General features: G+C 41.0%; 1 protein-coding gene across 1 annotated transcript; it reads left to right on the forward strand.

The window, feature by feature from the left end:
• Positions 1-23,968: 23,968 nt before the first annotated feature.
• Positions 23,969-55,465, forward strand: LOC142664027 (transient receptor potential cation channel subfamily V member 6-like). Its single transcript, XM_075842909.1, has 15 exons — positions 23,969-24,099; positions 45,580-45,677; positions 45,810-45,932; positions 46,144-46,284; positions 46,434-46,532; positions 46,670-46,845; positions 48,505-48,651; positions 48,735-48,947; positions 49,034-49,120; positions 49,200-49,276; positions 49,372-49,537; positions 50,121-50,187; positions 50,661-50,929; positions 53,006-53,112; positions 53,441-55,465. Exons 1-15 carry the CDS (start codon positions 23,969-23,971, stop codon positions 53,724-53,726), a joined length of 2,187 nt encoding a protein of 728 aa, XP_075699024.1. The 3' UTR covers positions 53,727-55,465.
• The last annotated feature ends 5,483 nt before the right edge of the window (positions 55,466-60,948 follow it).

Genomic DNA, 60,948 nt, shown 5'->3' on the forward strand with positions numbered 1-60,948 from the left:
TTCCTTTTATATTCTCTGCTCCTCTTTTCCTGGGTGCTGCGGCTGCTGCACAGCTGCCCCCCCCCCCCCATAATAGTTTCATGTCAATCAATAGTGAAGCTCCGCCTTGCAGTATCTCTTTTAGAAGTGGAAGGGCGGAGCCTCTAGTCATTTAAAGGGGTCTTGCATTTTATAAAGTGATGGCATATCATGACGACTTTCCGATCGGAGAGGTCTAACTCCCAGGGATCCCACCGATTCTGATAATGAAGGGACTGTACAGATGGTTTTGTGACACCTGCCCCAATTGAATGGGGTCGTGCTTCATTGTCAAGATCGGTGGGAGTCCTGGAAGTCCGACCCTCGCTAATCAGAAAGTAATGGCATGTGCTAATGGTACACCATCACTTTATGCGATTGGTGAAGCCCCTTTAATCAATACGTGTCGGTGTCTACTGGCCCACTATTAGGCAGAAGGTAGTATTTTAGTTAGAGCAGATCTATTTTGAATGGGGACAATCTATAGGCCCTACTGAATAATTTTGATAAAAATTATTGAAAAGTAAATTAAAGGTCACATATAGCAACCAATCAGATTTAAGCTGTCACCTCATCTGTCTTGTGATTGGTCTGCAAAAGCAATAAGTTAAAACGGGCATATGGCCAGTTGACAAAATAAGTCTCGAAAAGCAAATTTTTCCTCTTTTACTTTTATAGATGATATTTTTATTTACCAGATTAAAACGGACTAATTTATTGAGGCTTCAGTGACTGGATGCTTTCGGTTATTTGCCCTCTGGTGGACAGATAGGGAAATGCACCATCGCTCGGAGGTCGTTGCGTTCACCGTCTGGGCATAGTGCCAGATTGGGGTTAATGAGGCTGAATACTATCAGGTTGTTACAGTGAGGTGATGAAAGAAGATTCCCTTCTCTGCCAACAGGGACTGGTGCCAGTTGTATACATGGAAGGTGCAGAGATTGCCCAAACCAAATGGAGAGACCTTTTCGAGGTGGTGAGAGAAAGTTGCCGAAGTTCAGTGAATGAATCAGTAGTTGTTACCGTTGTGTAAGTAAAAGTGAATAACTGCGCAACCCAGGGATTAGAAACATTAAATTTGCGGGGATCTCTGTAGGTTGCGATTATTCTTAACCCCTTCCCTCCTCAGACATTTTTTGGATTTTCACTTTTGTTTTTTCCTAACTACCTTCCAAAAGCCATCATTTTTTTATTTTTCCGTTGATATAGCCGTTTTTGCAGGACAAGTTGTCGTTTTTCATGGCACCATTTATTGTTCCACATAATGTACTGGGAAGCTGAAAAAATATATATTTGTGGGGTAAAATGGGCAAAAAACAGCAATTGCGACATTTTTGGGAGGTTTTTAGTTTTCATGGCGTCCATCAGGCGGTAAAAACAACATATTCACCTTATTCTACAGGTTGATACGATTACGGCGATACCAAATTTATATGTTTTGTTTTATGTTTTACCACTTTTAAAAAAATAAAGCTATTTGCTAAATAAAAAATGTTTTGTGTCGCCGTATTCTGGGAGCCAGAACTTTTTCATTTTTCCATCAATTTAGCGATGTGAGGGCTTAAATTTTGCAGGGCGAGCTGTAGTTTTCACTGATACCATGTTGGGGTATATGTGACATTTTGATAACTTTTTTGTTTCACTTTTTTGGAGACTAAGGTGACAAAAAAAACAGCAATTTGCGTCTTCTACATATATATTTTTACGGCTTTCACGAAGTGGGTTAACCAACGCCATATTGTGATATTTCGGACTTGGTGATACCAGTTATGTTTAATTTATTTATTTTTTAACTTTGATTTAGTGAAAAAATGTGAAAAGGGTTTTTTTTTTTTTACTTTTCATACTTTTTTATTTGGAACATAAAAAAACCCTTTATTCAACAGTTTTTAACTTTTTTTATTAGTCCTCCTAGGAGACCTGAAGCAGCGATCGTTGGATCGCTTGCATGATATAGTGCGATACTAATGTATCGCAGTATATCGTGATTCTGACAGTCTCCTCTGAAGCCCTGCCGGACCTGGGGGCCTTTATTAGGCCCCCAGGCTGCCATAACAACCGTTGTTACCGGCCGATCGTGCCATGGGGGGGACGCGATGGCTTGTTTGAGGGGGCACCCCCCTGATTCTAACACTTCAAATGCAGCGGTCGTGATTGACCGCAGCATTTATGGTGTTAAACGGACGGAAGCAAAGTGGGCTTGGATTCCGCCCATTGTAGTGAGGTGTCGGCCGTATAACAGAGCCGTCATCCGCTGTGTATGGAGCGCACTCAGCCCGTACTTCTTCTTTAATACAGGGGGTCCTCTATTCAGGATCCTCATCTCTAGGCCAGAGTGGGGAGCGGTTATAAAGAGCGTCTCTCTCTCTCTCTCTCTGGAGAAATAAGACATTGCACAGTCAAAATCCATGGTTGGTTCATGTAATTCCAGAACATGCTGAATTGTCCATAGGGGGAAACACTGAAATGCAAAATCCATTTTGATATATAGAAATATAAAATTTATATGGTTTAAAGTTAAATGTTCCAAAATTGCAACTTTTGCCTGATGGATGGAATTTTCCTTCTCTTACATAATATATTATTCAGTGCTGTAAACATAATGACTGTCTATGATTAACACGAACAGTGAGGCTTCCAGGTTAATTTTTCCTATACACTGAATATGAATCAGTGCTGTAAGCATGGCACTAGCAATTGGGAAGAGCCATCTAGTGGTGACCAGTGGTATGACAATATATTCAAGTAAATCCTAGCCCTAAACATAACCCTAATTCCAGAAACCGCTATCCGAGATTATCACAGAATTTCTGCTTGTCAAGACTGAAATTTATACTGATGTAAATCAGAGCTGTTACCTGTTGTGGTTCCATATAACAATGTAGTGCTGGTGACTAAGTGATTTTGACTCTGAAAGGAATTTACACAAAAAATAACAAAACATTTAGGAAAAAGTTACAGGATGCAAAAAAAGAAACCAAGCTAAATCTTATTGGAAACAGTCAGCAATTATTTTGTCAGGCACAACACTAACAGCTTATCTCAGGATCAGTAATGTAATGTATGTACACAGTGACTCCACCAGCAGAATAGTGAGTGCAGCTCTGGAGTATAATACAGGATGTAACTCAGGATCAGTACAGGATAAGTAATGTAATGTATGTACACAGTGACTGCACCAGCAGAATAGTGAGTGCAGCTCCGGAGTATAATACAGGATGTAACTCAGGATCAGTACAGGATAAGTAATGTAATGTATGTACACAGTGACTCCACCAGCAGAATAGTGAGTGCAGCTCTGGAGTATAATACAGGATGTAACTCAGGATCAGTACAGGATAAGTAATGTAATGTATGTACACAGCGACTCCACCAGCAGAATAGTGAGTGCAGCTCTGGAGTATAATACAGGATGTAACTCAGGATCAGTACAGGATAAGTAATGTAATGTATGTACACATTGACTCCACCAGCAGAATAGTGAGTGCAGCTCTGGAGTATAATACAGGATGTAACTCAGGATCAGTACAGGATAAGTAATGTAATGTATGTACACAGTGACTGCACCAGCAGAATAGTGAGTGCAGCTCCGGAGTATAATACAGGATGTAACTCAGGATCAGTACAGGATAAGTAATGTAATGTATGTACACAGTGACTACCAGCAGAATAGTGAGTGCAGCTCTGGAGTATAATACAGGATATAACTCAGGATCAGTACAGGATAAGTAATGTAATGTGTGTACACAGTGACTCCACCAGCAGAATATTGTGTGCAGCTCTGGAGTATAATACAGGATGTAACTCAGGATCAGTACAGGATAAGTAATGTAATGTATGTACACAGTGACTCCACCAGCAGAATAGTGAGTGCAGCTCTGGAGTATAATACAGGGTGTAACTCAGGATCAGTACAGGATAAGTAATGTAATGTATGTACACAGTGACTCCACCAGCAGAATAGTGAGTGCAGCTCTGGAGTATAATACAGGATGTAACTCAGGATCAGTACAGGTTAAGTAATGTAATGTATGTACACAGTGACTCCACCAGCAGAATAGTGAGTGCAGCTCTGGAGTATAATACAGGATGTAACTCAGGATCAGTACAGGATAAGTAATGTAATGTATGTACACAGTGACTGCACCAGCAGAATAGTGAGTGCAGCTCCGGAGTATAATACAGGATGTAACTCAGGATCAGTACAGGATAAGTAATGTAATGTATGTACACAGTGACTACCAGCAGAATAGTGAGTGCAGCTCTGGAGTATAATACAGGATATAACTCAGGATCAGTACAGGATAAGTAATGTAATGTGTGTACACAGTGACTCCACCAGCAGAATAGTGTGTGCAGCTCTGGAGTATAATACAGGATGTAACTCAGGATCAGAACAGGATAAGTAATGTAATGTATGTACACAGTGACTCCACCAGCAGAATAGTGAGTGCAGCTCTGGAGTATAATACAGGATATAACTCAGGATCAGTACAGGATAAGTAATGTAATGTATGTACAGAGTGACTCCACCAGCAGAATAGTGAGTGCAGCTCTGGAGTATAATACAGGATGTAACTCAGGATCGGTACAGGATAAGTAATGTAATGTATGTACACAGTGACTCCACCAGCAGAATAGTGAGTGCAGCTCTGGAGTATAATATAGGATGTAACTCAGGATCCGTATGAGATAAGTAATGTAAAGTCTTTAATTTAAATGTATACATTAATTCTATATATAAAATGTAAAATCAGAGCTGAAGTTGGATGTTCACTTGAAGGTGCAGAAAATAATGTTAATTTTTGGTAAAACAGGTATTTTTTTTTACCAAAAATGTTTGTCCTTTTTTTTACTGCTGAGTAATCACCTCTCAACAAAGTCCTCTCCCTCATGTGGTAAATGTAAGGATATTCAGCCGTGTTTTGCCATTTTTGTGAAGAAGCGATGTGCACAAAGCAGTTGTCCCTTCCCTTCTCACACTCCATCGTGCAGGTTATACAAAGTGCAATACTCAGCCGGGGGTGACAATGGGGACAGAAGAAAGTTACTCTTATGGTAAAGAGAACATGGAGTCTGCTTCTTTATTCTGAGGCATGATACATTTATCCATCAGATTTTCTTTGGCTAAGATCAAGTGTAGAACTCGTTCAGGTTTTTTAAAGATCATTGTGTGGAATAGATTTAACTGGGTGCAAATGTAGCCCCATAAACCACTAGCAGTCACCAGATTGAGGCTCAAAGTCAAGTAGTTTTGAAGCTAAAGATACATAAGGGCACCCTGGGGTATCTCAAATTACTGGGATTGCATCATTTTAATTGATGGCATATTTGCACGTTATTCCCTTTCGCTCTCCTTGGCGCACTCTATTTGGCCGGACCTTCTGGATTAGAAAACAGAAAAAAAAATAGAATTCTGGTGGGAGGTTCAGGGTGTCTTTACGTGGCACAGAACTATATTTATTAAGGTTTTGTTCACTGAGTGTTCACTTTCCATGTTTGTAGGTCACAGGGATTCTCTAAAGTGCATGGCTCTCATGGTTGTACCCTCTGGGGGTCTAGGAGAGCTTCTTCTCCATCTTCAACTCGGCTTCACTTTTTCGAGGAGCCAAACTTAGTATTCCAAGCACCCAGGGATGTTTGGTCGACAACCTAAGCAGATGGCAGAGCCAAGACAAATCACTCGAAGCTTTGGAGTCCACTCTGACTTAGGGCATGGCCAGACGTGGCGTGTTTCTGCCGACACTGTCCGCATCAATGCCGCAGATTCTGTTGCGGCTTTGCCTAAAATGGGCAGGAAATTGAGGCAGACTAGCCATTGCGTCTTCAGGTGAAGAGTACTTTCCTTCTCTCTATCAGTGCAGGATAGAGAGAAGGGACAGCCCTTTCCCTAGTGAAAGTAAAGGAAATTCATACTTACTCGGCCGTTGCCTTGGTGACGCGTCCCTCTTTCGGCATCCAGCCCGACCTCCATGGATGACGCTGCAGTCCATGTGACCGCTGCAGCCTGTGATTGGCCTGTGAGTGGCTGCAGCCTGTGATTGGCCTGTGATTGGCTGCAGCCGTCACATGGACTGAAACGTCATCCCGGGAGGCCGGACTGGAGGAAGAAGCAGGGAGTTCTGGGTAAGTAGGAACTTCTATTTTTTTACAGGTTGATCTATATTGTGATCGGAAGTCACTGTCCAGGGTGCTGAAACAGTTACTGCCGATCGTTTAACTCTTTCAGCACCCTGGACAGTGACTATCTCCTGACGTCGCCTAGCAACGCTCCCGTAATTACTGGTGCACACACGTAGTCACCCGTAATTACGGGAGCCCCATAGACTTCTATGGGCCTGCCCGTGCCGTAATAACGGCACGTGATTACGGGTGTTTTTACATTAGTGTGCATGGGGCCTCAGTCTGGCTATAGATCTAGAAATACATTGGTCCAGCCAGAATGAAGAAATATCATGTTCGTAAAACCAATACGCTCCGCAGAACGCATAACATCTACATAACATCTACGGAATTTTTTTTACTCTCCATTGAAGTCAATGGAGAAATTCCGCAATGAGTCCGCAAAAAGTCCGCTACACGTCTGCAACAGCCAATGTATGCTGCGGACACCAAATTCCGCACCGCAGCCTATGGTCCGCAACAGAGTTTTCCGCAACATGTGCACGAACCTAACTAAAAAGCAGTGGAAAGCAATGGAGAAAATGTTCGCTGCGGATTTCCGCAGCGGACTGGCCGCAGCGGTATTCCAGAGCAATTCCGCCACGTCTGGCCATGCCCTTAAAGGGTTGGGAAATTATTTTGGTGGACTTCATCTTTTGAAAATAGCATGCGATGGACTGCCACTTTTTAGTAGCTTCTTGGTGACAGAACGTCCTCTTAAGTATTTGGAGAAAAAATAGTGTTCTGCTTTTATCAACAGATGTCCCTGTACAATCATTGGATGTTGAGAAAGTACTTATACCGAATGACCTGACTGGATGCCATTAGTTTCTATTTTCTTTAAATTCGCTTTTAATTTTTTTATTGTGTTTAAACAAAAAAACATAAAGGAAAAAAAATCTGAAGTACAGAAATAATATTATTAATTTTAATTCTAAAGCTGCCTGGTTCTCCACAACGGCATATTAGAATATTAGCTTTCTGCAATTCCTAATGTTGTTCTACTTGTAGCCGGTAGGGGGCAAAACAGAGCAAAATTACTCTCAATTATGTAACATATAAATAAAAGGAATTAATCAAAAGGGGATTTACACTTTTGAAACTTGTATGTCTTAATATCTGAATTTATAAAAATAAACACAACAAACTACTGTATATGTTTCGTTTTTTGCTTTGCTGCTTTTTGTATTAAATACAAGTGAAAACTCTCGCCTGTACATGACCATTTATTTTCATGTATATAGGGGGCAGTATTATAGTAGTTATATTCTTGTATATAGGAGCAGTATTATAGTAGTTATATTCTTGTATATAGGGGCAGTATTATAGTAGTTATATTCTTGTATATATGGGCAGTATTATAGTAGTTATATTCTTGTATATAAGGGACAGTATTATAGTAGTTATATTCTTGTATATAGGAGGCAGTGTTATAGTAGTTATATTCTTGTATATTGGGGGCAGTATTATAGTAGTTATATTCTTGTATATAGGAGCAGTATTATAGTAGTTATATTCTTGTATATAGGGGCAGTATTATAGTAGTTATATTCTTGTATATAGGGGGCAGTATTATAGTAGTTATATTCTTGTCCATAGGAGAGGATAGACGTGTGCTTGTGAGCTCCCTGTTAGGACTATGCATGGCTTCTGACCCAGGTGGAGGGGAGGGGTCCTGGGCTGATGATCCTGGGAAAGCCCAGAGTCTGGAGTTTGGCCTGCAGCATGGAGATGGTGGAGGTGATGATCTGGAAATGGTGGCTGGTGAGTCAACTGAATCTCATGATGTTGGTGAATTGTGCACAAAAATGACAAAGAAAAATATCTTTAAAATGGAAATGCAAGTTCGCAAATTGAGAACTGAAATTAACCAAGAGACTGATCCAAAGGCAAAGCTGATGAAATGTGAGTGTCTGGATGTTTGCACACGTGAGCTGGTGATATTGAAGGAGAGATTGCAGAAAGAATCATGCACAGTACCCAAAATAAAGAACCGGGCAATAGAGAATAAAAGGGAGACCAGAGCCCAAACTGTGAAGAGAAAAAATACCATTCCAAAAAAAGACACTGACTATAAGACTGTGTATAATATTGTGGAGCAGGGAAACCCTGGAAGATATGAGTGTGCAGTGGATGGAGGATCACATCTCTCATCATGTGTGGGGTCTGTGCAATCAGCCAACACAAATGCTGCTAAAGCTGCAGAGAAATGTGTGCCAGCTGACGAGGGGTTAACTGCAGTAGACTCTATGTGCAGTACTGATGAAGTGAATGCGAGTGGCACTCCTGGGAGTGAGCAAGAAAGTGCCGCATATACTGACATTGTAAGTGAGACCTCGCTCAGCGCGGTGATTGACAGTCTGATATCTGATGAACCAGCGGCACAGGTTGAGGCGGACATTGCAGACCCTGTTCTGGAGGTTCAGCTGTCCACAGTGTCAGTGAATGGAGTACAGGTTACACAGCGATCAGGAGCAGACACAGGAGGATCTGCAGTACAATCAGCTGAGGAGAGGTCCAGTCCTGACCCACCTGCTGACAGACCTCAGTACAGGAGACTGTTCTCCAGCGTCACAAGACCGACTAACCCCACACCTCAGAGGAGGAATGCGGTCAGAATCAGGTACTCAGGACAAGAGGAAAACCTCCCCTCCAGACTCTACATTGGGAAAGTTTTGCTGAAGGAGTTTATGAAGTTTAAAGCTTCTGAGGTGTTCGCTCTGATCCACGTTCCCTCCAGCATCAGTTTCAAGCTGCAATATAGTCTAGATTTATTCTGGAGTATTTTTAATGATACAAAGGAGCACGCGATGTGGGAGCATCTACATGTCATCCAGCTGACTAAACCCCAGGTAGTCACCGCCACCGTCCTGTTCCAGTCTGAGGTGGTGGCTCTGGCAGATTTGCAGCACTGGTTGAGCAGATATTGTGAGGTGAAGAGACTGCCAACAAAGATCTATGATGAGGAGGAGATCTGGAATGGAGGATATTCTGTCAAGATCCAGCTGGTTCAGGAGAATGGAGTGACCAGACATCTGCCGCACTCCTTCTACCTGGGCTCGGAGAGAGGCGTATGTTACTACCCTGGTCAACCGCGACTGTGCCATAGATGTGGGGGCAGACACCTGACATTCAACTGTTCCCGTATTAAGTGCTCACTATGTGGTCAGTTTGGGCATGTGAAGGACGATTGTACAGGACCTGTCATCTGTAACCTGTGCTTAGGACCTGGACATACATTCCGGGAGTGTCCGCATGCAGAACATAATAAGGAGGAGACCTTTAAAGAAGCCATGGAGGAAGAGCAGGAGGATGTCTCCATATGTGTAGATACAACCCCAGAACCTGGAAGTCCCAACGATGATGTGAGCCGAAGTACCAGAGATCGTGCTCCAGAGACGAATGTCCCATCTGTGGATGCTGCACAAGTGTCACCAGCCACTGAAAATAGAGGTCATGCTAAAAGCAAAATATCCAGTCACTCTGTCACCAAACATCTGCCCGACACCAGTAAGGAACCAGCTGATCCAGCCACAGCGACCAGTAAAAAACCAGCTGGGCCAGCCATAGCGACCAATAAGGAACCAGCTGATCCAGCCGCAGCGACCAGTAAAAAACCAGCTGATCCAGCCGCAGCGACCAGTAAGGAACCAGCTGATCCAGCCGCAGTGACCAGTAAAAAACCAGCTGATTCAGCCGCAGCGACCAGTATGGATGAGGAGGGATTTCAGACGGTTAAAAGGAGAAGTAAAACAGATGATTCTTCTAGGAAAAAAATCACTGCTGCAAAGAAATCACCGGAGTCTCCAGTGCTGGCGATAACTGGGGGACATTACTGTGCGCTGGGAGAAGATCACCAGGAAGAAGAAGCAGAGATGGAGCAAGTCTCCTCACACAACCCAGACGACGAACCTCAGGATGAAGACGCTGACCCCCCAATGTCCACCAAAAGATGGGGTGTTACAGGACATAGCAGTGGAAGAAGGAAAAAAAGTAGGAAAGACATGTAACCAAGATGAGGCTGAAAATCACCTCCTGTTAACGTGAACAGTGTGAAGAATAGGAGCAGGCGGCGGACGATATTCCAGCGTCTGTCTGACGACAAAACCAATGTCATCTTTATACAAGAGACTTATCTACAGAGTAATGTCCCTGCAGTCACCACATCTAGTGGGACAGTGAAGCTCTTTGCTGCTGTATGGAGACTTCTACCCCGAACTCTGTTTATATCATAGAGGTTTACTATATGTCATAAATGTGGTGACCGTGTACCATCTGTGGTGTGCGCGATGCTGCCCGGTCACCAATAAAGAAGAACTCTCCTGTAATACTGTCTAGAATAATATCATGAAAAATAGTTGAAACAATCTATACTGGAGCAATATTCATATATTATGGTTTGTTTAATGATTGTGATGTTATTAAGAGACAAATGTTTATTTTCTTTATCTGTTATGAGTGTATTGCAAAGGTATTGTAATATTTTGTTGCAAGTTTTCAAATAAAAAAGATAATTATTGTAGTTATATTCTTGTATATAGGAGCAGTATTATAGTATTTATATTATTGTATATAGGGAGCAGTATTATAGTAGTTATATTCTTGTATATAGGAGCAGTATTATAGTATTTATATTCTTGTATATAGGATCAGAATTATAGTAGTTATAATCTTGTATATAGGGGGCAGTATTATAGTAGTTATATTCTTGTATATAGGGGGCAGTATTACAGTAGTTATATTCTTGTATATAGGAGCAGTATTATAGTAGTTGTATTCTTGTATATAGGGTGCAGTATTATAGTAGTTATATTCCTGCATATAGGGGCAGTATTACAGTAGTTATATTCTTGTATGTAGGGAGCAATATTATAGTAGTTATATTCTTGTATATAGGGGACAGTATTATAGTAGTTATATTCTTGTATATAGGAGGCAGTATTGTAGTTATATTCTTGTATATAGGAGCAGTATTATAGTAGTTATATTCTTGTATATAGGGGCAGTATTATAGTAGTTATATTCTTGTATATTGGAGCAGTATTATAGTAGTTATATTCTTGTATATAGGGGCAGTATTATAGTAGTTATATTTTTGTATATATGGGCAGTATTATAGTAGTTATATTTTTGTATATAGGGGTAGTATAATAGTAGTTATATTTTTGTATATAGGGAGCAGTATTATAGTAGTTATATTCTTGTATATAGGGGCAGTATTATAGTAGTTATATTTTTGTATATAGGGGTAGTATAATAGTAGTTATATTTTTGTATATAGGGAGCAGTATTATAGTAGTTATATTCTTGTATATAGGAGGCAGTATTATAGTTGTTATATTCTTGTATATAGGGGCAGTATTATAGTAGTTATATTATTGTATATAGGGGGCAGTATTATGGTAGTTATATTCTTGTATATAGGGGGCAGTATTATAGTAGTTATATTCTTTTATATAGGAGGCAGTATTCTAGTAGTTATATTCTTGTATATAGGAGCAGTATTATAGTAGTTATATTCTTGTATATAGGGGCAGTATTATAGTAGTTATATTATTGAATATAGGGGGCAGTATTATGGTAGTTATATTCTTGTATATAGGGGGCAGTATTATAGTAGTTATATTCTTGTATATAGGGGGCTGTTTTATACTAGTTATATTCTTGTACATAGGGGGCAGTATTATAGTAGTTATATTCTTGTATATAGGGGCAGTATTATAGTAGTTATATTCTTGTATATAGGAGCAGTATTATAGTAGTTATATTCTTGTATATAGGGGCAGTATTATAGTAGTTATATTCTTGTATATAGGAGCAGTATTATAGTAGTTATATTCTTGTATATAGGAGCTGTATTATAGTAGTTATATTCTTGTATATAGGAAGCAGTATTATAGTAATTATATTCTTGTATATAGGGGGCAGTATTAAAGTAGTTATATTCTTGTATATAGGAGGCAGTATTATAGTAGTTATATTCTTGTATGTAGGGGGCAGTATTATAGTAGTTATATTCTTGTATATATGAGTAGTATTATAGTAGTTACAGTGAAGGAAATAAGTATTTGATCCCTTGCTGATTTTGTAAGTTTGCCCACTGTCAAAGACATGAACTGTCTAGAATTTTTAGGCTAGGTTAATTTTACCAGTGAGAGATAGATTATATATATATATATATATAAAAAAAAAAAAAAAAAACACATTGTCAAAATTATATATATTTATTTGCATTGTGCACAGAGAAATAAGTATTTGATCCTTTTGGCAAACAAGACTTAATACTTGGTGGCAAAACCCTTGTTGAAAAGCACAGCAGTCAGACATTTTTTGTAGTTGATGATGAGGTTTGCACACATGTTAGATGGAATTTTTGCCCACTCCTCTTTGCAGATCATCTGTAAATCATTAAGATTTTGAGGCTGTTGCTTGGCAACTCGGATCTTCAGCTCCCTCCATAACTTTTTGATGGGATTAAGGTCTGGAGACTGGCTAGGTCACTCCATGACCTTAATGTGCTTCTTTTTGAGCCACTCCTTTGTTGCCTTGGCTATATGTTTCGGGTCATTGTCGTGCTGGAAGACCCAGCCACGAGCCATTTTTAATGTCCTGGTGGAGGGAAGGAGGTTGTCACTCAGGATTTGACGGTACATGGCTCCATCCATTCTCCCATTGATGTGGTGAAGTAGTCCTGTGCCCTTAGCAGAGAAACACCCCCAAAACATAATGTTTCCACCTCCATGCTTGACAGTGGGGACGGTGTTCTTTGGGTCATAGTCAGCATTTCTCTTCCTCCAAACACGGCGAGTAGAGTTAATGCCAAAGAGCTCAATTTTAATTTCATCTGACCACAGCACCTTCTCCCATTCACTCTCAGAATCATCCAGATGTTCATTTGCAAACTTCAGACGGGCCTGTACATGTGCCTTCTTGAGCAGGGGGACCTTGCGGGCACTGCAGGATTTTAATCCATTACGGCTTAATGTGTTACCAATGGTTTTCTTGGTGACTGTGGTCCCAGCTGCCTTGAGATCATTATCAAGTTCCCCCCGTGTAGTTTTCGGCTGAGCTCTCACCTTCCTCAGGATCAAGGATACCCCACGAGGTGAGATTTTGCATGGAGCCCCAGATCGATGTCGATTGACAGTCATTTTGTATGTCTTCCATTTTCTTACTATTGCACCAACAGTTGTCTCCTTCTCACCCAGCGTCTTACTTATGGTTTTGTAGCCCATTCCAGACTTGTGCAGGTCTATGATCTTGTCCCTGACATCCTTAGAAAGCTCTTTGGTCTTGCCCATGTTGTAGAGGTTAGAGTCAGACTGATTAATTGAGTCTGTGGACAGGAGTCTTTTATACAGGTGACCATGTAAGAGCTGTCTATAATGCAGGCACCAAGTTGATTTGGAGCGTGTAACTGGTCTGGAGGAGGCTGAACTCTTAATGGTTGGTAGGGGATCAAATACTTATTTCTCTGTGCACAATGCAAATAAATATATATAATTTTGACAATGTGATTTTTTTTTTTTTTTATATATAATCTATCTCTCACTGGTAAAATTAACCTAGCCTAAAAATTCTAGACTATTCATGTCTTTGATAGTGGGCAAACTTACAAAATCAGCAAGGGATCAAATACTTATTTCCTTCACTGTATATTCTTGTATATAGGGGCAGTATTATAGTAGTTATATTCTTGTATAGAGTGGCAGTATTATAGTAGTTATAGCCTTGTATATAGGGGCAGTATTATAGTATTTATATTCTTGTATATAGGGGGCAGTATTATAGTAGTTATATTCTTGTATATAGGGGCAGTATTATAGTAGTTATATTCTTGTATATATGGGCAGTATTATAGTAGTTATATTCTTGTATATAGGAGCAGTATTATAGTAGTTATATTCTTGTATATAGGAGCAGTATTATAGTAGCTATATACTTGTATATAGGGGGCAGTATTATAGTAGCTATATTCTAGTATATAGGGGTAGTATTATAGTAGTTATATTCTTGTATATAGGAGCAGTATTATAGTAGTTATATTCTTGTATATAGGAGCATTATTATAGTAGTTATATTCTTATATATAGCGGGCAGTATTATAGTAGTTATATTCTTGTATATAGGGGGCAGTATTATAGCAGTTATATTCTTGTATATAGGAGCAGTATTATAGTAGTTCTATTCTTGTATATAGGGTGCAGTATAATAGTAGTTATATTCTTGTACATAGGGGGCAGTATTATAGTAGTTATATTCTTGTACATAGGGGGCAGTATTATAGTAGTTATATTCTTGTATATAGGGGGCAGTATAATAGTAGTTATATTCTTGTATATAGGAGGCAGTATTATAGTAGTTATATTCTTGTATATAGGGAGCAGTACTATAGTAGTTATATTCTTGTATATAGGAGCAGTATAATATTAGTTATATTCTTGTATATAGAAGGCAGTATTATAGTAGTTATATTCTTGTATATAGGAGCAGTATTATAGTAGTTATATTCTTGTATATAGGGGCAGTATTATAGTAGTTATATTCTTCTATATAGGGACAGTATTATAGTAGTTATACTCTTGTATATAGGAGCAGTATTATATTAGTTATAATCTTGTATATAGGGCAGTATTATAGTAGTTATATTCTTGTATATAGCGGGCAGTATTATAGTAGTTATATTCTTGTATATAGCGGACAGTATTATAGTAGTTATATTCTTGTATATAGGGGGCAGTATTATAGTAGTTATATTCTTGTATATAGGGGGCAGTATTATAGTAGTTATATTCTTGTATATAGGAGCAGTATTATAGTAGTTATATTCTTGTATATAGGAGGCAGTATTATAGTAGTTATATTCTTGTACATAGGGGGCAGTATTATAGTAGTTATATTCTTGTATATAGGAGGCAGTATTATAGTAGTTATATTCTTGTATATATGGGCAGTATTATAGTAGTTATATTCTTGTATATAGGTGGCAGTATTATAGTAGTTATATTCTTGTACATAGGGGGCAGTATTATAGTAGTTATATTCTTGTATATAGGAGCAGTATTATAGTAGTTATATTCTTGTATATAGGGGCAGTATTATAGTAGTTATATTCTTGTATATAGGAGCAGTATTATAGTAGTTATATTCTTGTATATAGGGGGCAGTATTATAGTAGTTATATTCTTCTATATAGGGACAGTATTATAGTAGTTATACTCTTGTATATAGGAGCAGTATTATATTAGTTATAATCTTGTATATAGGGCAGTATTATAGTAGTTATATTCTTGTATATAGCGGGCAGTATTATAGTAGTTATATTCTTGTATATAGCGGGCAGTATTATAGTAGTTATATTCTTGTATATAGGGGGCAGTATTATAGTAGTTATATTCTTGTATATAGGGGGCAGTATTATAGTAGTTATATTCTTGTATATAGGAGGCAGTATTATAGTAGTTATATTCTTGTATATAGGAGCAGTATTATAGTAGTTACATTCTTGTATATAGGAGGCAGTATTATAGTAGTTATATTCTTGTACATAGGGGGCAGTATTATAGTAGTTATATTCTTGTATATAGGAGGCAGTATTATAGTAGTTATATTCTTGTATATAGGGGGCAGTATTATAGTAGTTATATTCTTGTACATAGGGGGCAGTATTATAGTAGTTATATTCTTGTATATAGGGGAAAGTATTATAGTAGTTATATTCTTGTACATAGGGGGCAGTATTATAGTAGTTATATTTTATTACACTGCAAAAAACAGTAAAGATTAATACCCTGGAGGTGGTGACAGTGATCAGAGGAGAGTGTCAACAAATTACTAAATCTGTGTTTCACCCTGAGGCTTGATTAGAGGGAAACTGAAATGATAGAAAAGGTGATTTAGTAAAACATCAGCAGGTTACTAAGAAATGTTTACTGTAACATTGATGTTGATATCAGTCATGTCTGGATTCTCCTGTGAAGTCTTTCATGTCTCCATTTATATGTTTGTGTTGTGTGTAGGGCAGAGTTTCTGTATTCCAGCATTTAGTTCAGATACGATTGATATACATGATGGCAAACTGGACTGAATTGTACTGGAATATTTGCACTAAGGTTAGACCAGTCAGCAAGTTCAGTAACTCAATATTTAATATTATTCATATGATGAAGTATTTACAGTCACATTCTTTCCTATAAGATTTTCCAGGACTTTGTGAGTGTTGTTTATGGAATGCTGAATATTTGTGATCATAATGATCCAAATGCCGAAGAAACCTCAACCAAGGAGAATACCAAACTGTAAAAGGCCCAAGAGAGGACATCCTAGTCCTAGTCGAAAGGTTTTAAAGCTAGCCACAGACACGAGAAGGTCATTAGCCCCAATGTCCTCATGAACTTATATATTTGACTCTATCGAATGTGCATGTTATTTCAATAAGGAGATAAGCAGCCACCAGAATATGACGCCGTTTATCTCAGTGAGTAAATATTAGGCAAAAATCCAGCCTATCCGTTCCTTATTTACCTGTATGGCGGAATTGATAGAAAATCTGGTAACTCATAGACTTTGGATTGAGGGTGGATCTGTGTATGACCACCAATAGTTACAATGGCTACAATGTTGCCTGCCCTGGAAAGTGGAATATGCTCCATACATATCACTGTACTACGCTATTCCATCCTAAAGGGATCCTGCAAAAAAAAACGTTTACCGGGCAATCCTATGTGTGACAGATGCCACTGTTGACGTATACCATGGGGAGATTTCCCAGGGCCGGAATCAACAGGAAGAGCATCAGGTAGCACGCAGCCTGAGGGACTCCGGCCCTGGGGAAGCCCATGACGTCACTGTCCATGTATGGACAGTGATGTCAGAGGCTTTCAACTATGGAGTCCCCGGCTTGAGCATCAGTAGCATCCTGGTCAGAAGCCCTCGATGTTACGGTTCATATATGTGATGTGAACAGACCCAAAGAGAAGATAGTTGAATTGACGTTGTATGTTTTGGCCGGCTTCAGTGCTCCACACGTTCTCGCTCAGGTTTCTTTATGTGTTAGGAGATACAGAATGACCCTTTTATTTTGGATGTTTATCTTCTATTGAGAATCTAGTAAATTGCAAACAATTATCTTACATTTCCTTTAAATTATTGGATGAACAACGGCACAACGGGTTCATTGTTTTGTCAACGTTATTTCAGTAGTCCTGGCAGTCCGGCTAGATGAGTTCCAGTAAACAGAGGAGGGGTCTATGGGAGCTCAGGTTCACTAACCATAGACAAAGGATGACCACAGGTGGAAGGGTCATTCATCTGACATTTGTCCTCTATTAACATATATATACACTATCTACTATCTGGCCAAAAGTATGTGGACACCTGACCATGACAACTATATAAACTTGTTGGACATCCCATTCCAAAACCATGGTTGTTATTATGGAGTTGGCCCCTTTTGCAGCTATACCAGCCTCCACTCTTCTGGGAAGACTTTTCACAAGATTTTGGAGCGTATGTGTGGGAATTTGGGCCCATTGTGCCACAAAAGCATTTGTGAGGTCAGGTGCTAATATTGGGTGGGGAAGTGTGGTTCACAATCGGCGTTCCAACTCATCCCAAAGGTGCTGTTAAGGTCAGGGCTCTGTGCATCCACTCCTTACACCATGGGTAAATCACATGACCGCCACCATTTTGCTACCAATGGAGGTAGGGGCAGACGGGGTAAAGATATAAGGTGCTTTACGGTTTATTATGCCACAGCAAACAGTTTAGGGGCTTTTAGGAAATATTTTTATAAAGTGGCCAACACCTTTATATTACCCTTCACTGGAAATAAGGGTCCAAAAACAGCTTAGGACCATTAACTCTCCTCCACCAAATGTTACAGTAGTCACTATGTAGTAAAGTTCTCCTGACATCTGAAAAACCCAGATTCCTCCATCAGACTGCTAGATAGTGAGCCATGATTCATCACTTCAGAGAACACGCTGCTCCAGAGTCCAGTGACGACGTGCTTTACACCACTCTAGCCACTGCTTGGCATTGTGCACAGTTCAACATACTTGCAGCCATATATTGTATTTGCAATGCTAATTTCTTATTCCCATACAATGTAAGTCCTAAGAGCATGTACCGCTAATAGTTAACCAACTCGAAAAATTCATGCAGGACATGAATTTGTTAACAAGAATAAAATCAATATTTATTGAATACTCGTTAAAAATGTGTTGAGCAACATAACAATGTATAAAAATTGTCATAAGACACACAGACAAGGGAATAGATACAACACAAGGTGGACTCCCTGCATATCGAATTGAGCTCAGATAATTAGCAAAAAATATGGTAAGAAAACCAGTTATAAAGTACTGAGAGTACGAATAGATGGCTATAATCCTGTTCATGCAAAATAATGTAGTATCGCCTTGAGTGGAAATAATAACATGAACAAGATAGAAAGTCCCAAAAAAAAAAGTATAATACCATAAAATGAATGGCCAAGCTGAAAGCACCGGTCAAAGAGGAGTATCGGGGAGTCCATCACACCCGACGCACCGGGGCTTCTGATGCTGACCAGTCTTGTTTTATTCCTTCACTTCCCTAGACCACCAGGGATGCTGGCATTAACCCCTTTCACTACGCTAGACTACCAGGAAAGCCTTTAATACCCCTTCACTATTTTTAACCACCTGGAATGTCTGTGTTTTACTCCTTCACCCCCCTAGACCACCAGAGAAACTAGGATAACCTCTTTGACTACCCTAGACCACCAGGGATGATAAGCATTAACCCATTGATGATTTTCCGTGTTTGCAGATATTCTTCATGGCCGTTGTTGAACATGTATCATCCTGTTTGATTCTCTTTTCAGCTTACTGCCACTATGACAAAGGAGATTGCCGACGATTTAATTTCTAGGACAGGATTTATTGTCTTTCAATAAAAATATAATGCTGATCTAAAGCAAAGTTGTTGTGTCATGTTAATAGAAAACCATCCGTGCGCTTTAGAATTCTCTCTGGTGTTTATTATAAGGAACTTGTCACTTGTACAGGCTCACACTATATTCCCTCTCCCATCCTTGAGTCTTCTCAAACACATGAAAAGCTGGTAAAAAATAAAAAGATTAAAAAAACAAAATGCAAAGTGCACAAAATGACCCTTTAAGGATTTGCCTTTTTTTTTTTTTTTTTGAACTTTTTTATCTTTTTTTTTTTAAATTATCTGCTGGGACAGATTTTTTCTGGATGGACTCGTGGCCAGCAGCTGCAGTACTACATGACTTCTGGGACGTGAGCATAACCCTACACTTTTGTATACTAAATCTATTGTGGGATGATGTCCTACGTTGTGCCACTGTGTGCATTTTTTGTCTTTAAAGGGGTTGTCCAGTCATAAGAAATTGATGGCCCACCCCCAGAATAGGCCATCAATATCTGATTGGTGGGGGTCCAACTCCCGGCACAACCGTTGATTAGTTGTGTGGAAGGGGCCTTGGCGCTCATGCGATCTCTGCTTCCCCATCATTACTGTCATTGCTCGTACTGTTAATCGCCGACACACTTGTAGCGGCGGTTCACAGTACGAGACGGTAAGGAATGAAGGGGAAGCAGAGATCGCATGAGTGGCGAGGCCGCTTCAAAACAGCTGATCAGCGGAGGTGCCAGGAGTCGGACCCCCACCGATCAGATATTGATGGACTATCTTTTAAGCGACCATGAAAGGCTGGGGCCTGCACCTATCTTGAGAAAGGCGGTCATCCAACCACCATCCTGCCTGGTAAGGCGAATGTCGGACACCGAATCCAGGTCGGAGGATCAGTGGAGAGGTGGCATTACTCTCTCCATTGATTCGTATGGGAGTTGAACAAAGAGTCGAACTCGCTTAATCACCAAAAATCATGAGAAGATTGCACTAGATCTGGCAACTCGCCCCATCCTTGACTTCAGGCAGGGTGACCTGTTTAAAGAAGAATCCAGCCTGCCTCCCTTTCCTTTGTGTTCTGCATTGATCCTGACTCTGACACTGACCTACGGGATTCTTCTCCCGACTCGCACCTGTAGTTTTGTTGCTTGTTACCTGTAGTTCTACTTCTGTTTTTGACCCCTGGATTGTCATATCCTGACCTCTCTCGTGGTGACGACTCTCTCCCTGATCCTGGCTATTCTTCAACTGTGCCCTCAGCACACCTGCTGCCAATTGGTGACTACTCTGCGGAGAGCGACTTTGGAATTAGACAGGTAAAGTCCATCCTCTTTGCGTACGTCAAACCGATTGCAGCTCAAAGGATCCACTTTTCTGGTGAAAAACATAATAAACCTAACCGTATGGGGGCTTGTCTTTTGCAGGATAAGTAGTAATTTTCATATATAATACATTTTATACATTTTTTGGGGTCATAATGGAAAAAAAAAACAGCAATTCTGATGTTATTTTTACTGTTAATTTTTTTACATAAATACCAAACTTTTGTCTTTTTTTTTCTACTACTTGCACAATAACAAAAAAAAATTTTATTACTTTTTATTGCTTTTACAATACTTTTGTATTGTAGTGTATGATGCATGTCAGTGTTACACGGACAGGTAGCCTATTAGGTCCTTCCCCCGACAGGGCTTTATAGGCTCTCGTACATGGAAGACCTGCGTCTGCACATCACTGCGCCGCAATAGTACAGAGATTCGCAGGAACGACTCACTCACTGCAACGTTCTGTTAGGGTATGTTCACACGACCTCGCGTTTTACGCCTCCAGTTACACCTGAAAAGACGGCTCCAATACGTCGGCAAACATCTGCCCATTGCTTGCAATGGGCCTTACGATGTTCTGTGCAGACGAGCTGTCATTTTACGCGTCGCTGTCAAAAGACGGCGCGTAAAATTACGGCCGCGTCAGAGAAGGGCAGGACACTTCTTGCGACGTAATTGGAGCCGTTTTTCATTGACTCCAATGAAGAACAGCTCCAATTACACCCGTAAAAGACGCCGTGAAAAACGCGAGTACTTGCAAATACGTCTGAAATTCAGGAGCTGTTTTCTCCTGAAAACAGCTCCGTAATTTCAGACGTAATTGGCGTTGTCGTGTGCACATACCCTTACTGCGCAGGACGGCAGAGGGTTGCGGCTCACCTATCAATGCATAAAAACAATGTCTCATTTATATGCTGAGGGAAAGATACTCCCGATACTCCCTCATCCGCCCTATTGTCATTTTACGGTTCTAAAGTAGAAAGTAAACAAAACTCAGACTGCTGGAAGGTGAGGAAGATGCCACTTTCCAAATATATGACAAAGCTTCATATATTCACGTGTACTACTGATCTATGCACTATATATATATATATATATATATATATATATATATATAGGTAAATGAGTATCACTTAGGGTCTTAGGGTCTCTAAAATGGCAGAAAACTGCTGTAATTTTTCTTCGGTAAAAACTTCCAGAAAAGGAAAAAATAAGTCCAAAAATACACAAAAACATACTCCCTATACTAACAAGAACAATCAATAATAATGAAAATAGTACAAACTATAAAACAATTGATTTTTTTTCGGGGCACGACGGACGTGCCAGGGACATTCCCTGAGATGACAACAATGTTGGAATTGATTAATGAAACTTCGGTAGAGACATTTTATTTAAAGCAGCCAGATAATAAATAATATATGAGAATGTATCTCAAAAGGCTTCAGTGATGGAAGAAATTGTGTCTTAGATAAACTTTAAAAACAAAAAAGTGGAACAGATTTAGAAACAATAATTGGTTGATTGAGGGAAAACGTACTTTTTATTTATTTGTTATTAAATGTCATGACAATAGTTATCACTTTCTATCACTACAAGACGTCTTAAGATATTTTTGTGCTATTTTTAGGACATTTGTTTAGCAGCGTTTGTATTATATATTGTGTTTGTATATATAAGTAGAATTAGAGATAGATAGATAGATAGATGGATAGATAGATAGATAGATAGATAGATAGATAGATAGATAGATAGATAGATAGATAGATAGATAGATAGATAGATAGATAGATAGATAGATAGATAGATAGATAGATAGATAGATAGATAGATAGATAGATAGATATGAGATAGATAGATATGAGATAGATAGATATGAGATAGATAGATAGATAGATAGATAGATAGATAAATATGAGATGCTACAGCGTGATATCACACAGAAAAAGCCATTGAAAAAGTGAAGATAAAGGATCTTGCCACTGTGTATTTAATGCGTTAAGAGTCAAGATAAAGATGGCTACATCTGTAGATAGAGGGGGTGCGGCTTAGCAGGAAAGGTGTGGTCTAGCTAAATGGGGGCATGACTTTAAATGCACAAAAATACTGGTGTAAACTAAGCCAACCAAGAGGTGGTATAAGGAAGAGAAAAGTGTCTACAGGTCTAGCAGAATGTATTTGTTGCGCAATAAAGTTGTCTCCTCTCCTGACCGCCTGGTCTAAGTTTGTGCTGTCTGGTATATACTAAATCTGCCCCCAATTAGTATAGATATACAGTATATATTTATATCTCACTTATTGCCCAAAACTTAGCAATTTACAAAAACTCATTAATGATGTGAGAGGAGCAGCTGAAAATCACACCACAGTTTTTAAACCAAATTTATGGCCGCGCAGTTTTGCAAGTAAAATGCTGTATACCAGCAAAACTGTGCGGCCGATAACAAGCAAACTAAACGCTGCATGTACCTGTAGATGCAAGGAAAATAGGGGAGTACCCCAAATTAGAAAAAAATATGTGTTATATTACAGGAAACAGCGCCACCCTTGTCGATGGTTCATTTCTGGTATTGCAGCTGAACCGCATTGGAGTGAAAGGGTGTCACTATTTGGTAAATAAAAAAACAGACCCTACGTTCTAATCCTTGATAACCTGTTTAACAACTGATTGCCAGGACTCAATGACAAATTCTGCTCAACTATGTCTATATGCTTAGCAGAGCCAAAATTGTTATTTGGTAGGAGTACTGGGCTATTATTATTTGCACCTACTTCATTATCTTAAAATGACCACAGTGCACAAAAGAAAGCTCAATAACAAACTCAGCTCTGCTACATCTATGTTTGCTAGTTACCACCTATTAAAAATGTAGTTTCTGTCTTATTGGTTAATAAAAAATAAATAAAACAAATTTAAAAAAAGTGCCCCCTCCCTCACCTTACTGGTTTTTGTATCCCAGCCCCCATCTCTCCAGCAGCAAAGTGTCCCTCCCTCCCTCTTCTATTTGATATGCAGAGCTGTGTTTGCTATTAAACAGAGCAGCTATCTCTTTAATTGTCTTAGTAGGTGTGTGATCCTGCGCTCTCACCCACAGGTAGAGGAGAAACCTCCCAAGTCTCTGCCTCCTTGTTAATTACAGCATGGGGAGATAGTTTTTAATTTAGCCCTTCATCCAGCCCGGTGTCACTGCTCTCCCAGGAGCCCGACTGATCTCCTCAGGGAAGAGACCGGGAACGTTATTGTATTTCTTAAGTCTTAAACATTCTGAGGGTTCTAGAACTTTGAGAATTTTCTTCCAAGAAGTTTTTAATTCCATGTTTTACGCTGAACTTTTTGTAATTTCCCTTTTTTATTTTTGTTTATTTGCCTCGTTAAGTTCCTGAAGTGGAGTCTCTTCCCTGAGCATCTAGAACCATCCGAGTCCCCAAGCGAGCGACGTCAGGCGATCGGATGGAGTAGGGAAACCTCAGACTTGTTTGCTATTGAGGGGGTCAGGAGAAGAAAAGGGGGTGCAGATTTTTGGGGTGACTCCGATTTAGTCATGGGGCTCTTTTACTGCGACAAGACGTCTGGCATCACCAGTAATGTCTGGAATGGGATTAAGAGTCAGATCCAGAGCCGAGCACCTGAGGGGCTGGAGCTGGACGAGATCCACATGTTGCAGCAGAAACGGTGAGTAGGAAACTGTTGGATTTCAAATGTAATATTTTTTTATTTGTTATTTGGGCCTAGGAGCTTGCAATCTAATTTCGCACACATGTTCAAAGATATTTGACAGGGGGCACAATAGGTACTGGGTATGTGGAAGGTAGCGGAGCAACCGACAGGTGACTAAAAAACCGTTATCTTAAACCCGTGACTCTCTGGCTCTTGAGAAACTACAACACCCAACATGCTCAGAGTTGTAGTTTATCAGCAGCCACAAGTTGCAGACCACTGATTTGACTCCCAACATGTACTCAGACTTTCAGGATATAATGGGAGTTGTAGATTCACATCAGATGAAGAGCCTCAGGTTGATGTAGAATGTGAGCAAGCTGTCAGGACATGTTGGGAGTTGTAGTTTCTCAACAGCCAAAGGGCCTCAGGTTGAAGACCACAAATGTGAACATGATGGGAGTTAGTTTCTGAACAGCTGATGAGCCAAATGTTGCAAATGACTGATGTGGTGTAACCCTAATGTGGCGTTTCGAGGGTCCCGTATAAACATTGAGAGGATCTAATGGCCATAAGCCGGAGTCACAGATGTATGGGGGGTATATATGTGACAATTTGGGCTTATCACTGGTGAATATACCTGTTGCTTGTTGTCTGTACCACCCAAACGCTCAACTTCCTAAATGTAAGGCCAGGTATAGTCTGGTGGCAACAATGTATCAAGAAATCGATACTAAACTAAAAGGATCGTGCCCCTGTGCCCCGCGCCATGTGTCTATAGGGTAACGCAGCTGCTTTGTGGTATCTGATTGGGTTGGTAAGAATCTATTCTATGATGATCCGTAAGTCCTGGTTCACACATCGCGTATTAGCTGAGAAATCCTGCAACAAAGTACAAAACAATGTAAGCGCAGAACAATGAGAGCGTTTCATTTTTACATCCATTGTATCTTTTACTTTGTACATTGACCCGGCCTGAGGAGGCTTCATTGTTGGACCCTTCACATAGGGGCTTCTTGTGAATATTTTTATGGCCTTCTTAATTCGTGACACTTTGTACTTGCAGTCTTCGAAGTTCTGTAGGGAAGACGAAGTAGAAAAACACTTCATATATTACTATAGACTTTTTATATTATCAGGCTGCAGGGTTTTGCCCCCCCCCCCCCCAAAAAAAAAATCTGGGGAAAAAAGCAACCAAAAACATTCCCCTAATATGAGATTGGTCGGTCTTCCAGTTCCTTTCAATTGCCCACAATTTACAAGATCTCCGCTTGCTGCCAATGAATAACATTTGTTTTACATCCAGAGGCTGAAAACCCATGCTGACCTAATAACTCTCGCAGCTGAGGGTTTGTTACAATTGTATCCAGTCTATTATTACAGTTACATATATAGCGCCAACATATTACGCAGCGCTGTACAGAGGTCTGCCTTTTTACTGTCCCCATTGGGGCTCACAATCTAAATTCCCTATTGGTATGTTTTTGGGGTGTGGGAGGAAACCGGAGTACCCGGAGGAAACCCACGCAAACACAGGGAGAACATACAAACTGCATGCAGATGTTGTTCTTGGTTAGATTTGAACCCAGGACCCCAGCACTGGAAGGCAACAGTGCTAACCACTGAGCCACGTGTAGACTACACAAATCTTTTATTTCCTGATGGTTTGTTACAATGTATCAGTGGACTGTATATTGCCTAGATTGGATACAATCGTAGCAAACTCTCAATATGGTGTCAACTGTGCAAAACTACTTTCAGAGCATGCTGGGAGTTGTAGCTTTGCAACAGATGGGAGACCTCTGGTGTAGACAGTAATTACTCTCATCGGTTTCTATCCCCAGCAGAGCTCACAATCTAATTTTCTAGCCGTACTAGGGGCAAATTGATACCCCAGTGTTCATAGGAACTACTGAGCTCCTATAGATCACTGATCTATTCCATAATCTTCTCCATCTGATATATAAATGTGCTGCGTTACTTCTCTATATGGACAGAACCTCCTCCATATGTTATAATGGAGAATAAGACCACCTTCTACCACTAGTTCTTGCCGCATCCAGCAGTTATGTCACGTTTGAAGGTGTATGATCAGCGGCGCCTGTACATTGTGCTGCCCGGCTGCCCTGTAAAATTCTTATCATTTTAGAGTGTCAAATGATGTAGCACTTGTTGAATTTAATTATGTTACCCAGTGCCATAAAGTAAACTACAGTAAAATGGCTTTTAATCCAGCATCTGCTAATCCAGAAATCATTATAATCTGGCCCTATTCCAGTGTTGTTGGTTTTTGTTTGATCCCGAATTTCACGTTATTAGAGAAAAGTTACTTTATACTGTATAGTTTTGGATAAGAGAAACTGTAAAAATTCCTTGATTGAATTTTGGTGTCTGTCCCTTTAAATGTTGTGTTTTATAGGTTTACTGTAAAATTGACACTGGAGACTCTTCATAAATCTCCGTTCACTATTGCTGCAGGTCCAGTACTGAGGATGAGTGGCGGGGTATTTGCAAATATTACGCAAATGTTGTTATAAAGAAACGAAGAAAAACTAACAAGAAATCCCTACTGTAAATTCTTAAAGGGACCTACACAGGATCTGAGCCGCACATCTACTTTATGGCTATGTGAGAACGGGCTTGTATATGAGGGCGATGCGGGTATATATCGAAATAAAAGAACAGGGAATAGCCACAGACACAGGATGCTTAACAAGCGCTTGCGTCTGCCGCTCCATAGACAGAATACAGGCTGCCAAAAATGGCAGCTATAGAATGCTGACCCTTATTCAGCAATGGGAAGGAAAATAAAATCCACAGTGAATGTAAAGGGAACGGCTCTGATTAGAATATGCAGTATAGGGGATTGTTATTTGAGCAATCTCTTATATGCCTGCCCCTTAGGGGCACACGGTGTGGTCAAATAGCGTTTTTGCTGTGATTTCCACTAAATTGCAGCAAAATGAAGGTTAAAAGTGTAGAGGGTAAAAAAAAAAAAGTTTTTATTTTCTTTTTTTTTAAAACAGCGCCACACCTGTCCACAGGTTGTGTGTGGTATTGTTGCTTGGCTCCTTTGAAGTGAATAGGTCTGACATGCAGTACTACACACAACCTGTGGACAGGTGTGGCAATGTTTTTTTGAAGAACGCAGCCATGTTTTTTTGGTTTTTAATCCTGTACAGTCACTTTAAGTCATGTGTTTGGATTTTGGAGGAAAGATTGTCGAAGAATGTAATATTTGAGCGGATCCTTATAGCGAAGCGTATCATTCTGGGAGTTGTAGTTCTACAGCCTATTGTTATACAACCTCTGGCCTACAGCACCTGCTAATGTCCTCCAGGACTGAAAATGTGATCGTCCAACCTGCCTGTGAATGGAAGAAATCTTAGATTTTAAGAAAATAATCTACTCAAGGGTGTTGCTATGGGGGTTACAGAACCCTCTGGGCCAAGTGCCCCCATAAGAGGACACAAACACTGTTACTTACCTGTCCCAAATTCACTTCACCTCCAAAATAGGGGCATATGGAGATCACGTGTTTGAGTTCTGGAGATACAAAGTTGCAGAATGTAACATTTTAAGCAGGTCCTTATAACCAGGACTGGTTTTCTTGGACTTGTAGTTCCTCTGCCTTTGAGATGTTCTTGCTACAACTTGTGGCCGAGCTACGAATATGTTACGTGTAGAAACCGCGTCTGGTGATATAACGGATAAGAACGAGGTATTCCAGCCGGCTCTGTGATCGGACGGCACAGGATGGACTGATACCATCAGCTGCCGATTAGATCTTCTCTCAGGGACTTCATTATTATTGGCATTTTAACGATGCAATTCTAATTTCTTCCACCATAATAATGCATGAAACACGGAGACGTGACAATCTTGTGGTACATAAAGGGGGTTTATGTAAATTTAGCTTGAAAGGGGGGGGTTCTCCAGAAGTTAAATATTAGGGACCCCCGCAGAATGAAGGGCCTGCAAGCGGCGCATCCCCTACATTGTTTAGACGGGCACTGCGGCTCGTCCATACAGCATGCCTCTGAACCCTGATCCACCCAGAAACCCCCATAAACCATCCCAAAATTGCCCACCTAGGGGAAATATTTGTATAAACCCTGAGAACTTTGAGGTTAGTTTTGCGGGACTAACCTCAAAGTGGAAAACGGTAAAGTCGAGAAAACGGTAAGGTCGAGAGATTTGCCTTAGGGGCATCTGTACTGCGGCTCATCCCATTCACTACAATAAACTGTAGTACCAGGCACAGCCACACTTGAATGTGTGGAGCTGTTCCGTTGTAAATAATATAGGGGACCCAGTTCGTTGCCATGCCGCAGCCCCTTCATTCTGATCTCCTCGGAGGTCGCAATGATAGACCATCAATGTTTAACTCCTGGAGAACCCCTTAATCCCAGACTAGTAAATGATTAGATTGCACTTTTGTATATCCATTCTTCACTATTTTCAAGATCTCTGCTTGCTATCTGTGAACAGGAACATGCTTTTTACTTTGTGCCGAAAAACCTTATCCTGATCATGCCCTTACACTAAGGAACTCTGCACCCGTACCAATCTGAGTGAACAGAAACATTCTTGCAGTCTTCCGGATCACCTGACAGCAAGCAGACATCTTGAAAATATTGAGGAAATGAAATGCAACGTATATTAGAAAGTTGGCTATGTTTTTATTATGCTGTGATTCAGCTTTAGGAATACATAAATAAAAATCCTATAATAAAAAATAATATTGCGATGTTATGGTCACAGGGGAAATGTGTATGGGGCTCATGAAATAATATGGGGGGGGGGTCTAATAAGAAATTGCAGCGATTGGGGGGGGGTCCTAACCCTCTGTTCATGCCATGTAGGAGCTATTAGTAGAACAGAGGTTCCATTAATCACAGCATCTATCACATCCGTGTATTCGCAGAGCACAGGCTTCCCTGAAGAGCGCCTGTATTCTACTGATGTCGTCTGCAGGACCGCTGCACGGAACGGGAGTTCCCCGTCTATAGGGAATTGCTAGTTATATTTGTCACGATGGACCCACTAGCGGAGTAGCAGCTGGCAAAGTGACCGCATACGAAGTCCTAGCACAAGAGTACCTGTAATAGTCCAGTAGCAGAGGCTTAGGCACAGATGGAACTTGACAGTAAATAACGCCAAACGTGGCGGATAACACCAGGCGTGGCAAATGACACCAGACGTGGTGTATGACAGCAGGCATGGCGGATGGCACAAGACTATTCCAACACTAGAAAGGGCACAGGAACAAACACAGCACAGGGATACAGGTAGCAGGGCGCGGGTAGCAGCTTCTCTGGTCCCCCCCCCCCCCCCCCTCTCTCTGATTCCTGCTACTCCTATCCTCTTGCTCTTCCTTGGCCGCTGCTCCTCTCCTCCACCCCTCCTTTCTCCTTCTCCTCCTTCCTCCCTCCTTCTCTCGGACTACTCCTCCTTCTCTCTCTGGCTGCTGCGCTTCCTCTCTTCTCTGCCTTATCTCTTACTCCCACTTCTCCTACCCCCTTTCTCCTCCTTTTGCTTCTGCACCTCTCCTCCATCTCTCCTTCCTCCCTCCTTCTATCAGGCTGCTGCTCCTCTCCTCCTCTTCTCCACCTTTCTCCTTCTCTTTGGCGGCTACTCCTCCTCCTTATTTCTCCTCCTTCTGCTATCTTCTCTTTTTCCTCCTTGGCCTCTCCTCCTCCCCTCAGGCTACTGTTCCACCACTTTTTTCTCTGCCTACTCTTGGGCTTCTGCTATCCTCTTTCTCCTCCTGGACAGCTGCTTCTCCTCCTCTTTAGCTGTTGCGCCTCTTCTCCTCCTCCCTCCTCGTCTCCTCCCTGAAACTATCATGAAGTTTGCTCTTTTAAGGTACATTCTTCATTTCGCTGAGCCTCTCTATATACCATATCGTATAATAAACACTCCAGCTGCTGTGGAATAATTTTAAAGGAGAACTAAACCTACAAAATTCAGAAAAATGTAAAAAATATTGCTGTAATTCCTCCCCTCATCTCCTCATTTTCTTTTTTTTTTTTTTTATCCTATTTTGTCTCCTAATGCAATTTGAAACAGAGAAATATGTAAATCTTCTCACGGTGTGTTCCAGAAGATCAGCTTTTCCGCTCTTCTCCTCATTGTCCTGTATGTAAGACAACTGGCTGCAGCAGGTGCTTGTGCCCTGTCTGCAGTAGGACACAAGGATCATGAAACCACGCTCCCTTGGATAAACCCCAGCCATCAACTAGACAAAAAATGAAAGAGCTCATTGTTTTCTTTAGGAAGGGAGTGCGAAATTTTGTGTTAATCTGGGATTTAAAAATCCCACATCACATTATATGTTTATATTATATGCCCTCTACAGTAAATTAAAATATTCGAGATCATTTCGGGGGTTCCATGATCTTACTCCTTGTGCTTTTATATGACCAGATATTTCATTTTAATTTTTTTATAACCTGGTATATTGTGGCATATATTGTTTTCCACTTAAAAGAGTGAGTTGTGATGTCATCACTAAAGTATTTATTAAAAATAATTTAGTAGGGGGACACTTAATGCTGTAAACTGAGGTCAACTAGCTTCTGTAAGAGAAATATAAATTCTAAGATACCTGGCTGGCACACTGCGGGTATCAGCTGATTGCCTTTGGCCTTTTAGATGGTTGTAAAGATAAGCTCGGAAGAAAAAAAAGTGAAAGTGTTTGAGGAGTTCAATGTGGAAGCAATTGCCTGTATATTTGTGGGAAGCTGAGCGGCTCCGGGAAAGAGGATAAAGTGCAAGGGTTATGAGGGATAAATATACAGAATAAATGTAAACCAACTTTTTTAAGAGCTATAACTCCCATTATCTCATCAGTGAAAACCCATGACCCAAGTTACTCGAGTCTCTCAAGCTGTTGGTGGCCCCCAAATTACTTTCCCCTCCACAAGTCTATGGTCCTAGTCTTTGGGTTCAGACTATGCCTATAGGGCTAGCGAGTGGCCTTGATGTACAATTTTTATCTTTTTTGTAGAGGGTAATATAACCTTTATTCACCTAGACAGAGTTCACACATATATTTTATAAGGGCCAATGTGGTTGAAATATGTCATAAAGTCAGCGTTATCTGTTTTATAAGCTTACATTACTCCTGGAAACCATAATATTCTGTTTTTATGTATGAAGAAAATATTTTGAACATCGTGTTACCAAAAACAAGTAAACGCCCAATCTAGTAGTTAATAATCAAAGTAAATGAAATGTAAAAGACCCAATTTTGTATTTTTTGACTACTGTAAAAGTTCACTTTTCTTTGCCACTAGATGGCGCTGCCTTTAGAATTGCGAAGCTCATGCTAACTATTATGAGCAGAAAGATTTAGGTAAAGGTGGAGAGAAATTCATATTTTTGCAGCTGTCCTCCCAGCCCCGTCAGCAAAACTGCACCTTTTGTGATAGCCTGTATTCTGTGTATTAAAGTGTTTTCCCATCAGAGACATTTAGGACAAATCCACAGGATATGTCCGATAGATGCGGATCCCACCCCTGGGACCCGCAACTATCTCTAGAATGGGGCCCCCTAAACCCCATTCTACTGCTCTGTGTTGTGGCTGAAGAGTGTGACTCCCGACCATGGATTACGGAAACAGCAGAGCTCACGTGCTACGCTGCTTCCGTAACTGACATTCTCTACTATGGGAGTTATGGAAACAGCCTAGCTCAGCGAGCTAGGCTGTTTCCGTAATTCATGGTCAGAAATCCCACTATTCAGCTGCAAAACAGAGCAGTAGAACAGGGTTTAGGGGGCCCCGTTCTAGAGATAGGAGCGGGTCCTACCCCTAGGACCTGCTCCTATCTGACATTTATGACATATCCTGTGGATATGTCATAAATGTCTCTGATGGGAAAACCCATTTAAAAAGTGGCCCCTGGTGGCCATAGAAGTCATGGGAATTGGAATTTACTTTCTGCAACTTTTTTTAATTTTTTATTTACATGACCTCAGGGTGTTATTTCCTCTTCTACTCAAACATTCGCTTATTTCCATGTGCTATATTTAGTTGTCTTTTGTACAGACATTGAGTTCAGTGATGTATGAATAATACCAAACTCCTTCTGCTTGTGTCCCCTTAAAGTGAATCTCCACCTTTAACACCAGGTTGTTTAAGGTACAACATTCTGGGCTGATAAATTTCCTAATATATCTTTATAGCGGCCGGAGCTCAGTTTTTCTGATACAGAGCTCCAAATCTCTGGCATAGACATGGTTACATGCTAAAATTCTGTCTGCCTGAAGCCACCACTAGGGGGTGCTCACTGCATACTGCTTTTACATTTAACGTCATAATAACACAGTATGCAGTAAGCTCCTAATCTCCCTCTAGTGGTGGCTGCAGGCAGACAGAGTTTTATCATGTAACTAGGTCTATGCATAGTTGATAAACTCCAGACCTTTTATGGCCTAATTTTCAAGACAGCCCACAAAAACTAGACTGTTGGTGGGGCTAAGTAGCATCATTCATACTCTTGAATAGAATACCAGAACTGCAGTGAGTACCGACACGAAGCAGCAAAGAAAAGTGAGTGGAATGGAATATAACTCGCTAAAATAAAGCCAGATTTTTCTGATTGGAGTGGAAATCTTGATAACGGCCTCTGTGACCACTCTCAAGGCACCCGTTCATGGTACCTCCCAACAACTGTTACTCATGAAGGAAACCAAACTTCTTATATTGGTTGTGATTGTTTCCCAAGACCTGACTATATAACAACAATTTTATTTTTTTCTTGAGGGAATACAAAAAGCAGCCCCCCCACATAGAATTGGGGGGCAGTTTGGGCTATGTTTGGTGTCCACTAGTTTGACCAACACATTTGCTATTCTCCAACCAAGTGGCATGCACTTAAACGGGCACAAATTGATTTGTACCATGGGGAAGGGGTGGGTGCATGAAATAATTAGGGAATGTCCACACATAACGGAATTGCTGCAGAAAATTTTTGGAGCAATTACATTGAAAGTAGCAGACATCCCCCTGCGGAAAAACTGCAATTCCGGACGGAAAATACGCAGCAATTCCACTACGTGTGGACGAGCCTTTAAAGTGAACCCACTCAAGAAGCCCCCTGTCTGGATAATCACCTGCAGATTACTTCTTTACATCATAGACATAAGAGAAACACAGGTGTGGAAGAAGTTATGAGGGTGAGGGGATTGTCTAGGTCTCCGTGAGTTAAAGGAACACTAAACCTAGAAATGAATGTAGGATTTTCTGCAGCTTTACTTTTATCAAACTGAAAAGCAGTCTGGTAAAAATGTTTCAATTCCCTTCCATTTTCAGATGGCAAATGACTAAGGGGGCAGGTTTTAGCTAAGTGGGAGGGGTATAGTGTTCCTATTTTCTTTTAATGCAATCAAGGCAGTGGGGGAGGGCTCCTGCTGCAGTTAGTTGCCTTACAGCCAGACCGAGGTTTGTAAGATGAAGGAAGGGAAATGGCAGATCTCCGGTGACACATGTGGAAGATGTTTTTTTTTAAAATGTTTTCTCCTACTTGGGATTACAATATAATAGGAAAAGGATCAAAGGAAAGGCTGATATTTAAGGGAGGAATTGCCACATTGGATGTGGTAACTTTATTGCAGGTCTATACAAACAGTCTGGACACCTGAGATTCAACACAGGTGTTCACAAAGAGTGAGATCTCCGAAGACAGAATATTAATTAATCTAAAATGTTTATTAGTCGTGCAATTTCAGCGCTCTAACCAACAGACCACCCCCCCCCCCCTTCAACCTGGTTAATCCCCTCAGCTTCTAAATCTGTTATATGACTTGTCTAATGATACGACTAGTAGGACATACTGACATTATAGGAGGCCAAGCGTTAGTACTGCCATCCTGCTCAAAGATCCCTGGCAAAGGAGTCAACAAATCTGGGCCAGAATAAAGCGCTGGGCAAGAATGGTACAAAGCCATACCCCCTTACACCAATCTGCTTTGAGGTAGGAATGGAACTATGGGTTTCCTCAGAGCACCAAAATATTTCAGGGGTTCTTCCATAGTAATAACGTTGTAAATCACTGATCTAGCCACACCGTGGTATAAATCGCCATATTTAAAAAAAAAAAATCAATAGACAACTCGGCATATGCCACAAAGACACTCTATTGGTATACACCGGGTAAAACGAGCCCCATGGTTATATGGGACGTACATATGCACCGGGAAGTTTTCTGTATACCCCCAACGTGATGCAAGCCCAGCCTTAATCTGACAGACCTGACCCTTCCATGTATTACATGATCAGCCATTTATTTCAATGGATAACATTTCTCCCATAGTGGCAGAATGAAACTTCCCCAGCCTAACCTCAATAAATCATGGGATTATCCAGTGGGTTTTGTGACCCATGATTGTAGACGCATGTTAATACAACAATCTCTTTTTTTTTATTTTTATTTTCTCTTTCTCGACATTTCCAAGTGATTCCGTAGTGCGCTATGCTAATGTAGTTGGCACATAGACATGCAGAAATGAGGACAAACAAGAGTTAAGAAGGTGGCACAGGAAAATTCTTATGTATTGATGAGACACTGGTGGTCCAAAAGGAGATGAGCGTCGTGGGTAGGGGGGGGGGGGTTAGTCAACATTCATGAGGCAGAACCAGCATCGGATAAGGGTTCCATGGGCCCCAGAGAAGAACATATGCATGTCTACTTATAATTTCATCATCGTCCTCGTTGTTATCATTGCACACATAGTATGTACCGTATCATCAATCTGGTCTAATGGGTTATTTGTCGATACTTCCATAAGAAATTGATCCTGTTTCAAATGATTGGCTATAAAGTCTGCTCCAAATGGGGTTGTCTTCTGATAGACCTTTTGGGGCTCATTATTGTGTCAGAGCCTTGGCCCATCAGAGTATCCTCTAGCTCCCTGATGGGCCAGTCCAACTCTCTGGGCAGAACACAAGGCATGGTGGGCTAGATAGGGGTAGTAGAAGGTTACATTGTACTTGCATTGGTTATACTTAATTAGTGGAAGGGGATCTTCACTTTTTTAGATGTAAAGTAAACCCGTGGAGTGGATAGATACTGACAGTAGTAGGCCCCTTTTTGTATTTGCCTTTGAGGAACATATGTTTGTATACCCTTAGAGGGGAATTTCCACTTTATCTGCTGGAGATAGAAATCTTCTCTGACCATAACGAACAAAGAAGAGTGACTCCTTGTCTGTTGACTCTCTCATTCCAGTTGTCTAATGGGTTTGTTTTGGCAGTGTGTGTAGTCTCTTTTGCTTATCCTTCCTGAGCTATGAAGATTGACAGCCATCTGCCTTGACCGCTCCCACAGCTCAGAGGGTTAGAGAAAAGGGAGACCTTCACCTAGTCCGACAGGTCAGCCAACAGAACTTGAAGACCCAATAAGGGTGAAAGTTACCCACGTTACTACTTTCATCGCTTGTGTCTCTCAACAGTCTAGGCAGGTGTCCTCCTCTGCTCATTCCACCCAACCTATTCATATGGCCAAAGAAACTGGACATCCCCGGCAGATAAAGGATCAGTCTTGCTAGTACCTTCAGAGAAAGTTAATCACTCTGCTCAGAAGAGGTTCGTAATGGAGAAGACCATGACCTGCCCAACTCAACCAAAAGTACTCTAATGCAGAACGCATTAGTGGCAGGTTAACCATTTACCTTCTTTCAAGGGCATAAGCCAGATTCTTAAAAAAAATAAAAATGGAGGTGATCGGTGCCATGGAATGTAACCCTGGTTTATCATGGCAAGGTTGAATTGTATTCTTCTCTAGAGCAGAGATTGATCTGACAATTAACATTCTATCGTAGTCTGGCCCTTGGTAATAAATGTATATCTCGGAGTAAGGCATGATATAATTATTGTTAGTGCAACTAATCTTGAGACCTCTTACTCTAAAGAACGTCTTGGTGCAAAGCTTAAGAAATAATTTTAGATGTCTGGAATATCTTGAGTAAGTCCATCCCTGTAGAATGGAGCACATGCATAATGAAGCTTTTAGGTATTTCATTTTATATATCGAAGGACGTGCGGATATAGGATGGAGGACAAAGGGAAGGAGAGACTTTGTTGTAAGACCAGACATAAGGAGCATGAGGAACATGGATGATCTCTCTGTACCAATATTTAATCTACGTTTTAAATGTGATTGCTGTCTATGGTTCCCCGACTGTAGTGTTCTTCAATGGGATGAGTGACCAGAAGTCCATAAAACTCCTTGACCCCCATGATCACTACTTGATTGCATATCTCCAGTGCTGGACCTAGACTAGATGGACTTTCTAGTCCTTTTCAGCCATCAAAGGCTCTGTTAGGCTAGAGTTCCTCCACAACAAACTCCTTACCCCATGTCTTTAAAGGGTAACTAAATGTTCGACAAATTTCAGACGTGTCATAGTGACATGTCAAAAGTTGATTGGTGGGGGTCCGAGGAATGAGACCCCCACCAATCGCTAAAACGCAGAGGCAGAAGTGCTCTTGTGAGCGCAGAGCTGCTTCGTTTTCTGTCCGATACACTAATTTCCGAAAAAGAGGCTGAGTACGCTCTCAATAGAAAGTCTATGAGCCCGTACTCCGATACGTCGGCTTTCCGGAAAAAGCCGAACAGAAGGGGGTCTTAGCGCTCTGACCCCTACCAATCAAAACTTCTGACATGTCACTATGACCGGTCAGAAGTTCGTTGAATGAGCTTGTGCTGTGCACAGGGGTGCTGTCATGTTGGAACAGGAAAGGGCCAAACCCCCAAACTGTTACCGATGGGATAAAAGATAAAATGTCTTTGTATGCTGTGGCATTGACTGTTTTCACTTGGATTGACTGACAAGCTGCCGCCTTCACTTACTGACCTTGGCATAATTTGACCTTCTATTTGCGACCATTATTCTGCAATTTGTCTTCTAGACCCCCACATTATGACCTACGCTATTTTTTTTTTTTTCTTTTAAACCATGTATTTTCTTGAATGACTAACGTCCGTTGTCGCTGACCACGAACTCCTTCCATCCAGTCGATGCCCTTCTCTCCAGAGATGTCTGCACATATGGCCGTTCTGTTCCACCAGGGTGCGCTCGCGAGCTCGGTCCAGACTTAAGAAGCCAGAGCGCACGCATGTGGGAGATTGAGCTGATTGCTCCCAGAGCACCCTGGGCCATAAGAAGGTCTCAGCCCCTTCTTCCCACGCCTGAGCATTGTTGTCGTATCCTAAGTTTGTCTTGAAAATGGTCCCCTAGTGTTTCCTACTCAGTGTTCTCTGTTCCTGTATCCTGTTACCTGTATCCTGATGTTGTGCTGTGTACCACACCTGTCCTGCTACTCCACGCCTGACGTCTACCTGCTGCCTAGTCCCAGCCAAGCCTCTCTTGCTACTCTCCGAGCTGCCACAGGTACCCTATATGAACTATAGACTCTGCCCTTAACCCTTTTGGCCAGCTGTCATACTGTCAAGGCGGTACGGCCCAGTGGGTCCACGAACCCTACATGACAATGACTGAGCTGCAATACCACACATGGCCCATTGGCAAGAGTGGCGCTGTAGTTGGAAGATAGCAGCCATGTTTTTTTTTTTTTGTTTTGTTTTTTTTTTTTCCTGTAATGGGAAAAGGGGGCCCTACTAGTAGAATGTGGAGTCCTGTTTAATTCTATTTTCGGGTATCTCCGTACCAGGCTTACGATCCGGTTAGTGGTTTATTTTAATGGGATTTGGGATGTGTCCATAGGTATGATGTATGTTCTGTGGCACCGCTATGGCCTTACAGACAAATCGTGACTCCTGCAGCAGGAAATGCAGAAAAATGTTGATTTCTTTATTACTAAAAATAATAGTGTCTGCCCGACTACTCCTAACCCCTTACATTTAAAGAAGGGCACGGCTCCACTTGGTGGAGCTTGGCTGCCTTGGACTCCCTATGTGGACAGGGCAGTGCTAATAAAATTAATAAACCCAGAAATAGATGAAAAATATCAATTGAAATTTAATAAATTCTAATGTGATGATATTTCATATCTGCCCCCCCCCCCCCTCCAGTTGCGGTAAAATACCTCAAGAAAAAGTGCATAAGTCAGAATGAGACCGTCTCATTCTTACTTGGAACAGGGGCTCTCCATCTCCAAAACGCGTTGTACTTTACAGACTTCAAAAAAAACTTTATCTGCATCGGAGTTGTAAAAGTTTAGTGCCCGGATTGTGACTTATTTTTACGGAGGACCCTCATCTGGTCTCCATTATTAATTTACCTTATTTCAAATTCATAACTGGAAAGTTCTGATTTCTTTCTTCTTTTCTCATCTTTGAATTTTCCAGTTTTTTTTTATTTTCATGGCTCCAGGGATCTGTATTTGTTTTACAATTTATAGTTTATTTCTTTATTATTGTGTACAGTTTACGTTCTGATCTTAATTACATACTACGTGACAATATATTATATATTCGGAATGCTGAAATCCCTGCCTACATGAGCAATTCAAGAATATCCCTGTGCCTGATAGCGCAGAACGTTTTGCGTAATTCTAACCTTTGCTGGGCCGCCAGTTGTAGATTTCCTTTTGTACGTTAGGTCACTTTTGTCGTAACATCTGACCACCCTGGAGAACCTGCACTTACCTATATGTCTTGTGTATCTATAACTGTGACCTGTAAATTATCACTTTTATGTTCCTTTTAAGAGCCTCAATTATTGTGAGACAGCCATGAGAATCTGCTTCTGACACTCCCAGGTAGGAAGTGAGGCTTATGACCTGAGAAAAACTGTTCATATTTACTTATCTGCTTCCGAGAAGGCAAGAAAGTGGAATTAGCTAAATCTATACAAAGGTATTCAATGCTGATAAATTGTACTAAAAATAATAATGACCTGATTACTAAAATACTGCTGCTTGTAGACTAGAATATAACCGCCTGTAATATTGCCCCTATGTACAAGAATGACTACTATAATACTGCCCCCTATATACAAGAATATAACTACTATAATACTGCTCTTATATACAAGAATGACTACTATAATACTGCGCCTATATACAAGAATGACTACTATAATACTGCCCCCTATATACAAGAATATAACTACTATATTACTGCCTCCTCTATACAATAATATAACTACTATAATACTGCCCCCTATATACAAGAATATAACTACTATAATACTGCCCCCATGTACAAGACTATAACTACTATAATACTGCCCCCTATGTACAAGAATATAACTACTATAATACTGCTCCCCTATATACAAGAATATAACTACTATAATACTGCCCCTATGTACAAGAATGACTACTATAATACTACCCCCTATGTACAAGAATATAACTACTATAATACTGCCCCCTATATACAAGTATATAACTACTATAATACTGCTCCTATATACAAGAATATAACTACTATAATACTGCTCCTATATACAAGAATATAACTACTATAATACTGCTCCCTATATACAAGAATATAACTACTATAATACTGCCCCCTATATACAAGAATATAACTACTATAATACTGTCCCTATATACAAGAATATAACTACTATAATACTGCCCCAATATACAAGAATATAACTACTATAATACTGCTCCTATATACAAGAATATAACTACTATAATACTGCCCCTATATACAAGAATATAACTACTATAATACTACCCCTATATACAAGAATATAACTACTATAATACTGCACCCTATATACAAGAATATAACTACTAGAAGACTTTGTAATTTTGATTTCTAGTATTTTCTTATTATCCCAATGATAACTTATTGTGCAATCATTATTAGAGCTGAATTTCTAGTCTCTTAACACATGGGGAACATTTACCCCTTGATGGGGGATGGGATGCATTATTTCCTCTGGTCTCCCATGTACTGGAATTCGTTTTCTATTGTATTACAGCTTAAACATCTGACAATTTAAAATGTGAAGCATTTGAGCAAAATGTGATTAGCATTGTATGTCCGGCTCCGTCCACACCGTGCCGTTAGTAGTATTTTCGTGGATCCAAAAAAAAGGTGTCTGGTATTGTACAAAATCTTTAGACTTCTATGGGGCAGATTAAATCTACGTGGGCTGTGTGCCAGGAGGAAACCTTTGCTGATAGTTATGAAGATAGTATTGACCTGTTTGGTGAAAATTAAAGACAGTGTTTCATCAGAAGAACCTGATGCCTGCAGTGTAAAGCATAGTGGTGGGAATGTTCTGGCTTAGGGATGCTTTTCTCTATCAGTGCCTGGGCTATATAATCCCTTATGAATCCTTCATGGTACCATAGCGGGCTGGTGGATAATGTGAGACAATCTATCAATGACCCTAAACATCCCAGTAACTCCACCAAGGAATGGACAAAAAAATGTGAAATTGAGGGTTTTCGAATGGCCAAGTCACAATCTAGATCTAAATCCCACTGAGATGCTCTGGGGAATGGGCCATGCATGCGTAAAACCCCTCCTACATCAGAAAACACATTTAAGAAATGGGTAAAATGAATTCCCGGTCACTTTTAGAGACTGGCTGGAGGATGTTTCGGCCAAAGGGAGCAATACCAGGTATTGCCACCAGGGGTGCACTAATTTTTTTCCACAGGAGGAAATTACATATGTTGTTTTTTTTTGTTTGTTTGTTTCAGAAGTTATTTAATTTATCACCTTTTTATCTTTACATACTGCTGATTGAAGCTTTAAATATTGATATGGCATCAAATAAACTTGTGATGGGGGGTGTACTTCTTTTTCACATTACTGGCCCTGGAAGTAGTGAGATATGGCATGATGAAACACTAGAGTCGCTCTCCCCTAAATCGAGGGCCACTAGAGCATAACATGTTGTTTTCTTTGGGTTTTTTTTCCCACATTGAGACAGATTGGCTTCCACCAGAGAACAGTAGGTTGTCATTCTGTCTCCTTTTTTTTAAAGTATTCTCAATAGTTGTGAACATGATTTGCAGGAAGTCGGTAATGTGCGCTGATAAAATCTTCCGGCAGATGACCGGCCGCATAAAAGCTATATGTTAACAAGTGGGAGGGGCTGCGTTCTGTTGACTTTCAATAAATCATGGCCTCCCTACAGATGACAAGCCGTCCTATTAAATAATAATCTAGAACGGCTTTATGCAAATTCTGGTCTGGCTGGACGAGTTCTGGTTATTTTTACCTTTTCACTTTTGAATGAACTTGTGTCCGGTGATGCAACGCGAAAAAGGATCTTGATATTGACTGCGAGGCCCTGAAGCCGCTCCTCTCCTATACTTATTATATGTTGTCACTATAGGAATGTTACAGAACAGAGGGTTAATGTGGAGCTCTGTATGTGTAATTCAACCAAACCGCAACAAATCAATCGTTACCATTGGGAAATAATTCCTACTATATTTGGAAGAGTGGTGGTAGTAGCGGCGGTGGTAATAGCCGTAGTAATAGTAGCGGTAGTAATAATTTCCTGCTTAGGTAGAAGAATGCCTTCCCCTTGTGTATAAGTCCAGCTGGGCGCACAGGGATGTACACATGGAAGAATGAGAATAGCATACTTCTATTCAAATGGGTGACCGGGTGATCAAAACCACATACTACTGTCTCAAACGGTTGCCGAAGGCCATTGATGTGCTATTGGCCAACTGGTGGCTTTGCCGGAAGCAACATCTTACCCTCAATAACCTCCATGTCCTGCTGGGCCACATGTGCATGTTACCTTAATAAAAATACGGGAATAAGTGACTGTCAGGTGCCCAAAAATATAATTGAGCTTGTATCCCACCTTTCGGAGTTGAGCTTTTGTGATCTCATCGGTATTCGATTTGGAGAGAATTGAACTCACAGGACGCGTCAGCCCAGTATGGCGTGGGTATTTATTCTTGATCGCAGTAGATGGGGTTTTTCCACTACAAACGGACATATCGATAGGATATTGATGTGCCCCACAGATTCTGAGATAAAGGAGTTGTGTTTTCCTGTTGGCAGAGGAGAGATGTTCTTATCAGTGACTTCTAGAGATGAAAGACTCAATACAGACATTCTTGAAATTTGGCGGGGTTTCAGCAGTCGGAGCCAAACCAATATGCCATAAGTGTTTGGGGTGGGAAAACCCCCATAGTTGCCACAAGTCCTGATTTTTGCAAGGTGGTTCAGAAATCTCGACCCAGAAGGGAAACTTATGCTAGTCGTCGTCGTCGTCCCCCCCCCCCCCCCGAAGGTCCATTGCTGGGTGTTCCCGTGCAGAACAGGAGCATGGCTTATAGTGTCTCATGATTTGGGTTTTTAAATGTTGGTAAGTTTGAACCCCTAAGTTTGTGGTTTCAAAAAACATTTCTAAGAATCTATTACCTTTTTGTATATTGCATAATATGAAATGTCTAATTATATAACAGGCCCCGCGAAATGTGAGCCAAATGTTAATTCTTCCTTGAGAAACACATGATGACAAAATATTAAACAGCTCAATGGGGACGGGTCGGCAATTTTTAATTAGGAAGAATCGTAAACAACTCTATGCGGCTGATTACTAGAGTGAGCCATCGGGGCGCTGTGCTACATGGATCAATGCCAGAAACTATTTCACAACTGAACATTTCAACAACTCTATAATTACTGAGAACTTGTACACAAAACAAATCACTTAATAAATTACATTTTGGCCGTCAATTTTATTTTTTGGGGGGTAAGGGCCCAAGGATCTGTCAAATACTGTGTATCTATTGTGACCTCTCTGAAAATAGAAATAGTCTGTTATTTTTGGCAGATTTGTTGTAAATACTACCCCTCCGCTCCACAATTTGCACAAAATGTAGGTCTGTCATGTTCGATGCAGGAAGGTAACTAGGAAAGACTGGGCCCCATTGAAAACTCTTGACTGGGCCCTCCTCCCCTGGGTGCCACACACAGCCCCCCCCTGTAGGTTCTGCTATACAGCCCCCCCCTGTAGGTTCTGCTATACAGCCCCCCCCTGTAGGTTCTGCTATACAGCCCCCCCCTGTAGGTTCTGCTATACAGCCCCCCCCTGTAGGTTCTGCTATACAGCCCCCCCCTGTAGGTTCTGCTATACAGCCCCCCCCTGTAGGTTCTGCTATACAGCCCCCCCCTGTAGGTTCTGCTATACAGCCCCCCCCTGTAGGTTCTGCTATACAGCCCCCCCCTGTAGGTTCTGCTATACAGCCCCCCCCTGTAGGTTCTGCTATACAGCCCCCCCCTGTAGGTTCTGCTATACAGCCCCCCCCTGTAGGTTCTGCTATACAGCCCCCCCTGTAGATTCTGCAATACAGCCCCCCCCTGTAGGTTCTGCTATACAGCCCCCCCCTGTAGGTTCTGCTATACAGCCCCCCCCTGTAGGTTCTGCTATACAGCCCCCCCCTGTAGGTTCTGCTATACAGCCCCCCCCTGTAGGTTCTGCTATACAGCCCCCCCCTGTAGGTTCTGCTATACAGCCCCCCCCTGTAGGTTCTGCTATACAGCCTCCCCCTGTAGGTTCTGCTATACAGCCCCCCCCTGTAGGTTCTGCTATACAGCCCCCCCCTGTAGGTTCTGCTATACAGCCCCCCCCTGTAGGTTCTGCTATACAGCCCCCCCCTGTAGGTTCTGCTATACAGCCCCCCCTGTAGGTTCTGCTATACAGCCCCCCCTGTAGGTTCTGCTATACAGCCCCCCCTGTAGGTTCTGCTATACAGCCCCCCCCTGTAGGTTCTGCTATACAGCCCCCCCCTGTAGGTTCTGCTATACAGCCCCCCCCCTAGGTTCTGCTATACAGCCCCCCCCCTGTAGGTTCTGCTATACAGCCCCCCCCCTGTAGGTTCTGCTATACAGCCCCCCCCCTGTAGGTTCTGCTATACAGCCCCCCCTGTAGGTTCTGCTATACAGCCCCCCCTGTAGGTTCTGCTATACAGCCCCCCCTGTAGGTTCTGCTATACAGCCCCCCCTGTAGGTTCTGCTATACAGCCCCCCCCTGTAGGTTCTGCTATACAGCCCCCCCGCTGTAGGTTCTGCTATACAGCCCCCCCGCTGTAGGTTCTGCTATACAGCCCCCCCCTGTAGGTTCTGCTATACAGCCCCCCCCTGTAGGTTCTGCTATACAGCCCCCCCCTGTAGGTTCTGCTATACAGCCCCCCCCCTGTAGGTTCTGCTATACAGCCCCCCCCTGTAGGTTCTGCTATACAGCCCCCCCCTGTAGGTTCTGCTATACAGCCCCCCCCTGTAGGTTCTGCTATACAGCCCCCCCCTGTAGGTTCTGCTATACAGCCCCCCCCTGTAGGTTCTGCTATACAGCCCCCCCCCTGTAGGTTCTGCTATACAGCCCCCCCCCCTGTAGGTTCTGCTATACAGCCCCCCCTGTAGGTTCTGCTATACAGCCCCCCCTGTAGGTTCTGCTATACAGCCCCCCCTGTAGGTTCTGCTATACAGCCCCCCCTGTAGGTTCTGCTATACAGCCCCCCCTGTAGGTTCTGCTATACAGCCCCCCCCTGTAGGTTCTGCTATACAGCCCCCCCCTGTAGGTTCTGCTATACAGCCCCCCCCTGTAGGTTCTGCTATACAGCCCCCCCCTGTAGGTTCTGCTATACAGCCCCCCCCCTGTAGGTTCTGCTATACAGCCCCCCCCTGTAGGTTCTGCTATACAGCCCCCCCTGTAGGTTTTGCTGTTCAGCCCCCCCCTGTAGGTTTTGCGATAGTGCACCCCACCCGCCCCTTGTAGCTAGTGCCATACAGCCTCCGCCTTGTAGACCGTGCCCCCGAAACAAATAAAAAAAGTTCCCGCAACGAATGTAGCTGCTCCAAAACGGTGACTGGGTCCTTGCGAAAGTCGAAGTGATCCAGTGACGTCATCACGCCGTCCTGTCCCTGTGCCTGATAGGCTGCAGGCCGAACGTGGCCTGTAACCTAGTAAATGTCAGAGCATGGAGATACCTCACTGCTCTGCCACAGTGTTAAACAGTATCTGTGTCTTATTGAATGTGCCGTCGCTCTCGCTGTAGCAGCCATAGTGACTGCTAGCGGCTCCCCTTCATGTTGCGGGCCCCGTAGCAGTCGCTATGGCTGCTACAGTTGTAGTTCAGAAAAATGGGTAGATGGTAATGGTTTGTTTTTTTTGCATTCATTTTTATTCTTCTCATTTACATATGTAAGCGGGACAGATTTTCACCAGATTTGGGAGACTGGGAATGTTGGGAAACGTCCCCCTCACCACCTGCGATCAGCAGCATTGGGGGAATTACGTAGAGTTAGTTTGTTCAGTACTGAATATTGTGGGTGGGCGTGGGGGCTCAAATATACAAATGGAGTTTGCTCATGGGAGTGGTTTGGTTCAACATTTGGCCCCCGCTGACCGCGTCCTCCAGGAGTGAAGTAACCTCCCTTTATGATTTCTATGATGACCACGTGGTTGTGATGTTTCTCCAGTACGTCCTCTCTTCTTTTTGAGGATTCATGTTTCTAAATGACGTGTTCATGATTTCTATGATTGTTTAATGATTCTTGTCATTCATTTGTCTGGTCTTTTTACCAGGATCCGAGAGTGTCCTTTACTCAGCGCTGTCAAAGAGAATGATATGGGGGCACTCAAAAAACTTCTGGAGTGCGCGTCGACCGACCTGTATGTAAGAGGTGAGTGCTGTTTATGAGGGGGGATCTATATAAACCAAGGACAAAAGTACTGTTCCCAGTCATGAGTAATCGGGGCCATCCCAGGCTTCTTGTCATGGTGGACCCGTAACGCTATGGTTCTGTGTTTATCAGGGGCAGTGGGAGAGACCCTCCTCCATGTGGCTGTCTTGCATGATAATCTGGAGGCTGCCGAGTTACTTCTAGAGGCTGCACCGGACCTCATCAACCAACCCTTCACCTCTTCCCTTTATGAAGGTCAGATTCTTGCGTTGTATGACGGGGACTGTCTGTATGGAGTGGAAGCCGCCCCTCTTCTTCACACTCCTGGTTGCTTAAAACCTGACCGTTTCGGCACTGTCCAGTAGCTGCACTGCTAATATATATATATATATATATATATATATTATATTATTTTTTTATTTTTTTTTATTGTATATTATATTTTTTACTTTTTTTGTTCTTGTAGGACAAACTGCACTACATATTGCGGCTGTCAATCAAAACTTGAATTTGGTGAAACTACTAATTCGAAAAGGTGCCGACGTTTGTTCTCCTCGAGCCATTGGCAGCTTCTTCTCTTACAGCCCGGACAACCTATTTTACTTTGGTTAGTGCAACTACCGATACCAACAAATTTTTTACATTTTTTTCTAAAAGTGTTTCTATAAATCTCTCAAACATCTTATTTTTAATTCACAAACTTGGCCAGATCACCTTCCCATAAATGTCTTTTGTATACACTCTCTTTCCGATTAGGTGAGCACATTCTATCTTTTGCTGCTTGCACTAACAACGAGGCCATTGTCCGCCTGCTTATTGAGAATGGTGCCAGTGTTCGGGTTCAAGATTCCGATGGTGAGAATTAATTTTAAGAATTTATTATAATACATTATTTATTGAAGTTGTGGTACCCCAAGAAAGTTGTTTTTTCCTATTTGTCCTGTAAATAATCTTGGCGCCAGTATATGACCATTGGGACCTTTGTTTTGTAGGGAACACCATACTCCATATTCTGGCCCTACAACCGAACCAGACCTTTTCCTGCCAGATGTATGATCTCATATTGTCCTATGACAAAGCAGAAGGCAATGATGTGGAACTTCAAATGATTCCTAATTACATTGGTCTCACTCCCTTCAAATTATCTGCGGCCGAGGGGAATACCGTTGTAAGTACAACTGAATGTCCGATAGGAAAAAAAAGAGCTCCTCCACAGCTTCATTGGACAGCAATGCATCCAGAAAAAATACATTTTTTTTTTTTTTTTCATTTGTACGGAATACATATATATTTTTTTTTTTTATATATATCTATATCTCTCAATCCAATATAAAAGTTGAGGTAAAGTAGAGGCTTCATGGACCTCTATGGCAGCCTTATTACAGCTCTGTACAATATGGAGTCGTACTACAGCCATGTGCCTGAGCCCTTAGATGAATTTGCTTGTACTAACATACAGTATGGGACGTTGCGCTGATGGGTGACATATATAGAGGCGCCAATTTTACTTTCTGTGGAACAATCCAAGACAAGGTTTACCGGTTTTATAGACGCCTGGTTGTAACCACAGTGACCGTGACTTTTTGACCAGGACATTATCCCTTTGAGTTTAAACTCCATAACAAATAGTACTGTAATTTTTGGACATATCTGTGTAGAGTGGATAATCCACTGAGGTATTGATATATTTTTAAATAAACTCTGATCCGTCCACAGTGCCATTTAGCCTCCGTTCACATTAGTGCCATAGCTTTAGCTCTGCTGGATACCACCAGTGCCTGATAGACCCCCCCCCCCGTTGACTTACATGGCATTTCATCAGGTTTCTGCGTCATTCCCATACTTTTGAAACTAAGAATAGAACTGCATGCACCGCTATTCTGTGTGGACAATTCACCGATGCTGCCGAAACATTCGACAGCAGTGTGAACACAGCCTTGTATAACTACCATAGACCTAAAGGTGAAAACAAACTTTACCCTCTAACTTTCTACATCGTGTTTCATGTTTACAAAAACATACTAGTTGGAAATATGAAGACTGTAGATGGCAACAAGACCAGGAAGGTCAAAAAACATGGAAGGCCAGGACCATAAAGTACAACTACTTGTAAAATTGGTGTTGTGTACAGTACGTTTAGAGATTTCCCTAAACTTGTGGCCTAAACAAATAAAGAGATTATTTTTAACGGATGTGAATATTATGTTTCCATGAGATGGTGTTTTTTTTATGAGGGCGCCTTTAAGAGCAGTTATGAAAGAGGCAACTAAACAAGGGTGTATGTTCAAATTTTTATAATGATGTTCATTAAAGTGTTGTGATCTAAGGAACCATATTGAATTAGTGGAAAGGGGTTCTCCGCTTTGGACAATTCCTACTTTTTTAGAAGGGTCCCATGACAAGCTAATTACAAAGTGACCCCGAGCGATTATCTGTAATCTGTTGGGAAACCTGTAAACAAGTGTTCGATTTACCTGCAGCGCCACCACAGGGGAAATTAAGCACTACACTGTGCCCACTTATATCAATGTGTTTTGCCTGTGTAATGTAGGACATGACCGGTTCTTCAGCGCAAGAGGCGCGTTTTTTTTGTTTTTTTTAACTTCGTCCGCTCTGGCCAAGATCCTCATCACTTGGCTAGTGGTTCCCCCTCCATTAACTCGGAATTCCGTAGTAGGGTGTTTGTTTTTTTTGTTTGTTTTTTTGTGGTTTTTTTTAAGTTGACAACCCCTTTAAGAAGGTCCATGATCCATCAGAAGAACCTTTTTAAGTATATTCATCTAGGTTTCAAAATCTTATTGAAGGTTCAATCTTCTTGACTTCTCAGATGTTCCAGCATCTTCTGAACAAACGGAAACAAGTCCAGTGGAGTTTTGGCCCAGTGAGTTCCGTCTTATATGATCTTTCGGGTATAGACTCTTGGGGAGAAGAGCAGTCCGTGCTGGAGCTTGTGGTTTCTTCCAGAAAGAGAGCGGTAAGTACACCTGGTTCAGCGTGTTGGTTCTCTTTCTGCACGTGCAGGTTTCTAACGTGGTCATTCCAACCAATTTCTTGTAGGCTCGTCACATCCTTGACCTTACACCTGTAAAAGAACTTGTCAGCCTGAAGTGGAGGAGCTGTGGTCGACCATACTTTTGGTTCTTAGCGGCAGTCTATGTCATGTATATGATCTGTGTGACCATGTGTTGCACCTACAGACCTCTTATGGTGGTTCCATTGCAATTGAATGAGTCTCGAAATGTGACTATCTTAATGCAAAAACCTCTTCATGTAAGTGTCGAAAGAACATATACGTTGTTTTTTAATTGTCCGATTGCCCGTTTCGTTTTTACTATTGTCTATTTGGATCCTAACAGGAAGCATACCTAAGCTATCAAGATGACCTTCGTCTCGTTGGGGAACTTCTTAGCGTCTTTGGAGCAATTTTTATACTACTGCTTTTGGTAAGAAATCCTTTAAACCTCTTATTTTACTTTAATTTGTGGTCAAATTTTCTTTAATGTATTTTATCTTCTGTTTTAGATTCCTGACCTGGTTCGGGTTGGAGCCACAAGATATTTTGGGCAGACTGTTCTTGGTGGACCATTTCATATAATAATGTAAGAACATTATGGTTGGGTAAGGACAGTTTTCTTAAGATTTGTGTTTTGGTCTTCGTATCTTTTTAACCTTCTCTTGTTTTCCATCTTTGTAGAATAGCTTTTGCCTGTATGGTGATGGCAGTTTTAGTCATGAGGTTGACCAACAGTGATGGAGAAGTCATCCCTATGTCCATAGCTTTGGTACTGGGCTGGTGCTACATCATGTATTTCACACGTGGTTTTCAGATGCTTGGACCATTTACTATAATGATACAAAAGGTAAATGATCAATTGTGTTTATAAACCTGTCAATTTAGAGCTTTTTAACCCACTTTACTATTTCTTTCAATTTGCCAAACTTGCGCAAAAATAAAGCTTGGTAGAGATGAGCGAATCTGTAAAAATGCATCTTCATTTCATTTATGGCAAATTATGATGAAATATTTCCCACATGTAAAACAAAGTGGCTAAAATTGGCTTCTGTATTGACTCATTTCAGTTTCCAATTTCTTGAATGGGGGGGAAACATGGCTCCGGAAAAGCAAATTTGCCAATCAACGTGAAACGTAGACTCCAAAATTTGCTCCTCTCTAATGCTTGGGAAAAACATGAAGGGGCCTGATAATTTTCTTCTCAAAATTGTAGCATTAAAGTGGGGCAAGCTTCTAATGGTTTACTTCAAAATCTCAGGTCAACGTTTTACCAAGTTTGTGAGGTTCCTAGACAATGGGAAATCTCCTCTTTACACTTCAGTAGAGTGACAATCCTCTACCTTCTAAGAGTCCTAAAACAGTCCAATGTAACATTTTATATTTTCTGAAACTGAATCCTGATCTTCTAATAAACATTTTCTATTTTTTAGATGATATTTGGAGATCTGTTGCGTTTTTGTTGGCTGATGGCGGTGGTCATTCTTGGATTTGGTGCAGGTGAGATTTCAATTTATATGCCTATTGCTGCCTCAAACTAATGTATGTTTTGTTGTTTTTAGTTGTTTTTTTTCCTACATAAAGAGAATTTGGAATTCAGTTAAGGGTCATTGTCCGCAAACCCATAGCTCAACTGTGCAATATTTCATCAGTTAACAATTTGTCTACATCCGAGCACCGCATGCATCAGAACTGATCAAAATCCTAGAATCTTACTAAGTAGAGGTGGAAATCAAAGCCAATTTTTTTACAAAAAGTGCATTCTGTAATCTCATTTTGACTTCCCGACCTCAGGTCTTCTCATGAAGTTTCATGTGAAGTCAACTTACCTAAGCGTGTATTTGACGAAGGGACAAATGCCCAGACAGAACTCATGTATGCAAACAGCATGCAGATGTTGTACTTGTTTTGCTATTAGTGGTCATCCAATTGTAGATCTATACATTCATTATTTTCTTTCCCTTCCTTCACAGCTTTCTTTGTGATATTTCAAACCCAGGACCCTACAAAGCTGGGACAATTCATGTCATACCCCATGTCCCTGTTTAGCACTTTTGAGCTTTTCCTAACCATCATTGACGGTCCGGCCAATTACTCGGTTGACTTGCCATTCATGTTCAGCGTTATGTACTCAGCGTTTGCAATTGTCGCTGCACTTCTAATGTTGAATCTTCTAATTGCCATGATGGGGGACACGCATTGGCGGGTAGCTCACGAAGGAGATGAATTATGGAGAGCTCAGGTAAGCTGATCTGCCTGAGTGTGTTATGATGTGGGAAGACCATTTTTCTTCATCTAGATCTTTAGTAGCAATTTTTAGATTTAATTTTCTTCCGCAGGTTGAAGTCTGGCTAATGGTCAACCAAAAAGAATGGCCTTTTTTTGGCACCAAATCATGTTCTATTTTCACATTGTGAGGCCTCATACAAGCTCAGAGTTGCACACAGTTGTAATTCGGCACCTATTGGAGTCTATGGGGCCATACTGTACTTAAATATTTCTCCAACTTTATATTCTTATGAGGGGAGAATATCTTTGTCACATGGTGGCATATGGAATGCCTACTTTTCTATAGTACCAAGACGTAAGAACTCCATGGGCCACCATACATGCCCATCATGACTAAAGTACTTAAATAAGGTCACCATCAGAGGCATAACTTTTTAAACTCCTGGGTCCCAATGCAATATCTGTAACAGGGCCCCAAATATCGTGTGCCATTTATAACACTGGTGCCATCTTCTGTAGCAAAGGCACCTCAAGCACCAGCGCCAGGGTGGGACTGCTACCTCTGCATCCCTTTATAACTATGCTCCTAATCAACATGCTAGAAATTACCAGATTTGGGAAATGAAAGTGGCATTTATAGACTTTATGAAAATTTCATTCCATTAATGTAATCCATATTTAAAGGGGGTTTTCCAGTTGCAAAAAATTCTATTAGATGCCTGAAATAATGAAACGTACTAATATATGTTTAAATAATTTTTAATCATAACATTTACGTCTCATACAATTAACAATATAAAAAAAACGAATAAAATGAAAAAATAAAAAATGTAAAAGGAGAATAGAGGGGAAAAAAATAAATATATATATATATATATATCTTGTTCAAGAGGGGGGAGGCGATTTCCCCATTCGGGAACACCATTGCATGACCCTGGATTTCCCGTCGTTCTTTCTCCTTTGACGCGTTGACACAGACTCACATGACCAAGAGCAGTCTTCCATCCCGTTGTGTCGGCGCATCATCAAAGCATGTGACCTCTAGGGGGCTGGCACTGTAAAGATGCAGGTGAAGGTAGCCAGCCCCCTTCTCAGCGTGCACTACATGAGCAGAGGGCTGGGCGGGGATACATGAGAAGAGGGGAAAGTAGTAACACCTCATACCCGGGAGTTTGTAAACGGCGCTATCATTACATATTGAAGCGGAGTATTGATAAAAATTGTCTTTTTGCAGTTCGATTACATGTCTTAATGTAGATACACATATTTGTGTGTGGGTGTGGTGTTTTTTTTTTTTTTCTTTCCATAGTCTCTGGATAACCCCTTTTAATTAAAGATACAAAAATAAAGATACTGCAATATACATATAAATTTGATGCCATTATTGGCCACAAGGAATTTAAATTACAGATTATCATACAGACGACTATTCTATCCAGGTTGAGAGAAACCTATAATAAAGTATGAAATATATCTGCAGCGTTGGTGAAATGCAAGACGTCTTCTGCAAGAGGCATTTCTAGAATAACTGGTATAATGGCCTCCGATAAGGAGCGACGGAAATATTAATCAAGAACTGAATTTATTTCTAGACCGACTTAAGACTTCTGTTTGACTAGAGCAGAATCCATCACATTCGTATAGTGATGTTTGTCTAGTATGTTTTATGTAGAATTTATAATTCCAGAGTTCCCAATCCCTGGCATCATTGGGGTCCGGTTAGGGATTCCCCAGAAAACATCAACCGTCCTTACTTTTAGAGTAACCATGGCAAACTAATTTCTCTCGGCTTGGCATAGCGACCAGCAAAACACAATATTTTTTTTTTCCAGAATATAGAATTCTAGACTATTCTACCTGCCCCTACACCAAGCTTCTTTGAATGTAGAATAAGAGTTGGAGTACCCCCAGAATGTAAGCTCTTTTTGTGGAGCTCCATGCTGATTTGTTCACATGAAGGGGCTAAAAAGTTCCGTATAATATTTTTTTCTTCTCTCAAATATTGGTCTCTAGATGAGTCCATATACTACCTTGTGTATGAAGTTTGCATGAAATTTTAATGATGATAAAATATTCTTTATTACTACAGGTTGTAGCCACAACTATAATGCTTGAGCGAAAAATGCCAAAAGCCCTCTGGCCTCATCTTGGCATTAGCGGCAAGGAGTTTGGGTTAGGAGATTCTTGGTATCTCCGGTAAGTAGCTTCCGTGCGCTGAAACTACATCCCCTCAATGTACTGTATATAAGCTACACGTGGCTGTGGATGGTTGGAAAAATCTCTTTCAATAAGAGGTATCCAACAAAAAACTGATCAGATAGTCCCATCTCACGCCCCCCACCCCTTAACCCTTTCAAAATTTTTATCTTCTGCTTTGTCCATAAGCTCGAAGCGTGATCTAAAAGAAATTTAGATAATCTTTTTGAAGGTGCGGTTTAGTAGTTTAGACTATTTTCATTAAAAAAATAATCATCGTAGATAATTTTGAGACCGATACTAAATTGTCATCTATTTCATTCGGCAGAGTCGAGGAGCGCAGGGATTTAGACAAGCGTAAAGTGAAGCGTTTTGCCGATGCCTTTCAAAATAATGAGGACGCTGTGGAAAAGGAGTCTGTGGTAATGGATTACCCTGAAGATGAGTTAAAAACGAAGAGGGTGTCTATAAATGAAACTCCTGTTTTGTTCCGAAATCTTTCTCAGAGAAGATCAAGCAAGGGTTGGAATATTCTTAAAAAAGCCTCAATTCACCAGCGACAAGGCAAAGTCAACTATGCCCTTGATATTGATGAGGCAGTGTATGATGTTTGAGTTGGTAAATATTTTTATTCTTGGGCGACTCAAAGATCTGTTGGATCTAGGATTAATCCATCTGGGTTCTACAAGAAATACTGATCCCTACTGCTCAGTATTCCTTCCAACTTGGGTTACCAAAACTTCACAAAAAAAGCAAATCCCTTTTGAAATTGTAATCTTGGATGGCTCAGGTCTTCTGAAGAGCAAAGGATCGCCTCTGACCAACATGACTTCTGGATGTGACCCATCATCCTTCAACGGTCTTGGATACTTGAAGAACATTTTGGAAATGATTTTACATAGATTTATGATGTTGGATTTTCCATTCATTCTTGCAAATATCCTGGTTCAGTAGAGCATCTGATCTTACCCCACCCGGATATCTGAATTTTAATCCAGCTGCTGATGAAAAATGTTGAGATATTTACTCTGTTTAATGAAGACTTTCAATTACCATCCAAATGGATTAATTCCTACAACCAAGCTAGGAATGAAAATAATTCTTCATCGCCACAGTCTTACCATCATCTTTAAATAAACATTCCCTAGCGTCTGTAATCCGTGGATGGCGTTCTAATGGAAAGAACTTGGCTATGTGTCTTAGGTTGGCATGTTGCCTCGGCTGTAAGCACTTTAGTTAAACTCTTTCGAGAGGACATTCCCGAGTCGTGACGGTCTTTCTACTTTTTTTTTAATATTACTTTTACTACTAATGAAAAAAGGATTGAAAGGTTTTTAGAGTGGACATGTTTTCTCGAGTTTGAGATATTGATTTGCCGATAACTGCCATGTATTCCAGACTATTTACATGGTTTAGACCGGGCTGTTCTGGGGATTACTTAACTACATTTATCATGTTCATACCACCCCATACTCCCTTCTCTCCTGGGACACGAGGGGCCATATGTTTTTGCTTTCTCCCAAAAATTGACCATCTTCCTCCCATTCATTTTCGAAAGAATGGCTGCATGGATCTAGAGTTGTTCCACCAATACCTTGTTCACTTGTGTAGAATATTGAACCACCAATCAGGAAGGTGATAGAACCAACCTGTCCTTAGTCACCATCTCCATAGATCCTACACCAGCTGTATGGGATGTTTTGTTTTTTTTGTTTGTTTGTTTTTTTTTGTTTTTTTTTTATGTACTCCATTGCTATGTTGTAGGAAATAAAGAAGAGGCAGAAAGTTAGAGGTTGTATAGGGTTAGGAAAACATTGCTGCTTTCTTCCAAAAACCATGGCACACATGTCTACAGGTTGTGTGTGGTTCTGCAGCTCAGCCCAATACACTTCAGTGGTACTGAACTGCAGTACCAACACAACTCATGGGCAGGCATATCTTGAAGCTCCCCACCTATGTTGCCATGTGGCATTTATAATCCTGGTGTCCTAGGTGGCTTTGGGCCCCCCTATGCTCCAGGGCCTGGGTGTGACTGCCACCTCTGCACCCTTAGGGTATGTTCACACAGCTTATTTTCAGCCGTTTTTTGGGACGAAAAACTGCAATTGGAAGCCGAACACCTCCAAACATCTGACCATTGATGGGAAAAACTGCGTTCTGTTCCGACAGGCTGTTTTTTGCTTTTTCACGCGGCCGTTTTTAAAAACGACCGCGAAAAAGAAGTGCATGTCACTTCTTGAGCTGTTTTTGGAGCCGTTTTCCATTGACTCGATAAAAAAACAGCTCCAAAGACTGCCGTAAAAAAAACTGCGTAAAATGCGAGCTGCTTAAACGGCTGAAAATCAGGAGCCGTTTTCCCTTGAAAACGGCTCCGTATTTTCAGAAGTTTTTTAGTAAGCGTGTGAACATAGTCTTATAGCTATGCCCCTGGTTGTGGTGCTATTTTTGGAATTACTGAGTAAAAGGACTGTTTAATCATCTTTCATTTCTAAAAAGAAAAATAAAATGCTATTTTTGTACCAGAAACTTTAGGAATATTATTGCATTGAAAATTGTTTTACTATCAACTGGGGAATATGACGTTGTGTTATTGTCAGTAGACTCTGATCACATTATTGCTTTTATTTCAGTATAAGGGCTTTGTGTAAGTAATTCAAACACTTTGTGCAGGCTTGTGGTGCACGGATTCTACGATACCTTCCGTCGTGTGTTGTTTTTAGATCTAATCTCGACACACGAGTTTCTAGTCATGGATTAGTGATTTGGAGAATAATCCCAGTAATCCATACATGGGGCTTCCCAGAGCTAATATTTACAAGAGGCTCATAAAGAACAGAACAGCCTTCTGTATTTGGCTCATATATTTTTTGGGCTTTCTGCGGGGCAGGCTGATCTTGGCGGACTCCTGTTTTTGAAAAGTATCTACATGTACCTAATATGACCTGACTCACTATAGGCTTAGGGCAATACTTCTGCCTGTACCTTTTTAAAACTGTTGCGATATTTGTGGTATCTAGTCTACAATTTTGCGATATTGGAACTATAACATCCTTAAAGGGAATCGGTCACCGGAGAGGTTTCCTTTCGACTAAGGCGTCTGTTCGACATCCTATCAAAGCTGGACTAATGATCACAATTGACACGATTTAAAATGAACCCAGTGAGTGCCAATATGAGGACTTGAACTTGGTTCCACCACCTGACTCCCAGAAACTTCCTATTTTTTGGGGGCCACATGGAAATGTCATGTGACACCTCTTGGCCCTGCTGAGCGCTCAGCGAGAGGAGGAACATGTGGCAAGAAGTTCTTCAGCCCAATGGTAGAAACTTTAGGAGGCCGTTAATTGGACTCATTTGCTCTCGAAAATGTTTTTGGAAATCCTATAAATTGTAATAAATGTACAGTGGTCGGCTCCCTTAAAGGAGAATTCCACTTAATGTTTTCCCAGAAGCTTAGCTATTCTGATATCATCTCTGCTTACATCATCTCACTTCTGACCGTTCAAAACCCTTTGAATGATGGAAAATTATCTGTTTTCACCAGAAGGATTCCTGTCCAGTAAACTTTGAGCACGGTTGACACTTTAAATCAGCGCCATTCGGTTTTGCACTTTAATTTTTGTTGATGGTAAAATGTTATTCTTGACAATAAAATTTGTGTGTTCTATGGTTTTTTCTCTTTTAATTATTTTATTTTGTTGCAACTAAAATGATCTAGGCGTGAGTGAGACCTAAAAGAAGCAGACTCCATTATTTCCCATGCAGAAATCAAGATGTTTAAAGAGCTGTACAATTTCTCAAGGCATCAAGGACAATTCTCAATGGTACCTGGGAGGAGGAACGGATATTTTTTTATCAGTTGTCCAACTTTTTTTTAATCAGTTGTTCCATTGACCTTCATTAAGACAAAAAAGATAGATAGATAGCTAGATATGAGATAGATATGAGATAGATAGATAGATAGATAGATATGAGATAGATAGATAGATAGATATGAGATAGATAGATAGATAGATATGAGATAGATAGATAGATATGAGATAGATATGAGATAGATAGAGATGAGATAGATAGAGATGAGATAGATAGAGATGAGATAGATAGAGATGAGATAGATAGAGATGAGATAGATAGAGATGAGATAGATAGAGATGAGATAGATAGAGATGAGATAGATAGAGATGAGATAGATAGAGATGAGATAGATAGAGATGAGATAGATAGAGATGAGATAGATAGAGATGAGATAGATAGAGATGAGATAGATAGAGATGAGATAGATAGAGATGAGATAGATAGAGATGAGATAGATAGAGATAGAGATAGATAGAGATAGAGATAGAGATGAGAGATAGAGATGAGAGATAGATATGAGATAGATAGATATGAGATAGATAGATATGAGATAGATAGATATGAGATAGATAGATATGTGATAGATATGTGATAGATATGAGATAGATAGATAGATAGATATGTGATAGATATGAGATAGATAGATAGATATGTGATAGATAGATATGTGATAGATATGAGATAGATAGATATGTGATAGATATGAGATAGATAGATATGTGATAGATATGAGATAGATAGATATGTGATAGATATGAGATAGATAGATATGTGATAGATATGAGATAGATAGATATGTGATAGATATGAGATAGATAGATAGATCGATCTATCTCTCAGCAGAAAAGACAGCAGCACTCAGACCCAATATAAATGGGTGCCGGCAAGTTGTCCAGATACAAAGACCAAATAGATATCCAAAAATAAATAAATTTTGCAGCACTCCAATGAAGTATGTGAAAAAAAGTGCGGTTTATTCAAGCCAACATATAAAAAAACTGCGACGTTTCAGTCCAACATTAGGACTTTTTTTTCAAGCGGGTGATACATACACAAGTCATAGTTTATAAAGCATGTGCCAAATACAAAGCAATCAATCTCATTAGAATAATTTAAAATTGTATATAGCATATAGCGGTGTGTAAAATCATTAAGGTATCAAAAAAATTGAAACTGATACAGAAGTGATAAGTGACATAACGAAAAAATAAAAAGTATAACAAAAAAACATAATAAAGACCTAATTAGATGATTGAATATTCAAAAAGCTGTGTTGCAAATTAAGGCTGCATGACCCGTCACCAATCAGAAGCATGATGTTTAATTCGTATATTAAATATTCACTTAATGTCGTGCGCTCTCAGCGTCAGCCAGCGTCTAACGTGCATGCGTCCGGCTGATGGAGACCGGAAATGACGTATATGACAAGTTGCTAGGCTACGGACCGCTAGTACACAGATATCGCAGTCATTCAACGCGCATGCGCATACTAATGTATTGCAGTATATCGTGATTCTGACAGGCCGGAGGCAGCGCTTAATAGGAGTACAAAGATGGTGGACCTGGGGCCTTCATTAGGCCCCCAGGCAGCCATAGCAACCATCGTCCTCCTGTGATTGCATTGCGGAGGCGCGATGAGCTGTTAGAGGGGGCCGCCCTACCTTCTTTAACTATTTAAATGCAGCGGCATTTAACGTGTTAAACGAGCGGGATCGCGCTCTAGCACAATCCTGCTCGTTACTCTAAAGTGTCGGCTGTAACATACAGCCGACACCCGCATCGTATGGAGCAGGTTCACTCGGTGAGCCCGTTCCATACTTCCCCAACCCGACTTTGGCGTATGGCTACGTCAAATGTCGGGAAGGGGTTAAACTAATTTAGGTACACGATCCGTATCGAAAGACCAGATCTACCAGTTTCATAGTATTTTTCTGAGTTTAAGCACACCGAATGGGGTTTAGGGTCATACACCATGTTCCTCCACTGAGACGTGACGGTAAGGGTACTACGTTCACACGACCTCTTTTCAGAGGTAATGGAGGAGTTTTACGCCTCGAATTACGCCTGAAAAGACGGCTCCAATACGTCGGCAAACATCTGCCCATTGCTTGCAATGGGTCCTACGATGTTCTGTTCAGATGAGCTGTCATTTTATGCGTCGCTGTCAAAAGACAGCGCGTAAAATTACGCCCGCGGCAAAGAAGTGCAGGACACTACTTGGGACGTAATTGGAGCCGTTTTCATTGACTCCAATGAAGAACAGCTCCAATTACGTCCGTAAAAGACGGCGTAAAAAAACGCCAGTACATGCAATTACGTCCGAAATTCAGGAGCGGGTTTCTCCTGAAAACCGCTCCGTAATTTCTGACGTATTTGCCGTTGTCGTGTGAACATACCCTCACAGGTCACAACTACTGAAAAGGAAAGAGTTCCAATGGATCCACAGAATGGCGACACCCAAACCCAATGGCATGAATGTGGATTACAGAATTCCTGCATGGTGCTGCTCTTGATTTTCGTGTGTGTGTGTGTGTGTGTGTGTGTGTGTGTGTGTGTGTACACACACATATATATGAATTGATACGGTAGGGTGTGTAGTCATTTGTGGTTGGGTAACGGATGAGGGAAGAGCTTTTGCCCCCACGATCCACAGTGTAAAGGCTGCTCTGCTACACGTTGCCCTGTGACACTTCACACTCCACCTTTATCCCCTGTGTGATCCACCCAGGACCAGAATAGCCTGTAAGATTTGCATCTGGAGTTTTTTTTTTCCTTCAATTTACATATGAAAATGAAGTTGTGATTAACATCTGTCATTCGTACTACTAATCACCAATGACCATTCTTCATCAGATTTACGTAATCAACCAATGTACTATCAGGCTGGGTTCACACGACCTATTTTCAGACGTAAACGAGGTGTATTATGCCTCGTTTTACGTCTGAAAATACGGCCACAATACGTCGGCAAACATCTGCCCATTCATTTGAATGGGTTTGCCGACGTACTGTGCAGACGACCTGTTATTTACGCGTCGTCGTTTGACAGCTGTCAAACGACGACGCGTAAATTGACAGCCTCGGCAAAGAAGTGCAGGACACTTATATACATTATATGCGGGACACTTATATACATTATATGCGGGACACTTATATACGTTATATGCGGGACACTTATATACGTTATATGCGGGACACTTCTATACGTTATATGCGGGACACTTATATACGTTATATGCGGGACACTTATATACATTATATGCGGGACACTTATATACATTACATGCGGGACACTTCTATACATTACATGCGGGACACTTCTATACATTATATGCGGGCACTTATATACATTATATGCGGGACACTTATATACATTATATGCGGGACACTTATATACATTATATGCGGGACACTTCTATACATTATATGCGGGACACTTCTATACATTATATGCGGGACACTTCTATACATTATATGCGGGACACTTATATACATTATATGCGGGACACTTATATACATTATATGCGGGACACTTATATACATTATATGCGGGACACTTATATACATTATATGCGGGACACTTATATACATTATATGCGGGACACTTATATACATTACATGCGGGACACTTATATACATTACATGCGGGACACTTATATACATTACATGCGGGACACTTCTATACATTACATGCGGGACACTTCTATACATTACATGCGGGACACTTCTATACATTACATGCGGGACACTTCTATACATTACATGCGGGACACTTCTATACGTTATATGCGGGACACTTCTATACGTTATATGCGGGACACTTCTATACGTTACATGCGGGACACTTCTATACGTTATATGCGGGACACTTCTATACATTATATGCGGGACACTTCTATACATTATATGCGGGACACTTCTATACATTATATGCGGGACACTTCTATACATTATATGCGGGACACTTATATACATTATATG

This window comes from Rhinoderma darwinii, chromosome 11 (assembly GCF_050947455.1).
Source record: "Rhinoderma darwinii isolate aRhiDar2 chromosome 11, aRhiDar2.hap1, whole genome shotgun sequence".
In the NCBI taxonomy this organism is placed as follows: domain Eukaryota; kingdom Metazoa; phylum Chordata; class Amphibia; order Anura; family Rhinodermatidae; genus Rhinoderma; species Rhinoderma darwinii.

Bases quoted from the DNA above. Each gene is read 5' to 3' on its own strand.
- LOC142664027 (XM_075842909.1), top strand. From the start codon at position 23,969: ATGGGGCTCTTTTACTGCGACAAGACGTCTGGCATCACCAGTAATGTC. The intron at 46,846-48,504 runs GTAAGTACAACT...TTGACTTCTCAG, and splicing joins CGGCCGAGGGGAATACCGTT to ATGTTCCAGCATCTTCTGAA. The intron at 50,188-50,660 runs GTGAGATTTCAA...CTTCCTTCACAG, and splicing joins CATTCTTGGATTTGGTGCAG to CTTTCTTTGTGATATTTCAA.